A 72,089-nucleotide genomic window follows, 5' to 3' on the forward strand; every position below is an offset into this window, starting at 1 on the left:
CTGGAATCAGAAAGCATTTATTTTGAACCAGTGGGGAGCTCAGTGTCTCTTCAGTGTGAACACTTGATCCCACCTTGGATAATAATCTAATTTGCCTAATCTGACTACTAGGCTATGAACTCCTTGAGAGCACTGCTGGTGTCCTTTTCTTTTCAAAGTACTTCTGCAGTCCTTTGAACGTTATAATAGGTATAATGCTTTGTCTCCTAGACTTGAGTGTGGTTGATAGTAGAGTTGGTTTTCTGCTATAATTTATTTCTCTCCTCCCTTCATCATGACCTCTCTCTCCAGCAAATCAGCCTAACAAGAGAAATGTAATGAAAATATCTTGAACCTGAGGAGATATAGGGTATCACTTATTTATTTTGAAAGATTGCTGAGGTTTGAGGTCTTCATTTGCTTACTTAAGAACTATAAAGTTGAAACATATGAATTTGCCGTATCCATATATTTTAACCTACAGATATCTCAATTTCACATCATTCAAACCAGACTCTTAATATTTTGGCTCATGCATAGTTCTCATGGGTGAAGTTGTCTGATCCCCATGTGTTAGCCACTCACTGAGTCCATGGTAGTGCAGTTCCCATGGAGGCTCCGTGTAGCTTCTGATGAGCCTGTGGCCTTTGGTAGATTCTGCAATAGTTTGTGGAGTTTTCATTAGAAGTTCTGGATTCAAAAAAGGCTGGTTCATTTCCTCTTTCCCTACAGGTGCCAATATATGTGTTTGATCTCTGGGATAAATGCCAAGACCTCCAGGCTTGAGTTTTCAAATTTCTGGAGATCAAAAGCTCTCCTCACCACCACAGAGGCTTCTCTGTACTGTTTCTCAACAAAGCCTGCCCAGCTCCTTTGAGGGCCAGTGTGCAGACTTCACAGGAGCTGAGAAAGGAAGTGCAGGAGCTCTTGGTTTCCTAAATAGCTAGCATGTAGAGGAGATGAGTAGGAAGGGCACAAAGTTGGTAGGTTTTTCTCAAGTGAATTATAAATTAAAAATTCAGGATTTTTGGTTGTTTATGAACCAGATACACCTGGATGGGTAGCTGGGAGTCTCTCAAAGTTTTTCCCTTTATGTACCCCCCTCCAGAATACACAAGACCTTAGCATTATTGTATTTAGCACCTTCAGCCATTTCATGTGACTTTCAAGCAGAGTATCTTTTACTGTATAATACTAGTAGAAAACACCCCAAAGACAAAGGGGGGATCTAAAATTGAGCTCAGTTCTCTTACTGCAGTCAGTTTGCAGCTTTTGAAGTAAGTAATTATGACATTGTCATTAGGAATTGAGATTTTCAGCATAAGAGAAAAAGAGATGAAGTATAAAGTCAAGGAAGTTAAATTAAAAGCTACAGTCTTACATTTCAATTGGAAATGGCAGTTTAAACTTGACTGACTTTCACCTTCTGAAACATGCATATTTTCCAGTTCTGCTTATGAAGAAGCCTAGAATCAGTGGCAATACCATAATAGAGAATACCTGTGGTATACAAAAGGCTGTTCCATCTCAAAGAAGCCAGGACTAATTCCAGGTCTGGAGCAACAAATGTATAAGGTGAATCGACTTACCAAAACACAGACTAACTGAGTCACAAAAGAACCCATATTCTCTGACACTGAGTTGAACAGTGGGCTCAGTATTCCCACTCATCAGGCCATGGCACACCTATTACAAATATCTAAGTTTCTAGGACAGAACGCTCCTTTGAAAAGACTACCGTTTGGCTTGGATGCTCATCTAATCATAGTTTTTTTGTTGCCCCAACAAAAAGCATCAATTCTTTTCTACCTATAAAGATACTGATTAGCAAATAATAATTAAGTGAAGTGAAGGTGATATGTGAGGGGCCTTTTGTATTTAAATTTTTCTACCATCAATGATGATCTCTAAATTCTAAGAAACTAACCTTTATGTAGTAGAAGAGATTTATTAGCATATATAAGTGAGAACCAATCATGCCCTAATTACCTTACTGCTTCACAGACTAACTAAATTGTCCAAGAGGGCATCTGTCCAAGAGGACCAAAGAGATTCTATGTACCATATTGGAAAACAGGACCATTATCTTCTTGTGTACAGTGCTTCCTAAATAGGAAGATAATTTTCACACATTTTCCCCTATTTCAGCACTATTCCATTCCAGCCTATCCCATTCCATTATACTGACATTTTTTTAGCTCCTTAAAGGTATGGTTCATTTCCAAATGGCCTCTCTTGATGGTGTCTTGTGAAAAACAAATTATTTCCACTAGTACTGTTGAGCCTGAAATGGTACACGTGGACAAGAACAAATGAGAATCCTCACCTATTGTATACAGTCTGTGGGTATGATAGCTCAAACTGTATGGTTTCTGTTTCTGGTGTTTGAAAAAGGATATAGCTTCATTCTATCTATCTATCTATCTATCTATCTATCTATCTATCTATCTATCTATCTATCTATCTCTATCCATCCATCTATCTGTTTAACTATGCATTTATCTATTATCTATGTGTATATGTACATATTTATGTGTGTATCTATGTGTTAATGTATGTATGTGTGCACATCTATCTATCTATCTATCTATCTATCTACCTACCTATCTATCTATCTAATATGTACTTCTAAGATTCCTGTCTGCTCTCTACCTTGTGATTCGGGAGCTGAACCTTGGACTCAATTGTGCTTTGACAGCCTCTGTTGCAAACTGTGTTATTAAAGGAGAGCATTTTGTATGCTATAGACAATGAAATTTCCAGTCCAGTAAAGGCAAATTCACAGTCAATGAAGAATGGGGCCCAGATGAGGCTTTTTGAAAAGATGTTCATTGCAATATGTTTTATATATTGGAACCAATCTTATGGCCAGTGCTAACAGCACAAATAAACTATAGTATGTTCATGTGGTAGAATATTATGTAGCTGTTAACAAATATTGTTTCTGAATATATATGTATTATATATAATATATTATATATATGTGAAGACTTTCATATCATAAGAGGAATTTATTAAAAGATGTATTGGAGGAAGCATATATGTTATTTTTCAATTATTAAAAGTAGACATGAAGAAAACTATTTGTAAAAATGCTGGTGAGATAGCAGTGGCCTTGGGTGACATGATTTTAAGTGTTTTCCTCCACGTTCTTTTAATATTTTCAACTTCCCATGAAGTATATATCTTAATCACTGTTTTATTGCTGTGAAGAGAAATCATGACCAAGGCAATTCTTTTTTGTTGTTGTTATTGTTTTTTTGAGACAGAGTTTTTCTGTGTATCCCTGGCTGTCCTGGAACTCTCTCTATAGACTAGGCTGGCTGTGAACTCACAGAGATCTACCTGCCTGTGTCTCCGGAGTGCTGGGATTAAAGGTGTGTGCCATCACCACCCAGCAGCAATTCTTATAAAAGAAAACATTTCATTCAGGGCTTGCTTACAGTTTCAGAGGGTTAGTTCCTTATCATTATGGCAGGGAGCCTGACAGCAGGAATGGCACTGGAGCAGTAGCTGAGAGTGACATCTGATCTGTGGAGGCAGGGAGAGGGAGAGGGAGAGGGAGGAAGAAAGACTGACTGGCTGGACTTAGCATGGGGTTTTGAAACTGCAAAGCCCACCTACAATGATGTACTTCCTCCAACAAGGCCATATCTACTCCAACAAAACTTCACCTCCCAATCTTTCTAATCCTTTCAAGTAGTGACACTCCCTGATGACTAAACATTCAAATATATGAGCCTATGGGTGCCATTCTCATTCAAACCACCACAGTATATATTAGGTTTTCTAGTGGAACTGAAGTGTGTCTGTGTGTGGGGGGGGGGGAGGGATTTTTAATTTACATTTTATTGAGTGAATTTATGAGAGAAATGTATAGCTTTAGCTATTTACTTATTTTTTAATAGCTAAATAATAAATCCTTGAAACCAAAGGAGAGATAGATTGACAAAATGAATACAAGACCATAAATGCTCTGATGACAGGGACCCTATGATAGACATCTGTTATGACTTGGATCTGAAATGTCCCCACAGGCTCCTGTTCTAAATGCTTGTTCCCCAGTAGTTTTTTGAGGACTGTGGAACCTTTAGGAGATGGAGTCTGACTAGAGGAAGTAGGACATTAGGGGTAGGTCTTTCAAGGCTATCACTTGGTCCCTAGTTCTAATAGCACTCTGCTTCCTAGTCTCTGATGATGTGAGGAGTATTTGTCACACTCCTGCTGCTGTGGTTTCTCTGTCATGTTGGACTTGAATCTTTCTGGAACTGTGAGCAACAATAAGCTTTTCCTCCCTTAAATCACTGGTGTCAGGTATTTGGGGCACAGGGGCACAATGGTAACTAAAGCACCACCTCTGTGTCCCCGTTCCCTGGTTCTTGGCCCAGGGCTTTACAAAAGTAGTACTGAATATAAGTGGGTGGATACGAATGAATGTCTAGACACCTCAGGTTAGTAGACATGTCAGTTTTTCCTCTTTGGAATCCTAGTTAGCACTGCATCTAAGCCAATGCTCTCTCCGGGGAGTCTAAAACATCTTTAGGCCTTAGAATGTGAACTCAGTTGGCAAGATCATGCTCTTCCCAACTTACTCCCCCTCTTCATTCTTTTTTCTTTTTTCCCTTCTGGGAGACTCGCCTTTCTACCCATTTCTCCTAACCTCTTACTGTAATGTAGCCTGTCCTTCTCTAGATTCCCATGGTTGCGAATTCTTCTTTGTATCTATCTAAATTTCATCCACTGTGATTTTGTAGATGAATAAAACCTGTAGTTGGTGCAAAACCCCATTTGAACTCTGTGTCTATTTCATTTCACTGCCAGATTCTACAGGGAGACATTAACAAGCAACAACAGCAATCACATGTATTTCCACTAAACATTTACTTGGGACAGTGTGTGCCATTGCCAGGGATATGGAGCGATGTGGTTACAGAGCTAAAGTACATGAATGTGGCTGAGTAGCTAAGGAAGTCTGTGAGGAGTATGAAAGAGAGGGAGACAATAGTGAATGGCTAGGAAGCAGAGTGCAGCCTGAGGTGGGAGGGTTAGTTTTGGAGATGAGCCTTATAGAATGGATAGAGACTAAGAGGCAAAAGCTCCTGCATCCACAGAGAAATCGGGGTAACCAAACTAAGTACGTCTGCTATCCTGGGCAATCCTCTTCTGGGTTGTTTGATATGAAAACAGGTTGCAGAAAGGGCAAAATACAAGAAATGAAACGTGTTCAGATAGTTCCCACCCTGTGCACCCACATGTAACCCAGACCTGTATCCTCCAGAGTTTGTGTTTTTTGTTGCTGTTCCAATGTTCTTCAGCAATGTCACCTCTCTATGGTTGTATGTATACTCTTAGCTTCAACACAGCTCATGTTTCTGGTAAGTGCACAGGGCTATCTCTTCTAGCTATGATATTCTCATAGAGCTCTTGGCAAAGGAACTCTTGAAGGTACCTAGGATCTATAAGGCAACAGGGTACAAGTTTGGTTTCTGTGGCTGTTCCTCACAAAATTTGCACCCTAGGTTGAAATGCTTCTGGAATCCTAAAATTAAAAGCTGATTTCAGCCAAGTGGCAGTGGCGTACACCTTTAATCCCAGTATTTGGGAGGCAGAGCCAGGCAGACCTCTGTGAGTTCGAGGCCAGCCTGATCTACAGAGCGAGATCTAGGACAGGCACCAAAACTACATGGAGAAACCCTGTCTCAAAAAAAAAAAAAAAAGCTGATTTCATAGAAAAGCAGAGCAGTAGAGCATTGTCTCTGAGGGACAACTAGATAAAAGTAGGTAGCAAATAATAACTAAAAATGATGGACACAGAAGCCAGCCAGCAAAGTCCATGAACCCAGGATCAGGAGGCTTACACTTTATTATTATTATTATTATTATTATTATTATTATTATTATTATTATTATCATTGCCTCTGCCAAAATTCAAGTCTGTGAGTTTGGAGCATATCTTTGGCCTTAGGTTTCCTTATCAACATTTGAGAGGAGTGACCTAAACCATGGTTTTTATAGTGTGTTGATTGCTGCTCAGAGTAAGATGTGTCTTTAGATCACGACCAAGCAAATTCGTGCATGCATGCCCAGCAGAAACAACAAACAATAGCTCCACAGAACAATACAGTACACTTGAGCATATTCTATTCTACTCTATTCTGTTTCATTGTTTTCAAAAATGCTAGTCTTGACCTGCTGAATGGGTTTTGCAATCCACTAGTGGGTCATGCCCTGCAATTTGAAAAAAAAAAAATACAGACCACTGTAATTTCCGAGGTCCCTTCCAGAAGTAGAATACAATGATTCTGTTCCATGCTTACAGGAAGTTTCTGAAAACAGTAGCTGATCTGTGATAGATGCCAGTGTGCCTACATTGTGGCAGAAGTAGATGGTGTAGAATAAAGCTGGCAAGTGTCCTGAAGATGAGCAAGTGGATTATACACCCCTCCTAAGGGGCATGGATTATACTGTACCTCTGAGAATGACTCTTGAGAGGATCTCCAAGTTATCACACCAAGTATTGCCCTAGTCAACAGCCATCAGAGATGGGGATGTCAGACCTGTCAGAGAGGTCACAAGCTCCTTGGTTATGGACATACTTCTGTTTCCAGCCTGTGAGACCCTGAAAGTGTAACCTGTATTGGCACCATCTTCATTTATATTCCATCTACTAAGAATACAGAAGTTGGGGTATTTTTATTTTGTTTGAGTGTTTGTGTGTATGTATGATGTGGATATGTGTGTGTGTGTGTGTGTGTGTGTGTGTGTGTGTGTGTGTGTGTGTGAGTGTGCGCGCACGCGCATACACTCCTATGTGTGAGTGTGGTCACTCTCATGCCATGTTGTGCATTTGGAGATCAGAGAACAACTTCAGGTGCTCAGCTTCCAACCTGTTTGAGACAAGGTCTCTCTGTTGTTCTCTGCTGTGTATGCCAGTCTTGAAGGAACACTGGGATGACAGACCTCGGCTACCACCCCCGACTTTACATGGGTTCTGTGGGTTTGAACTCAAGTTCTTAGACTCACATGGAAGTGCTTTTACACATGAGCCATCTCCTCAAGAAATGCAGACATATCTACACTTTCTTCTTTTAAACTTAGACCTTAGACTCTCTTGTGTTCCTATTATAGGAAAAGAAAATAATTTTTGATTAATCAGTGATTAATTCACTGGAGCCTCAGAACCACACTGTGAGTGCTCTATGACCTGGAATATGGGATTAAAATCACATAGTTCCATGATTTACTTTGGCTTTCCCTCCATCTTTTCATCACAGAGAGCCCAAATTTTCCCCATCAGCCCACTCTGCCATCACTTCAATACAGAATCTTTCAAAGTAGGTTTAGGTGGCTGGTAGAAAGCAAACATATCAGACAGAGCAGGATTGCACCCAGAGATGGACACTTACCAATCACTCATATGTAAAGATAGGGATCTGGAATGCTAGAAATGTTCACTGACTTGCACAAGGCCATGTGGTTGCAGAGCTACAACCACAATGTAGAGCCCTAGTGATCTTTCCAAAGGATATCTGACACCAAAACAAGCAGCAGTAACAGTAATGACCAGTCTTTTTAAAAATGTATTTATTTTATGTGCATTGGTGTTTTGCCATGGGTGTCTGGTCCCCTGGAACTGGAATTATAGACAATTGTGAGCTGCCATGTGGGTGCTGGGAATTGAACCCAGGTCCTCTGGAAGAGCAGTCAGTGTTTTTAACCACTGAGCCATCTCTCCAGTCCCTGTAATGACTAGTCTTTCTGTCATGAAGATTCATATTGGTATAGAAGTTAAATTGTTCATTCAGTGTTCTGTAGAAGTGGGGATATTTTAAAGAGCTGAAACTTGTTAGGAAACCTCCACCCATCTTCCTAATGCCGAGAAAGAAGCCTATATTTAATAATCTGTCCAGAGTTGGGAGCAGGTCTGAATTACTAAGGATATGCAGAAAAAAAGCCCAATAGTACAGTTTCAAGAAACCTTACTCTGGATTTGGGCTGGTTGGCAGGACTTTTGTAGTTCTTGCTGTGCCTGTATGCTGCCCTCCTCTCCTCCAAGTTGCCAAGCAGCATGGGCAAAGGGATGGTTGCCAAAGAAAGGAGAACAGGTGGGAATGAACGGTCTCCCTTGGTGAACTCCCCTCCCTGTCTTCCCAGCACCTCTGAGGACTCTGGAGGCAGCTCCAGACTGACTACATTTCCATTTTGCTCACCAAGCTGTTGGCTGCTGTGGAATGGCTTCAGCTTAGCAGGGAAGTGGGAGCAATCCGACTGTGCGTCTCCAACACCCACTATTTCAGATGCTTCCTAATACACGAATGTGTGATGCTCCTCACTGCTTTCTATCACAGGCTGTCAGAATGGATGGTCTGTGTGGGCATGTGTTTCTGGCTGAAAAGTTATTATGCGGTGGGGGTGGGGATGATCAGCAGAAGGGCAGGAAGGAAGGTGAGCAAAGGTATTTGTAGGTAAATGTTTCTTGTAGACACTCAAAGAATGTGTTTTTAAATTTTTCTTCTCTCCTTTGAAGGGGTAAAAATTCCATTTTTGAGTAACTTGGCACATTTTGTTGAATTTTTTTTATTACACACAGAATTCAAACTTTAATTTCAGCTGTCTGCTACCCCCACCCTTCAATTATGAAGAGCCCAGGAGAAGAAAGAGAGAGAAGCTGGGATTAGCCCATGGGAGGGTATAATGTCTTTCTAGGAAAGGAGGTTAAAGCATGAACTTTTTTTTGATTTTATGCATTATGGCTGTTTTGTCTACATGTATGTCTGAGCACCATTTGCATATCTGGTCCCGCAAAAGCCAGAAGAGGGCATCAGATTCCCTAACACTGGAGTTATGGATGATTGTAAACCCCCATGATTGAGAGTGTTGGGACTCAGACCCTGCTCCTCTGGAAGAGCAGTCAGGGCTCTAACTGCTGAGCCATCTCCCAGACTAAGAATAAGCATTTTATTCTTTGCCCATAGGTTATTCTTTAAGGTAGCAAGAAGCTCACAAGGCCATCCAGGAAAGCTGGAATCAAATCAGTATCAATTCTAGCAGGGCAGGGGATAATTGGGGCTTCAGAGAGCTTGGGCAAGGTTATGTGTGCTGCTGATCTTCACTCCTTCCCAATAGTTCCTAAAAGCAAACCTCCTAGACACAAGTCTAAGAGCCTCCCTTCTCTCCTCTTCTGGTATTTGAGAAAGGGTCTCATATGATAGTCTAGAATCATCTGGAAGTCATTATATATTCCAGGCTAATCTCAATCTCAGAGCAATCTTTCTGCCTCAGCCTTCTGGGTGATGATATATATGACTATATATATATATATGAGAGAGAGAGAGAGAGAGAGAGAGAGAGAGAGAGAGAGAGAGAGAGAGAGAGAGAGCAGATGAGAACCTTAAATCTTACGTCTAAGGACCAAGTGAAGGACAGTATCCATACAATTGATACATCACTCTGAATGAAGATCTAGACAATCTCATTGTCTCTGAGGTGTGAGACGGGAAGGAACTCAGGTGAGTCTATAAAGACTCCACTGCCCCACAGACACGATGCTCTTTTAACAGTTCGCTTTTATGGTGTCTATTTGTAGTGCTGATTGTCTTTCTGGAATGTACTAAATCTCTCCCAACCTCCTCTAGTCACTTTCTAGAACATTATCTAAGTTCTTGGTTACACCTAATTCTGTGGAAGACACAGAAGGTGGAAATATTGAATCCTTTGCTAGATACTTTTAATATGGCAGGTAACTCCTTCTCCTTCTCCTTACCTGAATCACCTTTAGCTAATTTCTGTATTGGTTTGAGAAAAAGAAGAAGCTGTGAAGCCAGAGATGGTGCCTGACCCCAGATAGTCTACTTACAAGGTATATGACTGCAAATGTCCTTTTTCTGAATTTATCTATAAAATGAGCTAATACTTTCCTCTGTGAGTTGAGTGAAGGGGCCATGGTATTATGAAGAGAATGCACCTGCCTTGCAATGAGGCACACAAATAGCCTTGTTTTCTGTTGTAAATGATGAAAAATGAAACATCTAATCCTACCTCCTTCAGCAGCAGTAACATAGAGGAGAAGATGACAAGATAAGGCAAGTAAGGGACTGACTTTAAGGAAGTAGATACTTTAATGGGGAGAATATATTAGTTTCCTATTACTATGCTATTATTCCATAATAAACTACTATAAACTTAGCAACTTGAAACAACATTGTTAAGTACACCTGGTGGCACAGATCTGTAATACCAGTGACCTAGGAGGTTGAGATGGGAAGATCACAGGTTTGCGGCCAACCTAGGCAACTTAGTAAGACTCTGTCTCAAAATAAAAAAAAATAAAAAGAGGGCTGGTGGTACATCTCAGTGACAGAGCATTTGCTTAGCAAGTATAAAGCCCTAGGTTCAATCCAGTACCACAAAACCAAACCAGCAACCCCTCCAATATCATCTTGTAATATTGTGAATCGAGACTCTGAATATGTGTCCTTGGCTCAGAGTCCCACTAGGCTAAAAATCAAGGCGTCACCTAGGGCTGTGCTGTCATGTGAGGCCTAAGGTTTCTCTTTCAAGCCTATAAGTTCTTGGCACAACTCAGCTTTTTGAGGATATGGGACTGGGGTTCTCAGTATCTATAGGTGGCCCATCATTTTCCATCATCAGTATTTCTCCACAATGTGGCAATTTGCTTCTTCAAGGACATAGGCGAATGCCTCTGTTACTTCTCATCTCTTAAGGACCCACATTATGAGACCATGACCCACTCAATAGAACATTATCCCTGTTGATAAACTCAAAGTCAAAAATATAAATTCCTTTTGTAAACTGACGTAGCGTAAACCATAGGTTTTTCCCACACTTAAGAGGATTACATGGGTTAAATATTGAGAGTTCAGGAATCTTGAGGGACATCCTGGGACTCTATTTGAGAGAGGGGGCCCCTAGTTGTATTCAGATAAAATAGTAAGCCCAGCTTACTTCCCTTTTTATTGCTGTGAGAATATATATTACAGAGGTAACTAAACTTGTTGTCATTCATGATTCAGCCATGATGAAATTGCTAGAAACGGAAGAAAATAGGGTAGGGTAAATCTGAAGGTGGGGGCAGCTTTGTACTGGCAGTGGTATAGCAACATTATGAACAAATTAATTCAGTTTTAGTTTAACCATTACTTAGCAAAAGAAATTACTTGGTGTATGTGTGTGCATATTCATATGTTGATGTGTACATGGGTGTACATATATGTGTATGTGCATTTGGAGGTCAATGTCAGGTTGCAATTGGTTATTTTACTCTTTGTCTCTTTTGGGGGCCTGACACCCAGCTCCCAAATAAATACACACAGAGGTTTATTCTTACTTATGAATGCCCAGCCTTAGGTTGGCTTGTTTCTTGCCAGCTTTCCTTAACTTAAATTATCCCATCTATCTTTTGCCTCTGGGCTTTGACCTTTCCCTATTTCTGTATATCTCTTCTTTCCTTCTTATTCTATGTCTGGCTCTGTGGCTGGGTGGTTGGCCCATTCTTTTCTCTCTCCTTGATCTTTCTTCCCACAATTCTCCTATTTATTCTCTCTGCCTGCCAGCCCCACCTATCCTTTCTCCTGCCTTACTATTGGCCGTTCAGCTCTTTATTAGACCATCAAGTGTTTTAGACAGGCAAAGTAACACAGCTTTACAGAGTTAAACAAATGCAACAAAAAAGAATGCAGCACATCTTTACATATTAAACAAATATCCCATAGCATAAACAAATGTAACATATCTTAAAATAATATTTCATAACATCATGTGTCAATTTCTATCATTTTCCAACTGAATCTGGAGCTCACTGATCTAGTTATATAGGCTGGCCAGCAAAGTCTGGGGATCCTACTATCACTGTTCCCTCAGAGCTGGGACTACAGACACATATTGTTGTGCTGGCTTATTACATGCAAGCTGGGGATCTCAACTCAGATCCTCATGCTGGCTTTACCAACTGAGCCATTTTCCTCAAGCCCAGAAATGACTTTTTTTTTTATTAGGAAAATGGGATGGCTTCATTGAGTGTTCCATTAGTGCCTCTTTCTGCCTCCAGTGGATGCACCACACACTTAATACTCCGTGACTAAAGGACATAGCTGAGCAGTGACAGATATCACTGTGGCAACAAGTAAGTGACATTATCACCTGCTAATGCATGGAACAAACCCATTCTAGCTTCTCAGAAGAGAAAGGATAGGGAAGTGTGGATCCTAAGGGCTGGAAAAGCAGCCATTATGCAGGAGGGTTGGTTCCTTTGAGGAAGCAGGATGAGGGTACCTACACTGGAATTCAGAAATTAATCTTTGCATTTGATCTGTTCTTAGTATCAGGCAGTTTAGCAGCCAAAAACCTCAGGACTGGCTTGTCTACTGGCCATAGAAGGGATGGGTTTAGGGCACCAGCAAAGTAACAATACTTTGTTAAATAAATAAAATAACAATACTTCCTTTCAAATAATGTGAAATTTATATTTAGTAATGGGAAAATTGCTGAATTTCTTTTTTATCTTATGTTATGTGATATTTTCGGGAATTATAGTTCCTTACTACAGAAAGGTGGGAACTGTATTTTTGGAGCTATGTAGGGCCTCTAGAATCTGATGTTTTTAGGTCATTCCTGGGAGATTGTATCATAGAGCAGCAGGAAGTATGTGCCAGACAGCATTTTTCTTAATCTGTTGCTTTCAGGAAGAATCACGTCAACATTTTCATACAAAACTACAAAACATATGCCTCAAGACGATAGGGATTTCTGTGTGTGATGCTCTGTCTAGGACTGTGCTTGACATTACTAACTGTTATATAATGTTCCTGGGTGGATAGGTATTTCCAATGTCAGCATTCTCCTCTGTTCACCCATGTCACCCAATCCATCTTACTCCTCCAAGATCTCAAGACATCATCAGAAAACATTTTGCGTTTCTCAAACTTTCCTGATGATAAATCAACAACTTTGGAACATTCTTAATATGTGCAGGTTATCAACTCAGTGTTGGAAACACCCTGGTTCAAGGGCTCAGTGATCTTCAGTTTTTTTTTTTTTCAAACACATCTGATGAGTCTTTTCCTCAAGCCAACACTAAGGCAGATAGCAGGACCAAAGAATGAAAAGCCATGGGCACTTGACCTTTTATTCTGAGAGGCTGCCAAGGTCTAGTCAACAGCACAGACAGTATGAGGAGGATTAAGTCTTCTGACCTATCTCCACTCACCTGGGCCCAGCCCCAAATTATGACTCTAACCTCCCTGAAGAGACAGGCCTGATGGGAGGGGTACCCACACCTGCACACACACTTCTGGAATTACCCATTGAGTTTCTTGTTCCTCTTTTATTCCACAATCAGACTTTCTGTTCTGTCCCTTCTTCCATCTGTCACCAGCACATGAGTTCACAGCTACCTTTGTTGAGTTTAGCAATGACCTCAGCCTGTTGAGCAGGAGTTGACCTCTATGTCCAGAGACAGGATGATTTTCCAGCCAATCCTGTCACTGCACCAGAGTGTTCCTCCGAGGGTAACTGAATGAGACTTCTGTCTTCAGAGCTCCGCCCCATTCACTGGAGAGAAGCACCCTGATCTAGACTTGCCCCTCCCCTTCTATACCAAGGCTGCCCACACATTCTCTCAGGCCTGAAAGGATCAGCTTGTCCCTTTGTGAATCCTCCTGTTCTTGCCTACAGGCTTCAGTGACCCCTGACTGGTTCACTAAGTACCCACAGTTCCTAAGGAGAAAGTTGAGGCTATAGAATAGCTTGAGAAAGAAAAATGGCCTCCTTTCATTCATGATTCCATTGACCCTCTTCTTCCCTCCAAAAGAGTGCTGCCTCTACCCAGGGAAATAGTCTTCTGATTCAAATTCTTAAAGATTAAGCATCTAGGAAGAATAAAGAGACATATTTAGCCACATCTCTGTGGCTAAAGGTGAGAAAATATGATAGACTACTTATGGTCACCCTAGAACTATATTGTTAGATGTTAGTCATACATCGCTATTTTAATTAATAATAAAAGTTAAAAATTTAGTTCCTCACTCACTAGCTAATCCATTTTGAAGTGCTCAATAGCCACTGTGGTGTCCCATTTCTTAGTCCAAGGGCAAAGGGGATACTATATTGTATAGTGAAGCTATAGAGAATTTTCTCAGCATGGAATGTTGTATTAGATAATTTAGAGACATGATATATTCCTCTTGATTCTGCATGTGTTTCAATACATCATTTGATGTGTGTTTGTTTCTATTTTTATAGTGCTAAGAATCAAACCCAGAGTCTCACATGAGCTAGGCAAGTGTTCTGCCATTGAACTACATCCTTAGCCCTCCGTTAGTGATTCTTGTAGTAATGAATACTTTATTCTAGACTAAAGAGTGCTATTAAATACTGTATGAGAAAAAACAAAAATAACTGCAGTTCATGGTGAGAGAGAGGAAATTTAATCATCAAAAGGCTGTATTTTCCCCAGTTTTCATTCTTGTATTCCCTTTCCACAATGTATTCATTTTCCTTTCTACATTTTCTATAGATTATCTTGTTCCAGGCTATACTTCTCAAAGTGAAATGGTAGATCAGTCTTCTAAAAGAGAAGGCTCAGAGTGGAACCAAAGCCTGTCTGGGGCCTAGGGATAAACAGTGAAGCAGAGTGTCTCCAAACCATGCACTGGGGAAATGAACCAAAGCAGGAGGGAGTCGGAGACTGAGAAAAGCAGGATGCTCCTGGGCCAGGAGTCTGGCTCTGGATCATGAGTCTGAAGGATGAAGCCAACTGTACCTGATCTTAGCAGTCTTGAGGCTAATAGGCCACCAAGTGCTCATGAGTTTCTCTGGGTTCCTATTTCTCAGTCACAGTCCCCTAGTTCCCAGAAGGTTTTTCTATAAGTATGCATCCTCTACTCATAAGGAGTTGGTTTTGTCCTGGGCTGTAATGAAGGAGACAATAGTGAAGTAAATGCTGTGTTTAGGAGAAAGAAAGTCTTCCTTGATTTCTCATATGAGTCGTAAGGACCATGTTATCTACAGATGCCCCTCCCCCCATACCCACTATCATACTTGTGCTTATGCTTAGGCTAACCTTTGGTGAAACCAGAGGAAAATGGCAATCAATGGAGTCAAGAGGTGGAAGGCAGGATCAGGAAACTGTAGCCAGAAGCCACAAGGGACAACATAAAATACAGACCAAAGTTTAGGTAGATAGCAGGAACAATATGCAGAAGTATCCATGGTCTCCCATCTCCTGGTCCTAGGGCATAGTTGTCTCCATATGTATTATCAACTTCAAAGTTTTTTCAGCCTTGAGTTAGGTTTTTTGGTAGTATCAATCAATCTGGACTTCACCTCTACTTGCCTTCCCATCTCCCTGTCACCTGCACACCACCCCAGAGCCCACTAAATGCACAGTTAGAGCTCCTGATGCATAATGCCCTGTTTGATCTTTGTCTTGCAGCTGTCTCCAATTTGGACATTGAGAGTAAGTTGAGTGTATACTACCGTGCACCATGGCACCAACAGCGAAACATCTTCCTCCCAGCCACCAGGCCACCCTGTGTGGAGGAGCTGCACCGCCATGCCAGACAGAGTCTGCAAGCCCTGCGCAGAGGTAACTGATCCAGCCTGGGAGATTTCTGGGACAATATCGGAAGGCTGTGCCATCTAGGGTTTTTCTGTCCCATCAGTAGTCCTGTCACCTCCTTAGTTAAAGCAAGCACTTTGAAATGCTCCCATTTCTACCCTGTATGAAATCCATGCGTAATATCAGTTACACGTATATGTGTATTGAAATTACCATTATGGCCTAAATATGATCACAAAGAGAATTCAAAAGGGAAAAGTATTAATAACTGTATCTCATTATGCAAGTGCCAATTCACAATTGTATTAGATGACATAATGAAAGCAGTTAGATGTCTGTACCTCTCAAAAATACATTTGAATTAAGTAAAGATAGAAGCCATTCCAAACAAAAAATGTGGAGAAATGAAGGAGCACTGGAGGCAGGGGCAGGAGAAAAGCCATGAAAATTGGTATATTCAGCACCTATTAGATATGGACAAAGTAAGACTTTGGCTTATAATGAAAAGGGAATTAGGTTTGATTCAGAAATAGGTTTCTGGCTTCTTTCTGTAGGAGATTTGGATAAAGTATTTAAATGTTGTATGGGACATGGAACCTTTTCATTGACCATCAGCATATTACAGGATGGCTGCTATGCTTGGCTCCTGCCCAATCATTCTAACAATCATAGTAAGGCCCTCAAGTGCTCTTGTGTTTCTGTTGAGAATCTCTGAGCTGATCCAATGCCCTCATTCTATGGGGAGGTGCATGGGGACTTGAAATGTGTGAAATCTTGTGCAGAGTCGTGCAGGCTAGCTTCAGAGCCAATACCTCGCCCTGAACCTCTGATCCCCCAGCCAGAACTCTTTCCTACTTTGCTACTGTGTCTTGTGAAAATAGATATTCATATTTGCTCTTCTGTCACATCATTGAGAGCACCAAAGACAGGCATGTAACAGCCCAGGTAGAAAATGAACCTTTTCTTGCATCCCAGTGCCTTAAAACCTATGAGAATGAGGACTCAAAATGCTCATTATCCTTTAAAAGTCTCCCAAATGGATATCAGACGATGGTATGCCCCATTTTCTGGCCTGTAGGTTTTTGTTATAGAGACAGATGCTGTCTACACATTCATTGTGTTTGTTTCAATATCCCTACACTTATTTAAGGATTGCTAGTTTACAAAAACATTATAATGCAAATAAAATATTTTAAAGCTTTTTTCAAGACACAGACAACCCTAATAAGTATTATTTTCATCCACATCTGTATGACTTCTGCCTTTTCTCCTTTTAATGAAACAACTGACCTACAACTGTCCCCAAAGTAGTTGTTCAAAAGTTTTTGTTCAAGTTATTAGTAGTGAGATGCTGTGATATTTATAATAGAGAAAGGACGCTTACTGTTCATTTTAGCGTTATGGTTGGGTAAACAAAAATCCTTTAATAAATTTTTAGTGCAAGCCTCCTTCTGGAAATCTTCCTCTATACTATTCTATTCCTAGGCACATTTCCCATAATAACCTATGCATCCTCCCAACATGCACACGTAACCATCTGTCGTAACTGACCACTATGGTCCTGCCCGCCTTCCACTGTTAATCCACTAGCAACTCAAGGGTAAGGATGGTGTCTTATTAACTTATTCTAGTCAAAGCACGTAGCACAAGCCCAGCATATGGTAGGTCCTCAATGGATGTGTGGAAGGGAATGAAATTCTGCAGAAATCTGATTGAGCATTGAAAGCACAAGATGACTACTGAGGAATTTTAACATTCTCACTAAATGCTTTCTCAGATCCCATCATTAGAGAGCTTGAGTAACATTAGCCCTGTAGACATCATTCCTTTTTTTATCATTGTATTATTATTAATCAGTCCTCCCTGATTAGATTTTTACAGATTTAACCAGATAACACTGAGCTGCTCATAAGCTGTCATATTTCACTGCTTCATCAGGTTTGGACTTAATGACAGAACTGAAGAACAGCAAGTACCAATATCAATTTTCTCTGCAGTTCCTCCTGGGGGGATGAGAGATGGATATAAGGCCTTCTGGGGTTCAGATGGAAGACTATGGAGCCTGTTTTGCCCTGTTCAGACTGCCTTGTTTTGTGGTTGGCTCAATAGCAAATCTTGGGTGTAGTAGTTTTAATAGCACTGCAGAGAGCCATAAACAGGAATTATAGGCATCATAGAATTAAAAACATGCAGTGGTGTAGAATTAAAATTAGAAAGCGACTTTAAAAAATAAATAAATATAAAATAAAAACCTTGCCTAAGAAACAGTAATGTAACTGTGTATCCATCAGCATAATCCACCTCTGCCATCTGGTGGTGGGGACTAATACCAAACTTGCAGACAAGGGCTTGGCTCCCTAAATGTGGCAGTGAGCTTCCCTGTGGGGAGTCTCTATTTGGACAGCTGGAGTCGCCTTGCTATATGGGGAGACAGAGGATGATGAAGCATGGGCAAGTAAGACTGGGCAGCTGCAGATTTGTGCTCGTTTGGGAACTGAGATTAAACGTGAAATTGGATTCCTTATTATCACCCCCTTACCTTGAACAAACTGTACTGAAGACTAGGCAGTATTATGCTGGATGATAGGATTGAAAGCACAATCAAGTGTGGTCTCTGCTTTCAAAGAATTCCTGATGTAGTGAGGAGGATGAAGAAGTAAGCAGTTAAGTTCAACCCAGTGCTATGGGGACTGAGCAGAAATGTACCTATCATGCTATGGAGCCTCGGGGAAGTGGCATCTAAATGGATTTCAAATTGTTTAGAATGCAATTATTGCTTTCTCTTTTTCTTAGCAATTCTTTAATGCTCAGCGCCAGTAATAACTTTAAGTTATGCCATCTTTTATGTTCATGAAACACACAGAGAGACTAATACGTGGCTATAAAGAGATAATTATATTTTATATTTCCTTTCCTTTCAAGTTTCTGGCTGGTGTCTAAGTTTCTTTGGTCTAAAGGTGTAAGGATGAAAATTTGACTGCAGTTGTAGGCCCTGGTGGACTGATATTGTCTCTACCTCACCAGTGGTGAGAAGTATCATTAGTGAGCCATTAATTTAGGCTGCCTACTCTTGGCCTGAGTAGAGGAGAAGATGTATTTAAGATAGTATGAGAGAGGACTAGTTGAAAGGGATATTGAGTGCTTACCTTCCTTCTCACTCTGCTCTCCTCCCGTTCTTCTTAACTAGTAACGCTGGAGTTTAAGAATGTATAAGATTTCCTTGTACTGTCTGTGAGAAAAAGCCCACTGTTCACTTGCAGAGAATAATGAGGTCGACACTAGAGGTGGAAACTTTACCAAGAAAGGAATCTTTCTCAAAATTTCTTCTTGATTAACATTGACTTTGGAGGCAGTGTAGCAAAGACCACCCATGTGTTGGGTTTTTGAGGACCTTTCTCTGGTGGTGAATGGAAACCATTTTTTTTTTTTTTTGAAGAATCTCAAACAAAGAAAATGAGGAATACTGTCATTTTTTTCCTAACCTATATACTAAGCCTATGACTCTAAGAAAGAGTTTAGGGAATGAGGCCCAAAGGCAGTCAACTCACTGGTGGAAATCAGAGGGCTTGAGAGAGCCCAATTCCTAGTTTCTGTAGCAAAAGATTGAATAAAGCAAAGATGGGACCAACCTTAAGGAGACCAGTTAAGACAAGTAATAAGATGTAGAGAAGCATGGGTCATTAATTGTACCAACAACACAGCTCATCATAAATATAGAATATAGTGTATGTTTTGTTCAAAAACCTTTACTTCAGTAAAGCATTAAGTTGTCCAGTTCCTCAACAAGCATTTATGAAAGTCCATTTCACAGGTGCTGTAGGTCTTCTGATCAAAAGATGAATCTAGTTTTGTTTCTGAACTTGGCCTTGTGGCACAGACCAGTAAGTCTAGCAATTCAGGAAGCCAGGCAAGAGGACTACCAAGTTTAAAGGCCTGCCTGGACAGTTTAGTGAGACCTTGTCTCAAGAAAAGAAACTAAAAGGGCTAGGAATATAGCATACTATTAGCACATTTGTCTAATCTGTGCAGCGTATATCATATAACATCCACACACACATGACTGCTCCAGGGTCCACTTAAATATAGTTCAAAAGGCTGACAAATAGCGAGATGCTATTTTTTAACAGTACAATCATACAAATGGGGATGATACAGCCTTAGGAGAAAGGATATCTGATATCACCTGAAAGGGTCAGCTTAGTTTGCTTTGTGTCAGTCACAGGCAAAAAGAGGTAAATGGTACCTTATAAGTCATAGTGTTGTAACTGCTCAAAGAATTCAGTTGCAGCAAAAATAATTATATTCAAATATTGAAAAACCTCAAATGTCTTACTCCAACAAGTGATGTATATTTGTCCTTTACAAGGCCTGTGGGACAAGCCATATCAAGGTTAAAGACACAAGAACTATGTCTGTACCACTGATCACCTCTTCCTGAATCTGTTTCTACATCTGCAGATGAGGGGACAGCAATAATGCCCATTTGTGTGGGTTTGTTCAGATGAAAGTTTTAGCAAAGCATTTCTGGTACATATCAATAAACATTGGGAATTCTGAATAATATTGTACATGAAATGAATGATACTAATGTTAAACAATGCAAAGACAAAATGAAAAATGGGATACACAAATTTGTATCTCAATCATGATGAGGCCTTTAGAAACTTCAAGCTCTGGGGATGATTGTAAACTGTATTTTTGGAGGTAGACAGCTTTTAGTATAAGCAAGAGATGTTCTAAGGTATACAAAATACTGGAAACCTAAATTGTATTTTGGGCATCTCTGAAATATTAATTAATTAATTTTTGTGGTGCTGAGGATCCAGCTCAGGACATTATCTCAGTGATTCTTATTAAGAAGTCATGACTACTTTACCCCCACCCCCACCCCCTTCCACTCACAGATATTTCTTAGCTTTTCCACAAAGGCAGTTATATCCTGAAATAAGAAAAATGCTGTCTCTGGGATTGCCTTGCTTTCTCTGGGAGCACAAGATTGCAAAACCATCTGAGTTTTTGTGGGTAGCAAGAATAGGATGCAGATGGCTGCATTGGTGTGCTGGTTACACAGTTTTCTGGGGGAAAACATAAAAGATAAATAAAATATCGAGTGCATAACATTTGTCAATTTCTGTGCTATAAATACAGCCACCATAGCCTATTTCCACGTATCTATCATTGAAAACTGGCTCATAACTGTGTCCTGATTCCATACAGTTCCTTCCTAGAACTAGTAGCACCTAGGCCCAGAAGCTGTAGTAGGTCTGCATCTTCTCTGCACTCTAATCCTCATGGCAGCAAGCCTTCCACCATCGTTCTCAACCTTTCTTTTTTTTTTCCACTTGTGATATTTTGAAATGAGGTGTGTTGAACCGATAAATAAGCTGTCTTGTACTAAGAGTATAAGATGGACCCATGGGAATGGGTGTATCTGCCCTCGTATCCACAAGTGAAGATTCAGTTAGGAACCATTAAAAAAAATCTGATAGAGCATATAGATTAACTAAATTAATGAAAGCTCCCTTTTTGCAGCTCTTGGTTAACACTCAAGAGGGGAAGAACAATTGACAGTATCAAGTATGTTTCATTATGTTTGTCTATTCTGTGCCCTCAGAACACCGGAGCCGAAGTGATCGACGGGAGCAAAGAGCTGCTGCCCCTCTCTCCATAGCTGCTCCACCACTGCCAGCCTACCCTCCAGCTCACAGCCAGAGGAGGCGTGAGGCCAAGGACCGTCACTTCCTAACGGTAAGCATGGTGGCTACTGGCTGGTCTGTATTTGCTCTTCTTGAGCATTGAGTTCCTCTCTGCTCATTGAAGGAAGCTGGGCTGGCTGAGAGGGCAGGTCATAGGCATATAGGAACTCCTTCCAGTCCTTTTTGGAGTACACACACACACACACACACACACACACACACACAAGCTGGTTGTGTAATGCAGTAAACCAATAATAGTTAAGGACTCTAAAATCAGAAGACAATTTTACTTCCAATCCCAACTCTGCTTATATGTTAGAGTTTAGGATTGAGTTATTTCTTTTCTCTCAGTTTCTACCTTTGTAATAAGGGGATATTTTTTATTTAGCTTAATAGGGCTTGAAGATGTATAGAGCTTTGCACAGGGACCGACTGACACAGACTAAGTTATCTATAAATGTTAAGCACCATTGCTACTACCATTATTACTAGTCTGACTCCACGGGAGAAGCTGGAAAAGATCTTATGTGATGTAAAAATTTCCCACTAGAATCAGTCATAAGTTCCCATTTTCCCATTGGATGTAAGAGGCTACTTCCCTAGGGTAACCTATTACCTCACTGACATCATCACTGCGGGTAGTTTCAGCCTAATCTGGGTGAATGTGGCTATAGCTCAGGCCAAGCTCTCAAGTGTGGACCACAGATGATGAAGCTGAGCCTGAGTGGAAACACCTGCAAACTCAATTGGCAGCTGCTGCAAACACTTCATCTCACATGTGCCTTCTGGGCCCTCGGTGGGGATAAGTAAACATTTGCTTCTGTGTACTTGTATCATTGAAGTCAGGAGCCATGGTTTCGTGACCAAGCCCATCCAGATTGTCTTCAGGCTGCCAGCACTCATACTCTCTTATTTGGGGTTGAGGCCCGAAATCTAATTAAGTAACAGCACTAAGTGTACGAATTGAGGATTCTGTTTGAAATTAAATGCCTGACTCTAAAGCCTACACCAATATGGACTGGGTAATATGCAAAATAGTGCAAAATGTCCAGGTTCCGTGATGCCAAACATTCAAAGGGAAACATACTTCATCTAAATGAACTTGCATGTTATAACATATCCAGATAAGACCTTGAGTGAGACTAGACGATCTAAAGGTATTTTTCTTGTTTTCAGCCAGCTAGTAGGCACTGTGCCCTTCAGTTATGTACCATACTGAACTCACCACATTGCTGTGGTGCAGCCCAAGAGTAAGAAATGGGGGTTATGATTCTTTGATTCATCAGACAGCATGCTTACACATGCTAGTGATTTGTCATAAAAGTCCCTACTCCACACAAGTTCTTATTAAGCTTAACTCTACTTGCCAAAGCGTTTGCTTCTAATGAGGTATTTTCTGCATAAAATGCTAAAAATATTTTCCCATTCATTATAATATGTTTTGAGGCTCATTAAGTTGGTTTTCGTAGGGAGGAGGTGAGACAAAAATTTTGAGTGCTTACAGAGGTGACAAGAAAATATAATCCTTTTTATAATATGCATAATTTTTAATGACATCTAAATACCTAAATAAGATGCTAGGGAAAGACTTAAGTAGTGACTAGCAATAACTGTGCTTCATCAACCCAATAGATAGCAATAAGAGGTTTCTAGATTATACTTTGGTAAACCTCTGGAAGTTTGCCTATCTTGAATTTCTCAAATCTTGACATTTCCAAGTCACTTGGGGGAATTTTGTTTTCAATTGAATTTGGGTCATTAGAAGATTTTCCATTCAAGTTATACCTCACACACTTGGCTCTATGTATTCAGCTTAAAAGGCCATATGTTTCTTAAAGAGTAAAGGTTACAGGAATAAGGATAGAAAATTTGTAGACAAAACCCTGGATACACATTTTCTTAGAGAACTAGTATATCTATATTTTATCACAGAGTGACTCTCCTTTTTTAATCTATAAGACTTAGTTAAGGCATTTTCCTCCTTTTAAAAAAATATTCATAAGTCCCGAGTATAGGTTTCCACTACTCTGTGGGACACTATAATATGTTCTGGTCAACACTGGCATGCCTTTGAAGCCAAACTGCCTCAACTTGAATACTAATTCTACCATATAAACTGTGCAATTCTAGACCAGTATATCCTTTCAGTCATTGTCTTAGATATAAGAATAAATAGTACCATATAGGTTTGGCACTAAAAGTTGAATGTGTTTGTGAATAGTGCTTAATGCATGGTAAGCACTGTGGTGATATTGTGTTCTCCAAAATATTGTACACCCTAATAAACTTATCTGGGGTCAGAGAACAGAACAGCCACTAGATAGACATAGAGGCCAGAAAATGGTGTCATACACACCTTTAATCCTAGCATTCCAAATGCAGAGATCTGTCTGGATCTCTGTGACTTCAATGCCACACTGGAAACAGCCAGGCATGGTGACTCACGCCTTTAATCCCAGGAAGTGATGGCAAGAAGCAAAAAGCTATATAAGGCATGAGGACCAGGAACTAGTAGCTGGTTAAGCTTTTAGGCTTTTGAGCAACAGTTCAGTTGAGATTTCATTCTGGATGAGGACTGAGAGGCTTCCAGTCTGAGGAAACAGGATCAGCTGAGGAATTGGCGAGGTGAGGTGGCTGTGGCTTGTTCTGCTTCTCTGATCTTCCAGCATTCACCCCAATACCATGCTCCAGCTTTCTTTTCATTAATAAGACCTTCTAAGATTCGTGCTACAAAGCACTCCATAAATATTAGGCATGATGGTGATGATGATGATGATGATGATGATGATGATGATGACGATAATGATGATGATAGTTTGTCATTCAAGTACTTGGTGAGTCTGTCATATAATGACAAGATTGTAAGTTTAAACCCCAGCTGTCTAATTTTTTGGTTGGGTGATTTGGAAAAGGTTGTTGTATCTTTCTGAATTCTGGTTTCTTTCTGTTTTTTTTATAATTAAATTCCAATTTCTTTGTCTCTAAGATAGGGCTAATCATTTCAATTTTGCAAGTCATTAGGTATATTTCATGTGATACTATATAAATAAGATTAAATTATGTTTATACAAGTCCCTAGCACAGTGCCTAAAATATTTGAGCATCTGAATCTATATTCATAGTAACTCTTATCATTAAATGAAAGGCCTGTAATATATATAACCTTATAAAATTAGAGAAAATATAAATCACTACACCCTTTCCAGAGGATAAGGAAAACTCTAAATATTCATGCACTTTCATCCAGCAATTCCACATCTGAGAATTAACTCTAAGGTAATAGATCAGTCTATGTAAAGATTTATTCATTAATATGTTGATCAAATCACATTTTTAATAAAAAAATATAATTATATATGTATATATATTTCAAGTATCCAAAAAGGACCTTACTTAATAAATTTTGATATACATTATATCCTATCCTATAGGATGTAATGCAATATCATAGTATTATATGAGACTATTTAATGACATGAAAAATGTATACTTCATCAATGAGGATTTTTAAACAGCCTGTAAGATTTTTGTATAGAGTATCATCTCAAAGCATGTCTAGGAGCAAGTATCTGTAGATAAATGGCTGAAAAGCTATATAGCTATGGTTCCCAAACTGTGAACTAAGATGCCCTATGGTAGTACCATGAACTTATGCAAAGGCCATGAAATATTAAAACATTTTCAAGGGACACAGTGTCTTCAGTCCAGTGACATCTGGCAGTGGCTTCAAAGTAACTCCATGATTCCTGCAAGTAAGAAGGGATGCTTTGTTTCTTATCAATTAATTTATCTGAAAGATTCTACAAGAGGAATTCTCAGAAAAACTGGTTAAATTTAGCTTAAAGCCCACTATTAGGTGAGAATTTAAGGAGTGTCTCTAAATAACAGCACCCTCTGACATCAGCGTGACAAAGGAGGTGATTTCAGGGAAAGATTCACTAATAGGATTATCTTTCCCAATTGGCTCTTGAATTCTGAAATTCTACCATTAACAACTGTGTATTTATTATTAAAAGAGACACCAGCCTTGTCCGTGAGTTCAACTTTAGGATATCAATTTTAATGAAGGGCAAAAGATTTATATGATATGAAAAGAAAGCAGAATTGAGGAAATTAATTTTAGAACATCTATTTGGAATTTGAGCTTCAGGACCAAAGCAACCCTCTCTAAATCCACATCCTCTCATAGCATCTCAATATTCTGATTGATCTACTATGGAAAATACAGCTTTTGACTGGTCAAAGACCCAAAGACTTGTTTGGACCTGGCTGGAAGCCAAATGTATAAAGTTTATGACAAAAAAATATATTTTCTAGATGCATAAGAAAGAGAAACCACCTAAGATCAATTCTTTATCCACATGAGCAGAATTTTGTCTGCAAGTGTATTTGTTAAGTGACAGGATACTGATTATTTATTGGGGACAGGAGAGATAAGGAAAGAAGGGTAGCACTGAGGTGTGTGTTTGTGTACTGAACAAAAGCTCAGTGACTGAAACTCAGTTATCTTCAGGTAGAACTCTTGAGGAATTTTCTCCTTGCCTAGGTAGTAGTCAAATTAGCATGCCTTTAATCCCAGCACTCGGGAGGCAAAGGCAGGTGGATCTCTGTGAGTTCAAGGCCAGCCTGGTCTACAAAGCGAGTTCCAGGAAAGGCGCAAAACTACACAGAGACCCTGTCTCAAAACAAAACAAAACAAAACAAAAAACCCAGCAACAACAAAAAAAGAATAACAAATTGCAATCAGACTATGGGATATTTGTCAGAGCTGCAACAGGTAGCCTCTTCTCTACAAATGCAATCGTGGATTGGCAATCTTGGTCAAAACCATTCCAAAGAAATAAATTCAAGATAGCCTTGCAGAAGTTTTTGGTAAGAAGCAGTATTTTTAAGTGCTTAAGTGCTGTTGATTAGAAAATTTCTTGTTTGAGGGAGTTGAATAGTGTGTGTGTGTGTGTGTGTGTGTGTGTGTGTGTGTGTGTGTGTGTGTGTGTGTTTGTGTACCTGTGTATCAGTGTGTGTATCGAAATACACACTGAGTCTTCTGTGCAGCTGAGGACAGGGGTGATATAGTAAGTCCCTATTTCCCAGTAATTCCTTCAAAATGGATACAGAATAGCAAGGTTGAAAAATGAAAACAGAGCCACCAAAAACACACCATCAAAATTATTTGAGGTCAGAGAATGCCCCAAAGACCAAATTAGTATGAAGTAAAAAGAGAAAAATAAGCACCAAGTCTTCTTCTTGTCACAGGGGCATGGAGGGCAAATTTTAAAAATCTGCATGGAAGTAGGGAACTAGAGTGCTTCTGGAGGTTGAATCTACCTCCAGAAAAGTTAAATTTATCCTGTGCCTGAAAATACTTAAAAAATTTGTAGCTGAAGTTTTCTCCAGTCCTGCCTGGCCCACGGTCAGGACAAATCTCTCACCTGCCAGTCCTGCAGCCGCTTAGACCCAACTGAGTAAACACACAGAGACTTATATTGCTTACAAACTGTATGGCCACAGCAGGCTTCTTGTTATCTAGTTCTTTTTGTTTGTTTGTCTGTTTGTTTGTTTGTTTTTGTTTTTTGTTTGTTTTTCCGGAGCTGAGAACCGAACCCAAGGCCTTGCGCTTGCTAGACAAGCACTTTACCACTGAGCTAAATCTCCAACCCCTTGTTATCTAGTTCCTGTATCTTAAATTAACCAATATCTATTAGTCTATAAGTTGCCACATGGCTCATGGCTTACTGGTATCTTACATCTTGCTTTTCATGGCGGTGGCTGGCAGCGTCTCTCTGACTCAGCCTTCTAGTTCCCAGAATTCTCCACTCTCCTTGTCCTGCCTATACTTTCTGCCTGGCTACTGGCCAATCAGTGTTTTATTTATTAACCAATCAGGGCAACATATTTAACGTGTAGAACATTGTTCAAATAGACAAATCTATAGGAAATGGATTTTAAAATATGTGTACCATGCAGTAACAGTCATCCATTCATATATAGAGATTTGAGAGGAAAAAACGGCAGAAAGAAAGGCATATGCACTCTTTAGCAACTACAGATGAAGAAACCAAAATCAAACCTCAGATTAGAAGGACACATACAGCTGCCCTGCTGAGAGCAGAAACCAGTACAATAAAATATCTGGATTTGGGCATAATGAAAAAAGATGCTACCATTGAAGCAGGGATCTTGGGAAACACACTAATGTCACATAAACGAATAAAGTAGGTTAGCAAAACTATATAAGTGATTGGAAATATTAGTGAAACAATGCAGGAGACCTGGATTTTATATCCAACTAACATCTTCTTCAACTACCGGGACTATAAAAGAGCAGTTTTCAACATAGAGAAGCTTAGAGAATTTGTACCCACGAGGAATATCATGGGACAAAGATTCCTCTTTGTGGAGAATCTACCAAAGAGCAAGCTTCATTGAACAAGGAAAAAGCCGAGAAAAAGGTCAACAAAATGATGGTTATTGTGCATTTTAACACATGTAAATATAGATCCAGAACTATAGTGTGGGGAGGATGAGGATGGTGAACTAATGTACAAAGGTTAAGCATGACAACAGAAATGATACAACGTTTAAACATGAGAAAATAGAGAGTAACTAAGAAAATGAAATGGCCTCATTGATTTTTGTCTAGACAATGAGTAGGCCCTAAAAGATGACAGCAACCAAAAAACTAGTTGTTCAAGTGATAGAAAAGGGACACATACTGCAAAACAATTTGTTAAAGCTGAAGAGCAAAGGCATATTTTTTAAGAGAAAGAAATGAACAACTATAACAAAATACACACAGTTACAAAATATATCAGAATTGTCACATCAACTAATGTGAGCTTAATTTGCACATTAAAAGAAGCCCTTTCAATTTGTTTTAATCAAGCAACATCAAACTACACACTGTATACATGAGGCACACCTAAAATAAAATGATCAAGAAGATTCCATAAAGGACGGAACAAAGATAAAACAAATAAATAAAACAAGAAATCAGTAATGGCTTAAAATATAATACTCATGAATATTAATATGACAAACAACAGAGCTACATTTATGAAGCAAAAACTGTAGGGTATACAGATATAGATAGAAACATGATACCATTAGGTGACTTTAATACATCACTTTTATTACAAGACAGAGCAAGCAGACAAAAAAAATAGATAGGAGACAGAAAACCTAAAAAAACATTGTCAATAGACTTCAAGCCATGATAGTACATATTACCAAACATAACCATGGAACATAAAAATTGATTATGACTTAGATTCAAAATGTCAATGTTCCCTAAAGTAAGAATCTTCTAAACAACACTTCCTGATCACAGTGCAGCAAAGCTCCAAATTACTAACAGAGGCAAAGCACCAGAAAATCCTTTCCACCTGGACGTTTTAAAACTTTCTGTGAAACATTTAGCAAAAGAAAGAATATGAAGTGATATTACACAATTTCCTAAAAATGATAATGAAGATGTTATGCAAGAGAATCTGGAAAATAAAATAAAACAATGATCAAGAAAAATACATAGTACCATATGGTTAAATAAGAGTAAATTCTGACACCCCTAAAACCAAAACTAAGCAAAAAGAAATAGAAGTAAGCAAATAATGTGAAAGTACAAATTAATGAAGCAGAGAATAGAAAAACAGTAGGCCTAATTAATAAATAAAAATCCTGGTTGTTTGAAAGAATGACCAAGAAAAAGAAATAAAAGTATAAAAAAATTATGCCAGGGAACATAAATATTGAAACAGAAAAAAATGGAACAATTATAAGAGATTGTTTTGTAGACATCATGCAAATAAAGTTGAAATCTTAAATAAATGAACAATTTCTTAGATGAATAAATATTGCCCAAATTATCCCCTTTAGATTTAGTAATATTAAATAGACTCATTTTCTTAAAAGAAACAGTCACTCTTAAGACCCTTGTCCCCGGGCCCAGATAACTTCCCAGAAGAATTGTATTTACCTTTCAAAGTCCATATATTCCCAATGTGCTATAACTTGTTTCAGAACATTGGAAATGAAATAAATTTCACTATTTCTTTTATGACGCAAGTATAATAATATACATACCAAAAGGCCATAGGTCCATAAAATAAACTTCACAATTATATCATTCATATGTATTGATTTTAAAAAATATTAAAATAAACATTTGCAAACATAATACATACCAAATTAAGAAGTTAGTGACTGAATGAGATTCATTTTGGGAATGGAAGCCTTATTCAGCATTAGGATGTTTATTAGCATTATATGCCATATTGATAGATCTAAGAGGGAAAATACAATATGACTATGTCCATTGAAAATTTTTACAATCTATTTTCATTTTTAAAAATCTCAAGAAAATAATAATTGAATGATACTTCATTGATATGATAAAATATGCATATACTTTAGCTCAAAAGCCAGCACCTCAATTATAAACCCTGAGAGACATTTCCACAGAAGTCACGAAGAGATCATGTAAGCTTACTACCACTCCTACTGCTTAATATTAGATTAGATATATTAAAATGTGAAATTTAATAAAATAGATCAATTAAATACACAAGAATTGAAAAAGAAGTAAGCCTGTGTCTAACTGAAGATGATGAGATAGTACAGCAGACAAATTCTCAATAAACAAAGGGGAAAAAGAATTCAAATATTCAAAGCATTCAGGAAAGAAGCAGGATGTCAGCACACAAAGGTCAGTTGCTTTTGTTTACATAAATGATAGCCAGTTAGAAGAGCTAGTGCTAGAGCATCATTTGAAGCAATAATAAGGTTGGTTAAATATGTAGGAACTAATTTCCCAGAAATTTATAAAATCTATATGAGAAAAACTCAAAGAACTTCCTAAAAATGTAACATAAGACTTTTGTGAAATGAAACTATATTCGCTATACTTGGCTTAGAGCGATTCAACATTATAAACAAATTAGTTTTGTCTCTGTTAATTTGTAAATTTGACCCAATTCCAATAAGATTTATTCTATGGAGTCATACCCATAGTACTAAGATTCATATGGAAAAACAAAATGCACTTGACTAATCAAGCAAATGCTGGGAAAGGAACTATACAAGATGTGACTAGTGCTACAAGACAAGAAAAATATATTAAAGTCTCTATAATTCAGCAGTGTGGTATTAGGCAGATATACCAGTATGATAGAATACAAAGTGAAGAAATGGACTGGTAGAACATGATGACATATAATTAAAGTGACAGCACCACAAACCACTGAGGTAAAAGATCGAGTTATTTAATGGTGCAAGAATAAATGGCTAGCCATTTTGTAAAATAAAAAGTGATCTTACCATTTTATCAAGCTCAGCACTATTGACGTTTTGGACCAGATAATCCTTTCCTGTGTGGGCTTTGCTGTGTCTTGTTCTAGGTGTTCCTACCCACTAGGTACCAATAGCACTCCATCAATGACTTAAGACATTATCATATTTTCACTCTGGTGACAGAAACAACCCTGGTTGTTAATTATACCAATCCCTCCAACCATACACATAAATAAACTCAAAATGGATTGGGGGTCTAAACATTACAAAATGAAACTTTGTATATGAAAGAATAAAATACAGGTGATGTACTCTTTGGCCTCAGTCTAGGCAAACCTTTAGCAACTTTGATTTTTATGGCTCAGACACCACAAACAGAATTAAGACATAACCAAAGAATGTGGAGAAAACATGCAGTATACAAAGGATTGATATCCCTAAGTGACATATGCCTCCTAAAAATGGAGGAAGAAAGAACAAAACTCTGAAAGAAAAAAGAGAGATTTAAATGGACAATTCAGAAAAAAGCATAAACATGTTCTTAAACCAAAACAAACTCCTGGAGACCCCCCCCCCCCGAAAAAAAAGACAATACATGCTACTACCATTGCTCTTATTGACCAAACTTGATGATAAAACCCTATTGCTGAAGACACCACACACACTGGTCACAGGACATGGGGAAATCCAATTGGTACAGGCCAGGAAGCTTCCTCCCTACTGGTAGCTCTCATAATACCCACTGGAGAGTGATTGTGGAGTGCTCAGTCACAAATGGGGCATCTATGGCATACCACCTTTCCAAGACTCAAGGACCACCTTGGTAGAGGAAATGGAAAGCTTGGGGAGGGATCAGAACAAAACAGTGTCTTCTGCAAATGACAGGACCACTGTATTTCTGAATTCACAGCAGCTGTGGTTGTCTGTGCAAGACCTACACAAGGTCAAGCCAGTCACCATTCTAGTATGTAATAGAAAGGGGTTCATAAGTCCCCACTCCTCACTGAGGAGCTCTGGATAGTTGATGACTTCTTGGGGACAGAGAGTCAGTTTTCGTTAAGAGTATGGCTCATGGTAAGTTAGCCATGCTCCAGTGGAGGGCCCACATCCAGAAAGACATGAACAACACAAATTAAAATTTAAAAAAGAGACACGAAGTTGAGGGGCAGGAAGGTGAAGATGGATCTGAGAGGAGTTGAGGGAGGGAGTTGAGGGTGAATATGATCAAAATACATTGTTTGAAATTCTCAAAGAATTAATAAACATTTATTTTAAAATTTTCTCAAACTCATTCATAATCAGAAATGCAGACAGCATAGGGCAGCATGACTTGTTGGTGAAACTAATGATTCTTCATGTTAGAAAGGTATATGAAATACATAAATGTCCATGCGTTGGCATAAGACTCAATTTTGCAATTTTCAAAAACCTTCACACTGCCAAAAAGGCAATTAAAAATATAGATAAAACAGAGTTAAGAACATAACCCTCATAGACTTCTATCACACACATGAAAAAGAAATCCACACAGTGTATGGGAGTAGGTGTGTGTATGTGTACGTGTGTGTATTATACTAGGAAGTGAGCCCAGGCAAGCACTTTACCACTGAAATGTATCACAACTCATTGTTTACTTTTTATTTTGAGACAGGGTCTTCCTAAATTGCTCATTCTGCCCTTTAACTCACTCTGTAGCCCAAGATGTTCTTGAACTTGAAATCCTCTTGCCTCAGCATCCTGAGTTGTTGTGATTATGGGCCTACCCCACAAGCCTGGCCAGGAACCATATTAAATAGTTGTGAAATACATAAATACTGCAATAAATTATACTCCATCTAGAAAAAAAAAACCTTGAAGTTTTCTTGTGAAAAGCAGCATCAGAAGCTTTGCAGTTTGTGAATTACTGGGGAAGGATAGAATGAGGCTGATATGAAATTAGAGGGAAGGCTGTAACAGTACATGTGAATAGGCTCCCACGCCATAAAGTGAACGTGGTAGCTGGTGGATGTCTGAAATGTGTTTTGCATTCTTCTACAGCTCAGTTCAGCTAGGTGCAATCCCTGCATTCACTTAGAGTTTTTTCATGTATGAAATCATGCATAAGCAAACACAACATTTACATTATGTTCAAATCACGCTCCTAAGATACCAATTGCTTTGGAACTAATGCAAGTTTTCAAAATGAGCATAGCAGAACTGGCTGTAGAGGAAAGATAAATCAGAACAAATGAGGTTGGTTTAACTACAGGGGGTGGGTGAAGATAAGAATGAAGTAATAGAAAGGAGGCAGTGGGGCTGAAGAGGAATGACATTTCTTTGAGCACATTTTGTTGTTGTTGTTTTTTGTTTTTTCATACTTTGTAGTCTTAGAGCCCAGACAATATTTCATGAATCCTCTACCCATAAATAAATAACATCAACTAGAATGTGAGGAGAACCCCAAGTGGAACGTAAACAGTAACAAATAAACCTAACTATATCACAAATGAATGATAAACCCACCCTAGAGGAGGGGAAAGAAAATACCTAACATTGAAAACTTTGGAAAACATTATTTGGGGTTGGCTTCATTTCATTACAATCAAACTAATTTATTTTTGGAGCTACAGCTATAATTTTAAATGGATCAATCAAGCACAGCCAGGAATTAAAATGTATTATTATATAACTAAAAGTGGGAAAGCAATAAACTTAGGAACATTGTGCACATTAAAAAGCCTCAGTTGACTAACACATTGCTATTAAACAATCCCTGTGTTTCATACAGTTTCTAATCACCTCACCTGTTCATAAAATCTGAATGATACTTCATAGTGAATTCCTCATGCATTTATACTTGTGTTACCCTGCCCACTCCACATTTGCTATCCATTCTCCATTCTTTTGCAGTGGCATTCTCAGCCATTCCTTTAAGAACTGTGTATATATTTTCCTTCATAAGCAAGGAAATAAATAAGTAAACACTGAGTCAGAGAATGACAGCTGAAGGCAGATATATGAATGAAGACACCATGCAGACAGATTTTTGGATGTCAATGGCCTTATCCAGTGAGGTTTAAATTTAACTGACTTTGGCAAAGAATCTGCTTTGGCTTGCTCAAAGGCCTGCCATTCCAACTCTGGTTGTGCCATCAGTGCCAGACTCCATGTTTCTAAGGGATTAGCAGTGGTCTACATAAGGAGCAAGAAAGCCAGTGTAACTAGGTAACTAATGCTACAATACATTCGATGCTTTGGACTTCTGTTAGGAGCTGACCACAGGAAGCATAGTCATTTGCCAAGTATAAAAATATTAAAGATTCTGAAAACCATCATTAAATCTTTAACAGGAGAAATTAAGTACCCACTAAGCAGCAATCTTTTTATTTAGAAATGTGAAGGGAAAAACATTCTAATGAACATAACACTGAGTCATAAAAGATGCAACAGAGGGATGAACTCAAGAGGTTTTGAAAGTCCCCAAGAAAATTGTCAGAGCATCGATTTTGGTGATTATGGTGCCCCCAAACTAAGCTTACCTTCAGGCACATGGCTGCTTCCTGATAAATCAACAGTGCAATATGAAGATGTGCCACATAGAGGTGTGTGTGGAGACTCAAAGGCCTGGTATAGAGGAACCTGGACAAGTCACTTGAACATTTGGCTCTATACTTCTCACTTGACAAGCAGAACATCTCCAAAAACCAGTCCTTTGATGACAGAGAGAGGGAAGAGAACTAAAACCACAATTACATTCTTCCCAGAGAAGTGTTGGTTTCTGAAAAGCTTCTGGAGGGACAATATCATAGAGACCTGTTTATGAGCTAAGGTAAATAAAATCTTCTATACTACAGAAAAATTTTTTCAAGTTAGAAATATATTTAGCACACATAGCTTGGGGTGTCACAGAACAGATGAGATTTTTAAAGGATTATTAAGAATCTAGGAGACTAAATGACCAAGGGGAAGTGTAGAGTGGGTAACAGAGAAACAGGAAGCAAAAGATGTAAGGCTGAAGGAGGTGCTGATCACCTCAGGGAAGGCAGCATGATTGTAATATATATCTGTTGAAGGACCTTAGCTGGTTGGGTCCTGGCAGAATTCCCTCTCCCATTTTCTCAGATCAGGTAGATATGTGACATTCATCAGCAGAACAGGTAAGATACATTTGTAAATGAAAAGCCAGTAAATGGATACTGAAGAGAAAAAAGACCAGGAGCATCCTTCTGTTGTGCCCTATTTACACTAAAAGTGGCTTTGTGTTCACAGAACACATCTGGAGCTAGCATGCAACAGCAATAGTATGAAGAGAAGGGGAATAATGGTTGGACAGGACAACTCTCATGTTCTGTTTCTTAAATACTACTCCCAAAGAACAATTTGATTTTAATCCTTTGGCCAAGAAATACACTTGTTGTTCTTCTGGGAGACTCAAGTTCCTTTCCTAGCACACAGCATATTCAGTGTCCACAACCACTTTTAACACCAGCTCCAGGGGATTCTGCACCCTCTCTGGCCTCACTGGGCACTGTGCTCACATGCACAAACTCATACATACATAAACACATAATTGAAAAATAAAAATAAAATCTTAACAAAATAAATTAGATGTCCATATTCTGCTCTAGGTCCACTTTCTCCAAAACCCTAAGAAATTCTTTGGTTATGGCACTGTCTATCCAATCAGCCTTCTAGATGGTCCAATTTGCAATGATGCCCAACATAAATGTAGTTGGTGTTTTTAAAATCTTTCTGCTCTTAGGTCTTTGTGGGCCCTCTACCCATCTCTCAAATAAATACACTAAGTTTTATTATTACTTATAAATGCCCGGCCTTAGCTTGGCTTGTTTCTAGCCAGCTTTTATTAAATTATCTTGTCTATCTTCTACCTCTGGGCTTTTACCTATCTCTATACTTTTCTTTACTTCTTACTCCATGGCTTGCTGTATAGCTGGATGGCTGACCCCTGGAGTCCTCCTCTCCTTCTCCTTTCTCTTCTTGATCTTCTCTTCCCAGATTTCTCCTGCTATTTATTCTGTCTGTCTGCCAGCTCCACCTATCCTTTCTTCTGCCTAGCTATTTATTAGACCAATCAGGTATTTTAGAAAGGCACAGTAACACAGCTTCAGAGTTAAACAAATGCAACATAAAAGAATGCAATATATCTTTGCATCATTAAACAAATGTTCCACAGCATAAACAAATGAACACATCTTAAAATACTATTCCACAGTACAACATATATAACACCTGGAATAGCTCACTGGGATATTGTGGCATCTCTATCTAGATTATATAGTTACAGTACAAAGTGGAGATTGTTGATTACCCTGTTGAATGGTTCTGACCCATTCACATCTTTGCTCTTTGTACTATATCAATGGTTCATAAATCAGTCAAAATTCTAATGAATCCAAAGAAGTTCACCTAGTCTTCTACAAATGGAAAGAAGACTCTGATCAGTGGGTTAAGGTCAAGTTCTGAAATTTGCAGAACATCTTCCCAGCTAAGAGTCCTAGTCTCCTCTCTGTCTAGGCTGGTGATGACAAAACTGTAGGAGCAGACAGTGTGTCTGCAAATGTCTTTCTTGATCCCCACAAGTATTTACTCAATAGTAGCATGGGGGCCTGGGACTCCATCCCAACCCAAGAGTGTTTCCAAGAACATCCCTGTCAGAAACAATAAATATTCCAGATAATGGTAGCCAGGTGTGTTGCTGTTGGAGAAAAGAGGTACAAATAAGCTAAGTGGGAAGTCCAGAATGAACCCTGAGGTATAGGATTGGAATCTGAAGTGTCAGTATAACATATACTTAAAGTCGTGCACAGATACATATATGTAAACAGAAAGTAAATGTATGCATGTATGTATGAATATATAGACATATATTGCCTAGCTTATCTCAGAAGCCTTTAGGATTAAAATAACTCTGGTAACACTGAGCATATCTAGGGACTAGATCTTGTCTCCAAATACCAATAGCTAATAAAAGGGCTCCTTGGAGAAAAGTTTTATCCAAGACTGGGTTAGGAAAATATAAGATAAGTCTGGATTATCTTGTAGTATCAGAAAGCATGAGAGTGCTCAAAAAATAGTAAGGAAGCATGTAAAAGATAATAACAGACAACCTGAAGGAGTGTCACTGGCCAAATCTGGTACACTTTGAGCAGTAAAATAAACAATGGTAGTAATGATTTATGACATAAAATAAGATAAACACCATGAGTCCTCTGTGTGTATGTGTTCATGTGTGTGTATGTGTGTGTATGTGTATGTTCACCTATACAAGTATGTTCAGAAGCCAGAGATATATTCATAAATTGCTTCTCCAACTTAGTTTTTGAGATAAAGTCTCTCACTGCATGTGAAACTCACCATTTTAGCTAAACTGATTGGCCAGTGAGTTCCCCTGGGATCTGCTTTCACTCCAGCACTGGGGTCACATGCAAATACCAACCATGGGAGGCTTTTTAATGTGAGTTCTGGGTATCCAAACTCAGGTCCTCATATTTTCATCGTAGGCAAAATTTGCCAACTGAGCCATATCCTCAGAACCCCTACTGATATAAATGAATTAAATAGATAAATAAATTAACATATGGAGGATAGACACACTTTCTTACAAAAGAATTCTAATTAATGAATGTAGAGGTAATGTTGAAAAGAAGATCATCATTAACCAAGTACTGTGACAACAAATTTTGTAGACAATAGTCAACAATAGATTAAAGTTAGTTGGGTGAAAAACAGAATAATTGTGTAGTGACAAATTTATCACCCACATTATAATTTTTATTATCAAGAAACAGTAGCTTTAACTCAGAAACCTGATAAACACAACCTTAACCAAGTGGTGAAAATTAACATGGCCGGTAATAGGGCACACCTTCATATGGCCTCCTGATAGGATATATTGAGAGTCCATTTATGTAGAACTCTTGCCAAACGAAGTCATCTTACTCAGCATGAGAAAACATCAGACAATTCTAAATCTAAGTAAATTCTACAATGTAATTGATCAGTATTCTTCAAAAATGTCAAGGCCATGGAAGACAAAGACTAAAGAACTACTGAAATTGAAGGAGATTGAGGAAATTGGAGAACTACGTGCAACATATGATCCTGGATTGTATCCTAAGTGAGAAAGGGAATATGAATGGGAAAACTGGCTGCATTAGTTAGGAATATTTAGAGCAGTAGTTACCCATCCCAGCCAACTCACCTATTTGGCCATCTCAGAAATTAAATGGATCTTGGAGACATACTGTAAATTGCTGGTGACTGTTATTGTGCTTGCTATTTCTACGAAGTGTTTGTATTGAAGAAAATCATCATACTGCCTGGCGTGTAGATACAGCTACAGATGATAGCTGAAACCAACTGCCAGCCTAGGGTGAGGGACCATTGCCAGGATGCTGTTACAAGAACAGTGTGTCTGAGGGAATAGGAAGTCCCTTCTTCCTCTTCTGGCCGTCTAGTCTCCTTCTATTGGCAGAACCTAATGGGAAGCAGCTAACAAGACAGAAACATTTGCAGAACCTCAGCATTCCAGAGCAGTATACAGGAGAATAGATTTGTAGCAAACAGACAATCAGACAATCGCTTGTTCAGCAGCACAAGAGCTGATGAAAGACAGCTTTAACCAGTGAGCCTGGTTCACATTAAGGATTGTGAAAAAGAAAGAAAATGCCTTGTTGCAGAATTGAGTTTGGGGATTCTTTTAAAAATATTAGCCTGGCTGTGGAGCTGTCAATAAAATTACTTGTCTGTATACATCATTTTGCCAAATATTCTTGGGTTGAATTATCTTGCATGCTTGAGACTTTTCCACTATTCAAAATATAAGCAGACAATGGAATAGTCTTCACAATAAAAAAATTGAATTATTGATATACATAGCAACTTGGAAGGATCTCAAAGGCATTATTCTGGGTGAAAGAACCTAGTATCCAAAGGTTACATACTCTATGATTTCATTCATATAACATTTTCAAAGTGACAAAACCCTAACTATGGAGAACAGATTAGTGACTGCTAGGGGTTAGTATTGGGGGACGTTGTGACTATGAAGTGACAGCACAGGGGGGTTTGAGAAGATCACAGAACAGATCTGTGCTCTGATCATGGTAGTGGCTCCATGAGTATACACGTGATACTACTGTCCCTAGAGGAGTAGGCTGAGCAAAGGCGGGAGGTTCATGGCTTGTGTGAGAGAAGGTCTCACCTAAAAAGTTGGCTGTGGTGAGGCCGAGGATGACCTCGTGCTTTTGTCCCAACTGTTCTGAGTTCTCTGTGCAAAGCTTCAGTGGGAATGGAACCCAAATGGGGCAATATCTCCCCACTTCTGGTTCCTGCTGACTCCCCTAGCTGCTCCCTCTGATTCGGGTGAAAGGGGTTGTGGTGTTTGTAGCAGTTCAAAGACTCTTTCTTCCTAGTGCTTCAAAGCGGGGCCTGCCTTTTCCTCACTTGTATCTTTTATTTGCTGTTAGCAACCTTTGAGGATTGATGGAGCTGAGTGACCCTTGGCAGGGGCTCCCCTCACTGGCAGAACTGGCCACAGGGAATGAATAAGATACTTACTGGCACCGATTTCTCAGTCATCATGGTCAGTGAGCCCTGTTTTGTGTTCTGGACAGTTCAGAGCAATGCTTGTGAGTAAATGACTTAGCTGAGCAGTAGGTACAAAGTGTTCTCCACCTTGGGTTCCCTGTAGACCTCTTTTCCTTTCATGTGGGACTACTTTCCACAAATGCTTCCAAATAGGATTTTGTTAAGCTCTCTGTGTTTAAAATATTTCATTAATAGCACACGATTAAACAAAGTGTTCTTGAATGTTAAAATACGTTTAGTATTCTATTATTCCAGAAATTTCTGTTCCATTTCAGCCCAGGCAAAATGTTTTATGGCTGGGCAGTTGCTTTCAGATAGCCGATCTTTGGGTTAAAACCCAAATGTCTACCAACAGAGTGTAACTAAAAGTCAATGAGTGTCTGGTTTCTTCAGCTCCGCATCCTTAATTTTTTCTTATTTTATTTTTTGAGGGTTAAATCCAGAGTGTTACGCATATGCAACACAAGTGCTCTGTCACTGATAAGGCCCTAGCTTGTTTCACACACTCTCGAAAATCAATGTGGAATTATCAATCGTGTGTGCTTTTCTATCTTATTCATTTTTGTGTATGCGTGTGTATAGGCACACACACCACAGCATGCATGTGAACATTAGAGGAAAACCTGCAGAAGTCATTTCTCTCCTTCTACCACATGGGCACTGGGGACTGAACTGAGGTCATCGGGATTTGAACCATGTGCCTTTACCTGCTGAACCATCCCTTCAGCCCACATGTACTTTTTAGATTACTGTGTTGTATTACAGTTTTATGAATACAGTACTCCACAATCTGTTTATCATTCTGCAGGTATTTTAGTTAGTTGTTTCTAATTGTAGGGTATTATTTGGTTATTTGTTTTTTTACAGATATAACTGCTATAAATATTTTTATGCAAGGCTTCTTGTGGATATACTCATTTTCTTCCTTTCATAGATCTAGCAAGGAATTAAAAATGGACATATGTTTAACTTTATCAATACTACCAAACAGACTCTAAAGTGATTGTACCATTTTAAACAACTCTTGTCAATTTAGAAGCATTTCAGTTGCATCACATCTTTGCCAACACTGTATGTTACTATTCTTTTTCAGTTTATCCCCTCTATTATACATAGTGACTTGTGGTTTACATTCAAATTGCCCAGTAAATGGTGATATTGAACATATTTGTAAACACTTGTCCATCTTTTGTATGTTTTCTTTTGCCAAACATCCTTCAGGAGAATTGAGGAGTTGGTAACGTTCATCAGGGGAAAAAAGTAAAGGTGTGATTTGGAAAGGGAGATTTATCAATGACAAGAGAATGTTCCCCAGGTTTGAATAATTATACTTTTTAGCACTTTTAATAGATATGAATGCATAAAGTAGCTAAAGAAAAACTTAGTAAGCATCTATCCTTGAACATCTCCCTTCCTGGCCTACAACCATTGTGCACCAACTTCTGCTTCAGTGACATTCCCTTGGATTTTTCATGGGGGAGTTCTGAGCACCTTAATAAGTATGTATTTGCTGGTGTGGTTTTCTTTGGGTCTTAAAGCTGGCTAGGAGTAGTGGAATGATTGGTTTGGACATTTGGGGTTCAGGGTGGTATGTTAGGTAGGGGTGATGTCTTTGAAGAAACTGAAGGTTGGGGTGGGGCTCAGCCCTGCAAAAGCAGGGGATGTCCCCTAAGCCTCTTCCTCATTCTTTATTTTGCTTGCCATTGCTTATTCAGCTTTGGAGTGCAGGAGTTGAAGACATGGGGAGAAAGAAGCACAGGATGAATTTAAAAACGATATTATTAAACATGTTTGGAAAGATGATCACATTGCTAGCCAGTGGGAGACTTTGAGACAGTCTCAAGGGACAGACTGTGCTCTTTCATGGCGGCAGCAAGAGAATGACATGTGAAGAAGGCATTGCCAAACTTCTTTAAGCCTCAGAGAAGGATCAAAGTGGTTCATATTTATGTACAATACATTCACACACACTCCTGCACAGAAGAGTCTGAGGCAGATGGGACTTCTCCGTCTCGCAGATGGGCCATAGTATGTACATTAATGCACAGATTGGTCTAAGGACAAACAAGCTCCATGGTAGAGTGATATTAAAAGTCCATGTCACCTCACTAGAAATCTGGTATGGACTGTAAAGGATATTTGCACTGTAAGGTTTTACTCCTGTATTCAAATATATGGTAATACCTCATCTCCAGTAAATACTTCTCAGGTTTAAGATAGCATGATAGTTGTAAATCAGCTCTGAAATTCGACAGCTATAAATGCCATGTGGTATCAGTTAGATCACAAACCAAAGCCAATTTTTCAAAACATTTCCTGCTGGAATACTCACAACATTTTAACAGATGTCTTTTGGCAAGTTTTGAAGCAAAATAATCCCCTATCAGCATATGAAATAAAACTCAGCAGAAAGTAAAATATGGAGTAGAAGGATTTTTTTTCTTCTTTGGCCATTAAGAGACAGAATTGGGGAAATCTCGAACTCTTTAGAGAAACACTTGCTCAGAGCCACAGAAGTCAAGGCATGAACTTTTCTCTCTCACATACACCACAAAAAGATCGGGTTTTGAAAATAGTCTTTCAGAGAAATTTCCTTGGCTACTTTTGAGTATAATATTTGTTATTTCTTGTTCTGAGCACAGATCATACGTATAACTCTGGGTTTGGTTGAGGCAATCTTATGAAAAGCTAGGGGAAACGACTTGAAAATACAATGGGGCCCACAGAGACCAAAGTGGAGGTGAGGCATCGAAGAAGAATCTATTGTTAGGAACAAGATAGACATGATTGATCCTGGCTTTTTCAACAATGTAGTAATTTAGTCTGAGGCCTCTCAAAATCAATGGTAGGAGGGCCAAAATGAAAGCCTAGGAAAGGAGAAGGAAATGGATTTTTCATTTTTCTCCAGCACGTTTTGTGAAAATATCCATAGTATAGACAAGTTAAAAGAATTATACAGTGAGCACACTGTACACGAGAGATAAACTATTTGGACTTTGAGTCTGACAGTTTGTTTACACTGGAACAGATTTTCACCTTCATCTAGGAAATGCTCTGACGTGAATAAAATGGTGGTCTCCTAACCCTCTTCCCACACAGTTATTCTAAAGAAGCAAGTGTTGTCCCCTGCTGCACTAAGTGATACTTCCCAAAGCAGGGATCCCTGTGGGTATTCTTCCATTACCTGTTGTTTTGCGTGCATCTTGCTGGTGGTGTCTTATTTTCCCCTGTGCTATATCATCTTTAACTTTGTACTAAGAGCTCTACTGAAAATGATGTGTAGGTGGAAATAATTTGATGTCATTTCTTTAGGAGCAATTTTATTTAAGAGGAATTTTTGTTTCTTAGTATTGGGCACACTAAGGTGCTAGCAACACAACAAATATTTATAGGACATTATTCAGTCAATGGTAATACAGTTATGAATAAATAATGGCTAGCATTTCTCTGAATGAGCAATGGGGTACATTTACATAAAGCCATTAAAGAATAATTTAGTTTATACAAATTTGATCAATGCCAAGCTTTTCTTCAACTTATCCATCAGTACCTATTAAGGAGTGGCATTCTGGTCCAAGTAGAGATGCCCTGAGGTAGCACTGGCTTGCAATTTGACTTCTTAGATAATTTAGAGAAAAATTCTATGAACATTGATCATATAAAAATATAATCCAAAACACTCAGAATCATTTTGCCTTCATTGACCAACATCTGGGAGATAGGATAGGTTCAAACACAAGACTCAGACAGTTCATAATTCATGGCAGATATAAAGCCACAGCCCACTTAATATTACATGCAAAGATACGATAAATCTACAGGGAGCCTAATTAGGTTTAGGTGGATGAACCAAAGAGCACCACCTCTCCATTCCAAAGCTCAGGGCTACCCAGTATCTGCATTTGCATGCTTTAGGTTGGGGCTGCTACCAAAATGATACAGAGATGCTTAGCTGAGGCTGAATCTGCTGGGGAGTATAATCCAAGGAGACCTTGATTTGATTATAGTAGCCCAAACCAGTGGTCTGCACTGTCTAGATTCAGTCAAGGCCACCCTTAGTCACTGCCAGGTTTTTACCTCATACTTGTTTAATACAAACAGATAAAAAGATAAAATCTACTCCTCATCTCTCATTCCTGAAAAAATACTCAGCATGAGAGTAGACCTGGGGGATTTATGATGAACTATCAAAATTCATTTGCCAATATTAATTTCCTTCATGTTTTCTGAACTGCAGTCTCTTATGTATTTTTTTTTTTGGAATATTTCTTCATGAGCTACCAAAACCTTGAATTGCTTTGAAGCAATTTCCTTTCCCATATCAATGTGACACTTTGAGGTTCCCTTTCACTTGCTTCTATAAATTGTTCCTCTATTTTACATATTCCAGTTTCTTATATGAGACTTCTACATCGCCTATGGCTGATTCTTAGGCTAGAATCAGAGTAAGTCCAAGCTCAGGTGTATCTAATACATCTCTCAAAATGCATTCCGTCAGTGGAGGAGCCTTTGGCTCTTTAAACTCATTAGTGTTGAGATCTGGTCAAAACAAGCTGGGCAGGAGGAAATGGAATTTGCTCTACATAAAGATTAATGAACAACCCTACCAGTTACAATTTAGAAACTTAAATTAGAATTCGATCTTGAGTGCCTTTCACAATACATGCCTGCCATCAGATTGAGAATAACTAGGTTTAATATCCACCCAGACCAATTCACTTATGGAACCAGAAGTTTCTGGTGGTTTCCTGCCTAGTTTTATGTACTTACTCTAGTAAGACAGAGGTTTCTATGGTATCTGCTTTCTCCTGAGATCTTGGACATGCCTCTAATTTTAGTTGGCTTTCTTGTAACTGCTAAAACACATGGATCTCTAGTGTCATTTGAGTGGGCAAGTATTTTGGTGAGTTCTTATGAGGGGGCACAACTACTATCATGAAAGACTGAAAGAAAAAGTTAAATACAGAAATTCACAATCTACTAGATGAACACAATGTGTGTGTTCAATGATAATTTGTATAACATTAAAGCCCAGCTATAAGGTAAGTACTATAATATGTGCATACTGAATCTAAAGCTGGTATAGGTTAGATTCACAGATGTGTCTAGCTTTTGACATGGAAACAAGGCATTGCTATCTACAAAGCTCTTACACAGATATACAAATCAAGTTACTGAAAATAATAGTAAATAAATCACAATGTTTTGGGTAAGTTTAAAATTTTGTTTTGGGCTACATTCATAGTTATTCTTGCCCATATACAGCCTGTGGGTTTTCTCACCTGGTAGGAGTTCAAGCGTTTCAGCCAGGCATGGTAGGGCATACCTGTAATGCCTGTACCTGGAAAGCTTAGGCAGGATGACTGTGGGTTAGAGATCAACATGGACTGAATAGTGAGTCTCTCCAAACAAACAAACAAACAAACAAACAAACAAGAAAAACTTCAATGTCTTTCTTAATAGATCCTGGAGAGAGACTTCTGATTATCAAATTATTTTCCAAGTAAGATTGGCAATATAATTTGAGGGCCTTTCCCTCAGTTTAAGTCTTGTGAGATGTTAGTAGCCTAGCATTAAAACATGTATGGGTATGGGTGTGAAGCAGAAACTCTCATGAAACCAATGGTCTTTAAATATGCTTGATGAGAAGAGAAGCAAATTGGAGCAGTCTAGACAAGGTGATACATAATTAAGGACATTTTTCCCAAACAAATCATGGGAAAATAAAGTCATTCTAAGGAAAGAATATAATCTAGTCTTTCCCAACTTAGCAAGACTTAGATGGAAAAGATGGGGAAGTTACAGTAGGTAAAATACCTGCCTTGCAAACATGAGGACCTAAATGTAAAAGCTTGGTATGGTGGCACACACTAATAATCCCAGGGCTGGTGATTATCTGCTGGGAGAAACAAGCAGGTCCCTGAGACTCACTGGCCAGTCATCTTAGCTTATTCGGCAAGCTCCAGGCCACTTAAAGACCCTCACACATACAGAAACTAGCAAGCCAACAAAAAACCCTAAATGGATAATTCCTGAGAAATGATGATACCTGAGATTAGCCTCTGTCCTCCACATGTACATGTATATACTTGCATGCATACATACCAACACATATATATATACACATAACACACACACACACACACACACACACACACACACACACACACACACACCTGCACACATACATAAACACAGGCATACACACAAAAGATGGGAAAATCATGATTTTCGAAGACATTTTCACAGTTACAAGGTAGACATAAAAATAACCATAGTTGTAAAAGTAGCCGGCACTAGCATATAAAGCATGCTAAGTGCCAAAATTCTAAGAATACTACATATATTTTCCCATTTAATCCTCAGATTAGCCCTGGACAATAGATGCTGTTATTCACCCATCTTACTTCAGATGTTAAAGAATTGCACCTGATCATGGAGGGGAAAAGCCAGGTAGCCAGGATTTGAATTGAAGAACTCTAGATCCAGAACTCTGTCCTCTTAGTCAGAGTAGAATCATTTAGGAGAGAAGTTCTCCCAGAATGGTATTTGTTAGGATCGTTCTGTTGTGTACATTTTTAATTTTTTCTTTTGCATTTCATCTTCATAGTTTAACAGCACCCGCTCGCCCTCCCCCACTGAGTGTTGCCACATGGCCCCATGGAGTAGAAAGGTATTGGTTCTGAGCACATTGCTTTGCAGCCTTATCCTGCTCTTTTCAGACACTCTCCCTTTCTTCTCTCTTTTAACTTTATTGCAAACCTGTTTTCAACTAACCGTTTTTCTCTTAAGTCAACTTGAAGGATGGTATTTTCCTAACTTGAATTAACGACAGCCCTGTCGTTGGTTTTGTTCCCTATGAATGTCCCCCTTGGAGCTGCAATTTGCAGCTCTGCTGAGCACAGGCATCCTCTATTGCTGCTCCTGGATTTTGTAGTTTGGGGAAAAGAAATGACAGTTTTCCCTGTATTTATCAGAACTGTAAAAGTTCAGCGTCTCGATTTTTTTTTCTAAAGGAGAACAAGACAAGAGGATCCTCTGGCAGCCAATTGTCCCTGTCACCATTAAATGAAAAGTACTTTTGGCTGCTGGTCAGAACCTGGAGTCAGGTCACTATCCTTTAGTCCTTTCAAGTCCATTGTTATTCAAGGAAGGAATCGCCAGCAAAATGAGGCCTCTGGTGGTGGGAGTTTGCTTTCCTGCTGGGCTCCAGCGCTCAGCTTTCCTGTGTTCCTTTCTCTTCTCTCTCTCTCTCTCTCTCTCTCTCTCTCTCTCTCTCTCTCTCTCTCTCTCTCTCTCTCTCTCTCTCTCTCTCTCTCCTCTCCCTCCCTCCCTCCCTCCTTCCCTTTCCCTTCCTCCCTCTCTGCATGCACCAAACTTTTTTTTTTTCTTTTTGAAAGTTACCTAGGAAACAAAGTCTTTTGTGCTCCAACTTTATTTGAGCTATTCGCTTCGCTGGGAATCTGCACAAAAGCTGAAGAGAGAAAGAAGTTTGCAATATTTTACTAAACCGTTCATGGCGAACACAATTTTCCCAAGGGGGGGAAATCATATACCGTTGGGTGTATTGGGGGGCTTTGCAGAAACTTCTGATAAGGTAAGTAAATACTGGGGTTTCCTTTAAACAAGGGGCTCTGGAGCCTATTCTTTAAGGAGACTTGAGGACAGTTCATTTGACAGTACATGCGATCCTGAGCCAATAGTACAGTTTCCAATGTGAACACTAGAGAGATTTTTTTTTTTAAATCCTGATTTTAGGACAGAGTATTATTAAAACCTTACTGAAATAAGAGGAAATGAAATACTTATTTTATACAGTTACCCATCTTCCTCTGACCTGTATAAAGAAAGAAAACTGGGTTCAATGTTGGAAACTGGGTCTTTTACTACTCTGGTTTAGAAAGCCAACCCTGAAACCAAAAGTGGGATGGGGCCTTTTGAATAATCTGGGCCTGGAGCCCAAGCTTGAAATAAAAGTTAGACAGCATTAATATTTGCCAAAGGCTTGGATAGACAGTTTTCAAATGTCGTATAGAAAATCAAAGCCTCTAGCTTCCACAGCTGGAAGGAAAGTTTTGCACCACAAAGCTGCAAGAAAATAAACTAGAACTCTTCTACCCATCTAAATTCAAAAGAGAAACTCCCTTCAATCTTTCCCTCCAGAAACATAGTATTCGAATACTGGGGCACATCTTTACTTTGGCTTTTCTACAGCCATCGAATGTCAGTTAAACTGACTTTTTAAAATGTCATTCCCCAAAGCTGTCTTCCTGCAGTGCAATTAAGTCCTGGAGTTTTGGTGGCCTCCTGAGTTAGGCTGGCGGGTTGGTTATTCTCCAGGTGGTCTATTCCAGACTGTCTCATGTCTTCAGGTTTTCTTCAGGGTCTCTGAGAATTTTTATAGGCGTTTAGCTCATCTGCCTTCCTTGATCATCATGGTCTAGAGCTCTCAAGATATTTGACAGGAATTCATAGTGACATAAACATACAGAAAGTAGATCTACCTTTCACTGGATTAGAGACAGACAGTTTTCAGTTTGAAGGGATAGGATTTCTGACTAATTTGTCTCTTAATTCTATTTCACCTGAAAAGCATGTTTTATGGGCCCATTTTTCCCTTCTGTATCTCTTCACTATTGAAACAAAATTTCTAATTAGTTGTGCTTACTATTTTCTAGGGCTGTTTCCTTTGTCCTACATGCTTATTTCTAGCCTTATTTTAAAAGGCTGAACTATGAAATCCCTTATGCATATAAGGTATGAGAAGTGAATCTGAATGTATTTTGTTTGCAGTCCCACTCTCCAGAGGATGAAGAAACAGATGTTATGTTAGGACAGAGGCCGAAAAATCCAATACACAATGTCCCCTCTACACTGGACAAGCAAACCAACTGGAGCAAAGCGCTACCTCTCCCGACTCCCGAGGAGAAGATGAAACAAGATGCCCAAGTGATTTCTTCTTGCATTATTCCCATCAATGTCACTGGTATCGTTTTCTTTTTTTCCTTTGGGGTAGTTGGGTCTGAACATTCCATGTATTAAGTATGTTCAAAACACATGCTGTTGTTAGCCTCTCTATCAGCTAAGAATATACTTTTGTTGTGAGCAAGAAATCTTTTGTCAATGTACAAGTCAGGGGATATTCAGTATGCTTTTGTCGGGTTTTGAACACCAATTTGCATATATTCTGCTGGACTGCTTGTTATGTAAATGATGGACAGTTTCTTAAAAAAAAAAATCACCAAATAGCTCGTTGGCAGTGATTAATCACATGATAATGATGCGTGGCACCGTAAGAAAGAAAACAGCAAAACCCAGGTTTCTAAAACTGCAAGGAAGGTCCTGTCGACCAACTAGAGAATCTGTTTGCATGCTTCCCTGGAGGAAGGTAGGCTTTTCGACAAGACCACTTAGACTCCTGTATTGAGTTTAGGGATTTTTGACCTGAAAATATGTAGCTACAGAGATGAGGAGCAAATTGTGATTCAAAATCTGAGCAAGCCTGGCTTCCTTTCACTTTCTGCTATTGTATGTATTAAAGTTTGCATATTAGTCTAGATAGGATGAAGCTCAGCTGGACTTTTCTTCAAAGTCTATTAGCAGAATTCTGGAGCTGGAGCTGGGAATAATTTTAGTTGTAATCAGATGATGTTTTAGTTTTTAAAGGAATATCTAGGTTAGCATACAAAGTAATAGGTTTAATGATGTGATTTGTGTGTGTGTGTGTGTGTGAGAGAGAGAGAGAGAGAGAGAGAGAGAGAGAGAGACAGAGACAGAGACAGAGACAGAGAAAGAGAGAGAATTATACTTTGTTCTCAACCATTCTCCCCCAAATTAAATGATCTCCACACTGGTATTTTTAAACCCTCTTGTAGTTCCTTTTACCTTATTTATGTAATGAAAATTTCAAAACCAGTCATACTATGACTGGCTTTCATCTTTATTTCCCATAACTGAAGATTGCATGTACCCTGAGAAGAATTTTGGACATTGCTATGATTAATTCCACTCAGATTTCTCTCGCCTAGAGTGGGGAACAAATGGACTGGGTATCTGGGACAGATATTTTTTTTCTCTCCTGAATGAGAGGTACTCTAATGCATTGGCCAGTTGTGTCGTGAGCTGAGACTTAATTTTCCTGCTGACCTATTCAACTTATGGGATAAATTATTCTAAAGATGTGCACTTGTCTGACCTCTGTAATCTAAAGGAGATATGTTAGGGGAGTTCATCTGCCAAGATGGATCATTCTGGCACCCCTTTAAACTAATTTTCAGTCTGAGAACATCTGACTATTAGCAGCCCTGCTTCCTTTCTGGTACTGTAAGTAAAATCTTGTTTTCAAATGTAGTACTGTGATTATGGACCATCATCTTGTGATTAGGAAAAAGAGAAGATTTTTCTCTCAGTTTTATTTCAGGAACTCTCAAGATGAAGGCCCAGATTAGATGTTGATTTCAAGAGCTTCAATGAGAATAATGTTAATGATGTCCATATAATATGCCGTGTCTGCGAATCATGTATTCAATAATCATTAAGATTCAGATGAAGGATTTTAGTTTGTGACTGGAAGCAAGAAAGGAAAATACCTTTCATATGAATTCTCTGATAACATTGTAATCATTCATATCATGACACAGATATTTCAAAGTGAGCCTAGAAACTGTTGTCACTGTGATGCTATACAGATGACCCAAGGTTTAACAGTTAGGAAAAATGATGAGGTGATCAAATCCCAAAGCACAGCCTTCCATATTTCTTAGCCACAGCTTGCACTGAAAAATCCACAGTGCGTGATTGTGCCTGACAGAGTTTGAATTCCTTACCTTCTTCCTCGTTGTTCTAATTTAGTAGAACCACATATAGTGCTACTAATGGGATTACAGAGAAGAACTAATAAGCACCATGTTTGGTCCCTGCATGCATAATAACAAACAATACTTTAAAGACTGGGGAGTCTATCTTATAGTTGATTGGAACTCCTCTGTATGTTTATTTCCAAACCAAAAAGCACCCAGTTTAGTCACAAGAAGAAAGTAGAGTTAGAAGATTATTGAAAAGATGAAAGACCTAATCTGTTGTGCTGTTGTGTTTCCTCACAGCAGTGTGTGTGTGTGTGTGTGTGTGTGTGTGTAAATGCTTGGAGAAGTTTGGGTATACGAGGTGGAGGGAGAAAAACTCACAAAGACGCTTTTAATGAAGAAATGGGTCAGGATACATTAGGTTCACATCTTGGGTACTGATCTACTATGTAAAGGTATCAGTTTCAGAGAGCCCAGAAATAGACCAGTAAATAATAGTGACTAAAGGTGTATAACCAGTTCAGTGGGAGAGGGCTTGGCTGATGTCCCTTTCTTTACTCTCTTTCTTTTCGTTTTCCTCTTTTGATTGTTGCTTTTGACTTTGCAAGCTGTTGTGGGAAGCTGCATTTAGAAGTAAACCTTTAAATAAGGGCTGAAGAAGGTCTCTCTTATATTTTGTTCACAGGCTTAATCCAAAGTCTTCCCTGACTTCCAATCAATAAATATCACTGTGTTGCAAGTAAATGAAAATTTGTCTGCTACTTTTAAGGCTAATGAGACCTATTTATGGGTTGCAGGAGTTGGTTTTGACAGAGAAGCTAGTATACGCTGTTCTCTTGTTCATTCACAATCCGTGCTACAGCGGAGACGAAAATTGAGGAGAAGGAAAACCATCTCGGGGATTCCCAGAAGAGTTCAACAAGAAATAGGTGTGTCATAAAAATGTTCATGGTTTCTGTCTAGTGAAGGTGAAAGGAGAGGAAATAGGTCCCCATTTTCAACTGCCTTCAACTATAACATTCCTTATAAATATTGAATGTTTTAATGTGTAGTAGTTTTAAACTACTGTATATTTATTTTGCATTCAGAAAACATTTCGGCATTATTTTTTTAACTCTGTTCTTGAACATAAAGGCTTAACCTTATAGATTTAAGCATTTCTGGTGAAATATAATGTGCCTTGCCAATTCAAATGTTTCATTTTAAGATAGGAATATAAACAAAGATTCATTGCAAGAGTTTTTTTTAAACTGTAGCTTCATTTGAAGAGAAATATACTTTTATGTTTTAATTATTTTTCAAGTAAATTTTAAACATATTCCAATATGGAATCTTAAAAATATAATACCTTTGGGGACATTTAAAATTTTTCTATTCAATGTATTTATAATATTTCTACCAATTTCAAAATATTATGGTAGCAGCTCCATGTGAATAAGACTTTAATTTTTATAATGAAATCATTCTATTCCTTTATGCTTGTATTTCAAAACATATGTGAAAGTAGTGGCCAGGACTCTAGATTTTGTACTTCAGTTGTTTTTTGTTTTTTGATTATTTTTATCATTTTCTTTTATGAAAGCAGTCACTTGTTGGAGTAAATTAATGTGAAGAGAGATGATTCATAAAAAACAAAAAGCATATCTTCTCTCAATAAGTATACATGTTGCATGTATGTGTGTGTGTGTGTTTGTGTGTGTGTGTGTGTGTGTATGTGTGTGTGTGTACACATATACAAATATTCATGTAGATAGAAACAGACAAATCAGGGACAGAAAACATTCAAACTTTCTCCTAATTTTATATACTGTTGTTTTTTTTTTTCTGTAGGAGAAGGTTCTAATATGGTAGCACACAGATTTAGAAACACCCCTCAAAATGCCTGTTAGTCTGCCAATATGTAATACCTAACAGTGTTTTCCATGTGCCCTAGATTCTGATGAATCACCAGTGGCCAGGGAAAGGAATGTGATTGTGCACACAAACCCAGACCCCTCCAACACTGTCAATAGGAGGTCCGGAACCAGGGATTCCGAATGCCAAACTGAAGATAATCTGATTGCTGCCCCATCCAGAAGGAGAATCAGAGCTCAACGGGGTCAAAGCATTGCAGCTTCCCTTTCTCATTCTGCTGGCAACATCTCTGCACTGGCAGACAAAGGCGATACCATGTTTACTCCTGTAGTGAGCAGCCGCACAAGATCTCGGAGCCTTCCTCGGGAGGGAAATAGAGGTGGAGATGCTGAACCCAAAGTTGGTGCTAAGCCCTCAGCATATGAAGAAGGGGCGCCTTTCGTGGGTGACCATGAAAGAACCACTAATGATTGTAGTGAAGCGCCGAGCAGCCCAAGTGCAAAGGAACACCAGCCTGCTTTGGGCCTGGCCTGTTCTCAACATCTTCACAGCCCTCAGCACAAGTTAAGTGAGAGAGGGAGGTCGCGCCTGTCCCGAATGGCGGCTGACTCTGGAAGCTGTGACATCTCCTCCAACTCAGACACCTTTGGAAGCCCCATCCATTGCATTTCCACGGCTAGTGTCCTTCTTAGCAGCCACATGGACCAGAAAGATGACCACCAGTCGTCCAGTGGTAATTGGAGTGGGAGCAGCTCTACATGCCCATCACAGACCTCAGAGACAATCCCTCCAGCAGCTTCTCCTCCCCTCACTGGCTCTTCGCACTGTGACTCAGAATTGTCACTGAACACTGCTCCTAATGCTAATGAAGACACCAGTGTCTTTGTGACAGAACAGTACAATGACCACTTGGATAAAGTAAGAGGCCACCGGACAAACTCCTTCACCTCCACTGTTGCAGATCTGCTGGATGATGCCAACAACAGCAATACCAGTGACAGTGAGTGGAATTATCTGCACCACCATCATGATGCATCCTGCCGCCAAGATTTTAGTCCTGAGCGTCCAAAGGCAGATAGCCTGGGCTGCCCAAGCTTCACAAGCATGGGTACTTATGACAGCTTTCTGGAAAAGTCTCCTTCAGACAAAGCAGATACTAGCTCTCATTTCTCAGTGGACACAGAAGGATACTATACCTCGATGCACTTTGACTGTGGTCTCAAAGGTAATAAGAGCTATGTCTGTCACTATGCAGGCCTGGGCCCAGAGAATGGTCAGGGTGTAGGAGTTCCTCCTGGTCTTCCGGACTGTGCCTGGCAAGACTACATAGACCACAGGAGGCAGGGGAGACCAAGCATCTCTTTCAGGAAACCAAAGGCAAAGCCAACTCCACCTAAACGTAGCTCATCGTTGAGAAAGTCTGATGAAAATGCAGACATTTCTGAGAAGAAAGAACCAAAGATAAGCACTGGTCAGCATCTGCCTCACAGTTCCAGGGAAATGAAGCTGCCTCTTGATTTCTCCAACACGCCTTCTCGAGTGGAAAACGCCAATCTGCCTGCAAAGCAGGACTCTTCTTGGATAAACCAGAGTGAACATGCTATTAAGGAACCTCAGTTGGATGCTACAGACATTTCACCATTCAAAGATGAAGGTGCTGAATCAACTCACTATGCAGACCTCTGGCTTCTAAATGACTTGAAAACAAATGATCCTTACAGATCCTTATCTAATTCAAGCACTGCTACGGGTACCACAGTAATCGAGTGCATCAAATCTCCGGAGAGCTCTGAATCCCAGACATCCCAGTCAGAATCAAGGGCAACCACCCCATCTCTTCCTTCTGTCGACAATGAGTTTAAACTGGCTTCACCAGAAAAGCTGGCTGGCTTAGCATCTCCATCAAGTGGCTACTCAAGCCAGTCGGAGACGCCAACCTCCTCTTTCCCTACGGCTTTCTTTTCAGGTCCATTGTCTCCTGGAGGTAGCAAAAGAAAACCTAAAGTCCCAGAAAGGAAATCCTCACTACAGCAACCATCTTTAAAGGATGGAGCCCTATCATTGAATAAAGATTTGGAACTTCCAATTATACCTCCTACTCATCTTGACCTAAGTGCTCTTCATAATGTTTTGAATAAACCATTCCATCACCGTCACCCATTGCATGGTTTTACTCATAAACAGAACACAGTAGGAGATATACTGAGGTCAAATCCTCCTCCGTCTCTTGCAATTACACCAACAGTCCTGAAATCGGTCAACCTGAGGTCCATCAGTAAGTCTGAAGAAGTTAAGCAAAAGGAAGGCAACAATACAGATCTCCCCTGCTTAGAAGAGAGTACTGTCACAGTGGCTTCTGTGGCTTCTTCATCTCCAGGTAAAACAAGGCCACACACAGCAAAGAAATCAATATCACGCCAGTACTCTGCTGAAGACACCCTCCTGTCCTTTGTAGATTCCTCTGCAGTTGAAATGGGGCCAGAGAAACATTTGGAAAAGAACCCCACTTTGGATGTGAAGAGTCACTGCGATCCAGAAACTGTAACCTCAGCTAGTAGCAATCATCCAGATTCAAATGTGATGAAAGACCAAATACGGATGGAAAGTGAGCTTATTCCAGAAAACATACCAAGTAAGAACTGTGGATTTTCAACAGGATTTCAGAGGGTGTCTGCTGCCCGCCCCAGTGATTTGGGTAGTAAAATGATGCAGTACGGAGCTAGTCCAGATGGAGCCCCACAACAAGGACAGAAGGCACCCTCTGGAGTAGGGGAAGAAGGTGGGAAACCAGAATCTGTGGATGGAATCACATTTCAAGCTAACTCACCAACTAGAATAACAGACATAAGCAGTCAACATAAGCATCGTATTGTGAGCCGCCACCATGACAAAGTGCCTGTGACTATCCGCCATGAGTCAGAGATGTCAACTCTAAATTCATTCCCTGAAAAATGTTCTGAGCAGGAAAATATTGCTTCAGGTATTTCACCCAAAAGTGCCTCTGATAACAGCAGAGCAGAGGAGACCCAAGGAAGTATGGATGAGACTTCATTGAAAGGTCAGTTAATGATACCTTTGTTAGGGTGTCCTATAGTGTTTCCTGTGTTCCCTATAGTTCTCTATAGCCCTGGGTGTTGGTTTCCCTCTGCCATTTCTTTTTCACTTATTAAAACAACTGAGAAGAAAGCTGTTGTGATTAGGAACTAATATTTGGCAGGTATCTTTCTCATTTCAAAAACTGTGGTAAGGTACCTTTTGCTTGTTTGATCCTGGAGTCAGGGAAACAGGGTAGTGAGATGTGTAGCTACCTCTTAACGATGTTTCTGTTCTTGTTTTTAAGAATCATCACCAAGTGATGACTCCATCACTTCACCACTCTGTGAAGACTCTCAAGCTGAAGCTGAGGGTGTGTTTGTGTCTCCAAACAAACCTCGAACAACTGAGGATCTATTCGCTGTCATTCACAGGTGAGAGAGGGTGACCAATTTCCCAGAAACAAAAGGCACAGAAAAGGGTTTGCCTCCTGAAGGGCCTCTCATCAAATGTAAACATGGGAAAGCATTTTGTACCTGTAATAATACAACAAAACCAAAAGCAAGCCAGGAAGAAGAATTATCTTTCCAACTCAACTTCATAGACTTGTATGCATGTTTGAAAATGAGTCTAGACAGACAGACATAGAGTTCAATTAAGAGAGTTCAGTAAGAATCATTGAAGGGAAGATACTGGATGATTTCCCGAGGAAAGACATTTTGGAACAGATTTACATGTGAAAACAATTCATAGCTAGATGACTTGGAGTGAAAGCCCAAACTTAAGTGTAACCTCTGTTGTGCATATTATATTTTGTATTTATTTATCTCTGCAGTACTAGAGATCAAACCCAGGACCTTACACATGCTAGGAAAGCACTCTGCCACTGAGTTATACCCTTAACCCCTGGCTTTTAAATAATCCCTTGGGTCTACAAAATATGCTCAAAGCTGTAATCTCACACTAGCTGATGCAAACATATGTTGATTTGCCAAAACAATCTGAGCCCATCTCAGCTTGGAACAACTGAAAACTGCTCTCTTTTATTGTTTCTTTTTAAAAATTAAATTTCTTTCATGACACTTCTTTTTATCTGTAAAATGAAAGACCATATCCCATGAATCGGGGATGTTCTCTGGCTTGCTTTCCCAGAACATGGTTGTGCCTTTGCTGCCCATTCACACTTTCTCTTTTGTACCTTTATAACCTGGTATCAGTGGCCCGCATTGCAACAACCCATTGTAGCTGCTGAGCAGAAAAGCAGAGCCAGAACTCATCCTTGAAAGCAAACTCATAGCCACTGAACCAAATGATGCTACATGTGCTCTTTCCACAAACATGAGGCCCTTCTTCCACCTGGCCTTGGGGACCTAGATGGAATTCCCAAAGGATAGAACCTGGGGATTATCTTTCCTTTTTCATAGCCTTATGATTTTGGAAGAAATCTCTCTCGCCACCCCTTGGGCTTCTGTTTTAAAAGGGTTTCTCTTTTCTGTTTGTGCTGCTCTTTTTTTTTTTAAGAAGGAGCACTGCTCTTTAGAAATAGCATTTTCCTAAGGGTTCCATTAGTAGTACCCTCTGTGTGTACCTTACCAGGCAATCTTCCCCAGAAACAGGGCAAGACTCACCAGTTTATGTTCTTCCCCACCGTCTAAAGGCCAATTGTATTCCTCTAGTCCTCAGACTTCTTCTCCAAACGCAGCCCAAATTATTAATTTGCTATGTAAGCTAATGAACCCTCAGAGAACTATGTGGTGTTTCTGGAATAGTGGGCAGGACGCACGTTGTAGAATCAGAAAGGCGTTGGGTTAGAGTCTTGACAGTGTTACCAGCATGGGCACGCTCCTCAGGAACCTGGGAAGGCGAAGCTCACATTCCCTTTACCACACGAGGTTTTCAGGTGGTGAGAGAGCATGCCGCCAGAGTCAGGAATAACTGAGTTATGCTGAAGATTCATTGAGTTTATGCCCACTTAATTCAAAATAAGATCAATAGTTTCATGTTGGAAATAGAGGTTAGGTAGATTTAAGGAGTTTGGTAATCTTAGATTTGTATTTGTGTAGGATTTGCCTGTTTATTGACAAGAGTTATTTTGCTCTCTTGAGAGCTTAGATTATATAATATTTTAAGAGCTCCAGAGATTCTGAGTTTTCAATTCCTCACAAAGAGTTGATGTACTGCTTGATATGCTGTTGATGTCCCTGAGTAGCTAAGGGTTGTCGTATTTGTATTCAGAAGCAGACTGATTTATTTTAAAAGTCACTTAACTCATTTTTCATGTGCAGTAGATTAAAATGTAGTTTTAATTTGTAAAGTGTAGGCTAGTCTCCAGCACAGACCTCCATTGCTCATTACCGAGGCCCATCAGGTATCAAGCTAAGGCTAGCTGTATCCCACCGACGCCATTCTCCACTTGCTGCACTTATTATTTGGAAGCTGGTTGTTGATGTGAGAATATTCTTCTGTATTGTACAGACAGGTTTAGTGAGGAAAAAGCAACAGGCTTTCCCCACACTGTAAATAGAAGTCGGCAGGATTTTCCCCCTTAAACTCTAGGAGGGGCAGTAATGAACCTTAACCTTCCTCCGTATGGTGCTAAAGCTCAGTATTCTACCATATAGGATGCTCTTTAAATACAATAGATATGGGAATCAGATGAACACTTCTTGGATCATAAAATTGTGTGTGGACTAAGATTTTTACCCCATTTTCTCTTTTCTTAAAAGATCCAAGAGGAAAGTCCTTGGAAGAAAAGATTCTGGGGACATGGCTGTTAGAAGCAAGTCCAGAGTTCCCCTCGGCAGCAATAGCAGCGGCGCCAGCTCTGTCCCTTCAACCAGCAACACTGTGACAGCTGGGACTAGCCAGAGGTCTCCTGGTCTCATCTACCGAAACGCCAAAAAGTCCAACACATCCAACGAAGAGTTTAAGCTCCTGCTTCTCAAGAAAGGCAGTCGCTCAGATTCTAGTTACCGCATGTCTGCCACGGAAATCCTGAAGAGCCCTATCCTGCCCAAGCCTCCTGGAGAGTTCACTTCAGAGTCTCCACAAAGCCCCGATGATACCCACCAGGGCACACCTGGGGCTGAAGCACTGTCCCCTCTGTCACCGTGCTCTCCACGAGTCAATGCAGAAGGATTTTCCTCAAAAAGCTTTGCCACCTCAGCGTCAGCGCGGGTTGGACGTTCCCGGGCCCCGCCTGTGGCCAGCAGCAGCCGCTACAGTGTCCGCTGCCGCCTGTACAATACGCCGATGCAGGCCATCTCCGAGGGAGAGACTGAAAACTCTGACGGGAGCCCACATGATGACCGATCCTCCCAGAGCTCCACATAGTTTGCCTGGGCCACGCTGACCTCAGATGTCTAACCCCTTACTAAGGAAAGGATTTTGTGACACCATAGAGGGGGAGAAGTGGCAACGGGGCGGGGCCAGATCGGGGAGGGGGGCGGTGTGGCATCATTGCTTGGCAATGAGCTTCTAAATATGTGTTGGAGAAACAGAAAGTGGTTGAGTCATTTTTATTAGTTTTCATGTTTTAGGTAGCAGTTCTGTCTGTCGTGGTTTTCTTTAGCATAGTTTGATTTACCCGATCTCATTCCTTGTGATAATAGAGAATACAAAAATATCTAACTTTCTTGAAACCTAGACAAGATTTTCCCAGAGCTGCCTATTCCGAAAATAAAGCCCTCACTGTCATACTTTAAGAAGATTAAATTACTCTGGAGGTTTGGTATTTTTTTACATTAAAATGAACTAAAGCAAAATTTAGATGAAAGAACTACACATATGTAAATACCATATTTTTGATAAAATGTGTAAATAGATTTATCAATGATGAGTGGACAAGTGGCCAATTATCTACCACACACCAACTGTTTATAGGACACATACAAATAAAGTATAATAACTGTATTCTGTGAATACCATTTTCATATCAGATACCATATTTAAATGTCCACCAACATGATTTCTGAGTTATAAACCTCAAATATGAATTTAAAACTGGTGAAATAATGGAAATATTGAGGTCATGTACTGAAATGTGATAAATTTAAAATAGTGAATTCAGACCTAATCATTGTTGTGACAAATTATAGCAGAAACAAGCTAATGTCAGTTTGTGGCTGTGATTTGCCATGTGGCAATTTGAACAGAATGAAAAGCATGCTTTTGATTTTTTTTTTTAACCAATGAGAGAAATCATCATTCTCAATGGAAAGACCCCCCCCTCCCCCAATAGCATTAAACAGTGTCCTTTAGAATCTAATTTTTTTCAATGGATTGCTTTAAGGAGAATGAGTAGAAAAACCAGTAGTTAATTTTAGGTCTTGTTTTATATAAGGCTACTGGGGACAAAGAGTCATACTCTAATGACTATACTCTTTAAGCTTCTTAATTAGCTCCAGGTTCTTAAACTAACAAATAAAACCTAAGCATGCCACAGAGCTATTGAATTCTCAGTAAGTACCTGCGATGAGTTTTCAGCGAAGCTTTCTCTCTGTGCTGATGAGATTCATGCTACCTAAAACTTAACAGAAATGACACTGTGAACAATGTAGTTGGGAAATAGGTATGTGTATATGCATTATTTATATTCACTCTTCAATTGGGCATGGGGAGCAGCTCTGGTTCACAATGCTACATACAACGAATTTTTGTCTGGTTTTACTAGATCTGCTTGATGGCAAAAGGGGAGGGTGGTGGGTGGGAAAGGAAATGTCAGGGAAAGTGCCCTGATAAAATGAAGGCAGGGAAACAAGCTGAATTACTTGAAATTACTTGAATTTTCTTGTCTTAAAACTGAAAAAAAAGTATAGTAACAAGTTGAAATCTGCAAGTGGTTCTCACACCTCTGATTTTAACATGAACTGATACTGTGTTTGAAATCATATGTCAGAAATATAAGCACCTATGTACTTAGAATAGGTTTTGATGGAGCAGTAGAAATTAGAACTGAGAAGGGGTCTGATCTGTGAAAGACTAGAACGTGATGACAATGACAGAACACGCCAGGGTTACCAAGAGATTGATAGGCAGCTGGCGGTATGCCTCTGCAAGTGGTATTGGAGAAAGGAAGATGGATGAAAGGATTAACTCATGCTAAATGAAGGAGAAAGTCTGGTCTAAGAAGACAATGTCTTTCAAGAGAAATTTGTTATAATAATATTTACAGATTAAGAATTAAAGAATCTGTTGTTTGTGTTTTGTTTGTTTGGGGGGGAAAGTCTGGCTTCTTCTATTGTTTGTCTTTACTACCAAATTGTATTAGTTAAGTTCTTGTCATTGGTGTATGTAAAATGGGTGTTGGGGGTGGAGGGGTGGAGGAGAAGACTGAGAAACTGGGAGAGAGAATGAGAGAGAGCGAGAGAGCGGGAGAGCAAGTGTGTGCTGGGGATAGAAAAACTACCTGGTCAAGGGTTGGAACAGATACAACGTGTTGTAATTTTAGTAAAAGAAAAATGTGGGGGATTGAAAAAAAATGACCATCATTTATCATTGGAACATGTAACTCATTCAAAAACAAAAACAAACAACATACACATGCACACAACCAGCATGGGTTGACATCATGTGGAGTCGTGAACAAATCTCTCTCATGCTTTGAGAAGTACGCTCCACAAAATTTTAAAAATCAAAGTTTTTAGACAAATGTGATAAGGAACCATCATTTCCAGTCACAATAGGTGATCATTTGTAATTTTCATAAAAGCAGTTCGTTTGCAGTATGGCTTTTGTGTAGCTAGGGGGTTTTTTAGTGTGAAGAAAGGTATGTGGGCTTTAAAAGTGATTCTAAACCTTGAATAGAAAAACACATAAATTGGCTTTAATAAAAATGTCACCTTTTATTATTGATATTAATTTAAGTAATCGTACCATATATTTTTAAAAATACATGTTTGACTTGAATTGTGAGGCAATAAGGTACCGTTAATGTGATGATCACAGAACCAACCCTTATAATATAGTTTTACTTATTTTGTTTACTCTAAAAATCTATAGCAGAGTTTCTCTATTTTGTATTTCATAGATTTAAAGAAATCCCAAATAAAGATGGATTTTAGATTCACTGTGGACAAAATATTAAATATGAAAGTTTTAAAAGCAACCAAATCCTTAAAAAATCTGGAATAGTCTACACGGCTTTATAATATACTAAATAAGACCAAGATGCAGGGCTGTCTTTCACATCACTGTCAGCTTGAAGCAGGGTACACACATTAGGTATTGTTGAAAAAAATAAAAGCAAACAACAGCAACAACAACAAAATAAACCCAAAACAAATTGAAACTTTTCTTCTGTTGTTTCCACTGATGCTATCTTCTTCTTCTTCTTCTTCTTCTTCTTCTTCTTCTTCTTCTTCTTCTTCTTCTTCTTCTTCTTCTTCTTCTTCTTCTTCTTCTTCTTCTTCTTCTGTGTTTATCCAACATGTTTATGTTGTGTGGGGGAATTCTGTTTTACTTTCTTGCTTTCTGGTGATTCTGGTTTGATTTTTTTCTTGTTTTGTTTTTGGCTAAGTAGAGGACATGGACTAGTTGTGGCAAACAAAACATCCCGTTTGCTCTTGCCACTGAGCACATTCTCTGTAGTGGTGGTTGCTTAGAGGATGAGATAGTAACAAAGTTTGAACTCTGAAGGTTATGGTGTTAACTATTTTGGTACTAGAACCAGTTCATGCTGGCCGAAAAGACAATGTTTTTTGGACTTGCATCCATTTTGTATTTTTGTAACATTTGTAAATATGAACTTTTTAAATTGTTGCAAAGATGGTTTCTTTTGTAAAATGTTTTCAACGTTTACATTCAATCCAAGCCTTTGTATATTTTACAGCTGTGCAACACTTTAAGTCTTGTATTTATTTTTAGTAAAAGCGGTGACAGTTTCATTGTGAACCCCTCTCAAAAAATGTATCAGAACAGTTTGATTACCTAGAAAGTGTGTATAGAGACTGCAAATAAACGTGACTGCAATTAAAGAACTGGGTTTTCTCTTTATTGTTGTGTAACTATATTTTGGAGGTTTCACAAGCAGGAAGTGTTTCATAGGCAACCAGATATAAAGGAGGGGTTTATTAGCAGGAAAGCATGATATCAATAACAGATACTAATCTAGTTTCATTTTTAGTATATGAAATATACTAAATATATTGGAATGATATATTTCCAATGCCCAAGCTACTTGTGGCTCCTTTCTACACCAGATTAAGATTTGTGACTTTAGTCGGGCAGTGGTGGCACACGCCTTTAATCTCAGCACTCGGGAGGCAGAGGCAGGCAGATCTCTGTGAGTTTGAGGCCAGCCTGGTCTACAGAGCTAGTCCAGGACAGGCCCCAAAACTACACAGAGAAACCCTTTCTCGAAAAACCAAAAAAAAAAAAAAATGTGACTTTATTTTGAAACACTTGACTGCTTTGTTTCAGGGATTATTATAGCCATACATCCAAAAGCATTGATATATGTAAGATAAATTGCCACTAGTTATGTCATATCAGCTTTATTATAAACTCCTGTCTCAAGCACTAAGTACTTAGGGTACACTAATGTGTGTACTTCCCAAGATATGCCCATTTTATACTGGAGAAAACTCAACACGATTATGATTTAGCTTACACATTGCTTTAGAATAAGTAAGTGTTGGTCATGATGTTTAAATAAGCAACTATGACACTGGGATATGTTAGTTGTTAGTTAGTTCTTCAGTCTGTGCTTATTGAAACTGGAAATAACTTTACTAGTGTTCCTAGGCTACCAAGAAAAGACCCCCCAGCCCCTCTCCCCATTCAAGTTTTAGCACTGAAGTGTACCCCTGGAGCCCAGTCATCATGGACATCTCTAGTGGATTACAGGAGGAGGAAAAGGGTATGTGATTATATGTTAATAGTAACATGCTTTAACCAAATGAAAGTGCTTGCCACACAGTAAGCTGGCCCTTTGAATCACTTTTGGGACTAGAAGTTGTACTAGTTAGCCCAGGCGCCAGTGTCTCCACAAAAGAAACTCTGCTTGAGAGGCTCTCTAGAGGCTGTCTGTCCTTCTAATCGTCTCAGCTAATGTAAGTCTAGGATCCAAGACCCAGCTTTGAACCTTCGAAACCAGAGCCTTTGCCTCTCAGTAGAAAGAAAGACCCTCTTCACTGGAAACCTTCCCTTTCTATGTCCTATCTCCATCTGGTGTGAAAACTCCCATTCTAAATAGCTTTTTGATCATCCAGGGGATTTACTGGCCAATGGTCAGATTATGTTTATGGATGACTACTGATTGGTTATCACAATCGCCTGATCAGTCACTCAAGCCATGAACACGCATCGTTTTACGGTCAGGCACTTTACAATCCTGAGCTTTGCGACACAGAATGCGTCAGGATCACCTGATTTCCGGCACGTGGACAGTTAAAAGGCGTCAACAGATCTTAACGGTCATTAAAGGCTGCCAGGCGTCTAGATGGACTCCTAGCGCCCTGCTGGTAGATTTCTGAAAGCTTCCGGAAGCTAGTGTAGCCGATTCTTCATCAAAATACGTAAGTTATGGATATCTTAGAACCCCCTTTTAACTTTTTTTGTCATGGGTGGGTGGGTGTGAGTGTACTAATGTAGAAAACGGTCCTCTGAAGCATTTGGCCTAGTGGCGCCCTCTGTGGGTGAGAAGATACATTTGTACTTTGCCGCCTCAAATTTCAAAAGCTCTGTAGTCGGGTGATTCCAATAATGTTTTGGTCTCCAGGCCACCAGCACTTGTGATCTGTTAGTGGACTTGGTGGTTAGCCACTCTTTGGTTTCTTGAGACAGGGTTTCTCTGTGTAGCTTTGGTGCCTTTCCTGGAACTCACTCTGTAGCCCAGGCTGGCCTCGAGCTCACAGAGATCCGCCTGGATCTGCCTCCCGAGTGCTAGGATTAAAGGCGTGCGCCACCACGACCACCTGGCTTGCCTTGACATTTTTATTGTAAATATGTTAGTGGGGAGGATGAAAAAGATGTAGAGAGGTGTTGAGGAGGCCTTCCGGAGTATTTATCATTTGCTTTCCAGTGGGCAGATGTGCCATCCGGGAACAACTATAAAATATCTGGATCCCTGTAAGGCCCAGTAGTTTTGGGATATGCTTCTGGGACTGGCTAAGTGCTTTGTGCTCTTTAGATTTTTTTTAAAGGTCTAATCTGTTAGGAATCATTTGGCTCCCTCCTCTCCTGCTTTTCTCCATATTCAGGTTACCGTTGTAATTTGCCATGTATGTTGTTAAGGAGAGTGAAAGGTTGATTTCAACCCTTCAGTCAGTGTGATCTATATATTTAATGGGATATATTGATGGGATGCAGTTTTCACAATTTGAGCTGCTTTGGGGTTTTATAACATTGAAAGGCCTAGATGCTGTAAGTTGCGTTTTGTGTTTTTAAGAAATCTTAGAATCACAGTTTGTTTTCAGCCATCCTAGTCATTGTGATGTATTCCATATGGGATAAGTTGATGGCAACCTCAATATGGTTGTGTGAGGATTTATAACTAAGAAATACCTCACTGCCTTGATTTGCTTTTTGTGTTTTAAAGAATTATCAGGAGAAAATGTACTTTTTAGTCATCCTAATAATTGTTAGCTATGCCTTATGGGATAAGTGGATAGCACCTAAGTTATTTGGGGTATTTTATTACACGAAGTGCATCAATCTGGCTATTGTGGTTTTCCTTGTGTTTCTTTAAGAAGGCTTAGGGTCAAACATAGATTTCAGCCATTCTAAACCTATGCTTTATGTTCTTGTAGGTGACACTGGATTTGGCCTACTTTGGGATTTTTTTTAACATAGGAAGATACAGCTATTGTGAATTGTATTTTGTGTTTTTAAGAAGTTTTAGCATAATAGGTAGCTTTCAGCCATCCTGGTTACCATGGACTATGTCTATGGAATAAGTTGATGGCAGTTGACTCTCCCAGTTAGGTTTGTTGGATTTGGCCTGCTTTGGGATTTTATAACATGGAAAGATAATAGCTATTGTGAATTGTATTTTGTGTTTTTTAGAGGTTTTAGCATACAAGGTAGTTTTCAGCCATCCTGGTCACTGTAAGCTATGCCTTATGGGTGCTGGTGGCCTGGAGACCAAAACATTATTGGAATCACCCGACTACAGAGCTTTTGAAATTTGAGGCAGTACAGATTTGCCATTCCTGCCAAACGTATCTTCTCACCCACAGAGGGCGCCGCTAGGCCAAATCCCACATGATAGCAAGTGACTCTTCTAGTTTGCTTTGTTGGATTTGGTCTGCTTTGGGATTTTTTTTAAACATAGATATAACTGTTGTGGCTTATATTTTGTGTTTTTATTAAGTTTTAACTTAAAAATTAGTTTTCAGCCATCCTGGTCTCTGTAAGCTATGCCTTATGGGATAAGTTGATGGCAGGCGACTCTTCGAGTTCGGTTTGTTGGATTTGGCCTGCTTTGGGATTTTTTAAACATAGAAAGATATAGGTTTTGTGAGTTACATTTTGTGTTTTTTAAATAAGTTTTAGTGTAAAAGTTAGTTTTCAGTCATCCTGGACACTGTAAGCTATATCTTATGGGATAAGTTGATGGCAGGTGACTCTCCCAATTTAATTTGTTTGGCTCCTTTTATAACTTGGAGATATCTAGCTGTGTTGGTTTGCTTGATGTGTCTTTAAGAAGTCACTGAGTAGAACACACTTTTAAGCAATCCTACCCACTGTGATCCATGCCTTGTGGGACCAACTGGTGGCCTTTGACTGACCCTCCACCCTTGATCTATTTGGAGCTTTTGTAACTTGAAATTTACCTGTTGCCTTTTGTGATTTGCCTTGTGGGTTCTTAAGAAGTTTTGTAGTAAAAAGTATTTTTTATTGAACTCTGCCTTATGGGATAAGTTGATGGCAGGTGATGGTGTAGATTTCGTCTATTTTGGGGTTTTATTACTTAGGAAGATCTTATTGTTATGATTTGCTGTCTGTGTCTTTAAGAAGTCTTGGGTAAAAGGTAGACTTTAGCCATCCTAATTATTGTCAACTGTACTTAATGAGATATATTCATTCAGATTACTCTTCCAATTTGATCTTATTTGGAGTTTCACATCTTAGAAATTTCTGGCTGCTGTGATTTTGCTTTTGTGTCTTTATGAATTGTTAATGTAAAAGATTATTTTGAGCCATGTTTGTTAGTTGTTGTGAGCTATGCATTATGGGATATGTTGTTAGCAGGTAACCCTCCTAAGTTGGGCTGTTTTGGGTTTTATGACTTGAATTGGAGTTATCCTGATGCTTTGATTTACCTTGTGTGTTTTTAAGAAGTCTTAGGGTCAAAGTCATTTGGTACTGATACTTGTTTTGTTCTGATTCGTGATGATAGGTAGAACCAACATTGTATTATGTTGTTGAACAACTGGCTGACTCCAACACCCTCTTTAGTTGGGCTATTTAGAAAGTGAAGGATTTTCAAATGTGTAAGTCCTCTTTTCTAACTTTTTACCCATTGTTTCATTTTCTAGGAACTTTTCTTCTGGAAGTACTTGTACCAGTGCAAGACTATTCTAAACATTAATTGTAAGAGTGAAACTTTAGAAGTAATTTCATGGTACATTCACAAGATAGGTTGTTAGAGTGATCATGGTGTTAGCTTGGAAAGACCTCTCCCACCATAGGCTAATTTGGCCCAGTTGTGAGCTTTTTGAGTTGAATCATATACTATGTTATCTTTCACGTCTGCCTTCTTTTACTCAGGGTTGTGGTTGTGAGGTTCATCTTTCTTGACAACAACAGTAAGTAGTTTATTTTTATTGTGAGTTTTTCTTTGTATGGCTACAGCTACAGATTAATTGCTCAAAGGTCATGTCAATCTTCTAGTCAGGAAATCCTAAACAGTTAAAAATAAAATGTGGTGGAAATTATAGGTCAAATTGAGGTACATTACAACTTGAATATTTTATACAACATTGGTCTGCATTTTTCTAACTCAAAAGTCAACTCTCCCATCTTCTTAATTTCCCTTTAAATTTTGTCCTTAGGGACTCTGGTCACTTGTCTCCCCACAACAGATTGGAGGAGAACAGGAAAGGGATGAAATCCTGATCCTCTCCCTGTTGCTCTGTCTCAGGATGAATAAAATAAATTAACTTTTGCATAGGGTGTCCCTTCAGTAACTATATTGCAGAAATTCATGTCAGATCTCTGATACAAGCTAGAGGATCATGTCATTGTAGACATGCCTGGTTCTAGTTCCATACTGAATGACACAGCTATAATCCAGCCTTGAGAAGTCTAGATTTCTCAGTTTATATTTCACATACATTTATTTAGGTTTAATGTTTAAGTCTAACTCAAAGCAATCATGATTTTGGAGCTGCAGTGGGCCCTGGAGATATGAGCCTCAGAAGGGTTTACAGGGCAGGCGAGGAGGTGGGGTCTCTTTGGTAGCTCCACCCACATTGTAACAGCAGCCCAGCAGCAGCAGCAGCAGCAGCAGCACCACCACCACCACCACCACCACCAGCAGCCCAGCAGCAGCAGCAGCAGCAGCAGCAGCAGCAGCAGTAGCAGCAGCAGCCCAGCCCCAGCCCCAGCAGCCCAGCAGTAGCAGCACCAGCACCAGCAGCTCAGGAGCAGCAGGAGCAGCAGCAGCAGCAGCAGCAGCAGCAGCAGCAGCAGCAATAGAGACACCAGAAGTGGAGACTGGAAGCGGCAGTGCAGCAGTGTCAGAGGCAGCAGCAGAGACAGTAGTGGCTGAGGCAGTAGTGACAGTAGCATTGGTGTCAAGGGTGGCAGTGGAAGCTGCCATTAGATCAGAACAGATTCTTGGGGCAGTTTGGCAGCATTCTGTCTCCCTAAGCAAAAGCCCCTTTGAGCTTCTTTACAAAAGTGTTAGCAGTATATCCCCTTGTTTGGTGGCTTTTAGTGCTCACTTTTTAGACTTCAAGTTGTGAAGAAACTGTTCACAGATTGCGCTTGCTTTTAACTTCATTGTAAGCTTCCAGTCATGGATAATATAGCTCTTCTATGCATAAAGATTTATTCTAGTGATTGGAATGTAGCTTAGTGATAATGCACTTGCCTAGCATGAATAAGAGCCTAGGTTCCACCCTCAGCCCCATAAAGTCACCCATGTTAAGTTGATTTAGATATTAGGTACATGAAGTAACATTTTTACGCATTTCTTTTCAGTTGGAGAAGGTTTGCCTCTTAGATGACTAAGCAGTTTCAGAAGTAAGCCTTCCAGCAAATCTAACAATAATAAGCTCGACTCAGAGGAAGTAGAATTTCTCCTGTTGCACAGCAATGATGTCTGCCTTCAGAGAAACAGACGTGGTTTGTATTTTAAATTGATCATTTCTGTTCTTTTCCTGTGCTATAGTTTTTGCTAGACTGAGTTAAATTAAATAAAGTGAAATGTATAGATAATAAGTGCAGTTTTGACAATGCTCTATAAAATTTCTATGAGCATTTGTGTATAAATTTAAGAACATACACTTAACATTTCTTCTGGGTACTCTGAAATTGAATTGCAAACAAGTAGTCAATATAAAACTCAACTTTATGAGAATCTGACAAACAGCTTTTCAAATTGGTTTGCCTTTTAAAATTTTCTATTGTATTTTTGAGTTTCTCAATCTTTGAAATTGAAGGTAAATGTAAATTTTAAACTATATTTAATTTTTCATAGCAGTGAACACATTTATTTAGTCACGTAAGGCCATGTATATTACTATCATTGAAGCAATCTAGGCCACGTTCAACCTCTGTCAACTGCTACGTTTTTGTCAGTGGAGACAATGCTCACTGTCAATTATTGGGAGTCATTTGGGGAAATGTGAAAACACAAACTACCATGTGAAGATAAACTACTATATTTTTGTAAGGAATGATATATAACCCAATTGTGTGTTTTTTAGTAACCTAAGCAGTGGAAGGCTAATCACACACAGAGCTACCAAGTCTGTTTACTTTAAAATCTCCTCAACTAATTTCTTAGAATAATTATTTTGCAGAAATGTAGCAGTTATTCATGATAACTTTTCTTATTTATACCCTGTCTTATTTCAACAACCTTTTAAGGTGTTTTAGAAATTAAGAGTGCTTACGTGTTTCCTAATTCAACCACATGGTGGCAGTGTTGGATTGTTCAGGAATCAAAACTGGTGCAATGCTCTGGTTTTTGTTGTTTTTGTCAGTTTTTGTTGTTATTGTTGGGGATTTTTGTTCGTTTGTTTGTTTGGGTTTTTTTTTTTTTTTGCTCTGAAAGCAGTTTCAACATTGAAGACCAATGTCTGCCCTGAAGCACAGGAGGTGTTAAACTCGATGGAAAAGGGGGTTCTGGTGTAGCTGGACTAATGAGAACACAATTCTGCAAGTGGACTTTTTCCTCTTGTTTCCTGAAACAAGGTCCTTGGCCTACTCAGGCTGTCCTTGAACTCATCCTCCACCTGCCTAAACTTCCTGGCAAGGAATGGAAACAATTGCCAGTCAACTAAAGGATAGAGGAAAGACTTTATTACCAGAAGATTCTAGGTTTAGAATTCCAGTGAAAAGTTGTTCAGAATGTCCTAGTACATAAGAAGAAGGAACACGTAAAATGCTGAGTTCACTGACTAAAGAGATTCTCAGGATAGAGTTTACCATGCCTGACTCACATACTTTTCTACACAGGCATGACATTTAAAACAGGCAAAGGCCCTTTGATAATACAATAGGTTTTCAAAACTTCTGAGAAGTGAAATTAAAGTCCTCGGCTTTTCTTTTTGTTATTTTATATTTCCTTTTAATTCGCTAAGAAATCTTTCTCCTATATGAATATGAGAATGTCTTCTTAGGATGGTAATTATAATATGCTTTATGAGTATGCACCTTTCAGTTATGTAAGTAATATTAAGCAAGTAGATGTCCAGTATATCAATGCTTACCATTTTAATGAGCAAGGTTTAAATTCCAACTACGTTATGGAGTTCCTCTAAACTGTCACTCAAGGTCATACTCTATCCTGAGAATCTCTTTAGTCAGTGAACTCTTCGCATTATACATCTTCCTTTTTCTTATGTATTAGGACATTCTGAACAACTTTTCACTGGAATTCTAAACCTAGAATCTTCTGGTAAAGTCTTTCCTCTATCCTTTACTTGACTGTCAATTATTTCCATTCCTTGTAATGTGAATTTTTATTTCATCTCTGCTTTAATTAAGACTTTTGATATATTGATGAAAGTTAAAAACAACTCAAATAGATAAGTATGAGGTATTGTCACTATTTGATGTTACTCTTACTGAAATAAAGCATTAACTTCTTGTGGTGTAAAATGTATTCTAGAAAGAAACTTACTCACCTGAAATTTATGAAATTGAAGACCCAAAAGCCACTGTGGATATCCTGAACTATTGTCAGGTATGACACGTCTCCTTTTAGTGTGTTTTTCTAGAATGTTAAATTGTAAACATTTCTGACTTCATACGAGGGGGAAGTGTGTAATTAACTGGAAATTTTGCCATATCAAATTACTTGTGATTATTCACCTCATTGTGATTATTTTGACAGTTTCTACTTAGAATAATATTTTCAGGTAAAAATTTGAAATACCAATATGTGCATTTTAGAACATTAAAAACATTATTTATCAGATTTGTTTATGTCTTTTCCATCTATATTGCCCAATATTAATTTCCACTATAAAATTTTAAAAGGAAATTGGAAGATTTGGTTGCACTTTTAATATGTGCCTAATTAATTACATATGAAGGTATCACAACTGAAATGAATGGGCGACCTACTCGTGTTTTACAAGGAATTTATCTTATATAATTTGGAGGGGAGATCATAAAAGTGAACTTCGGTGAGGGACTGAGAAGTGTGTAATTATTGTGGATTTTGTGAGCTGTATACTCCAGAGGCAATGGAGGTTCGAAGAAATGGCTCTTATCCCATTAGGTTTACAATAGACCGAACTACCACAGTTTGAAAAGTAAGTTTGTGTGTGTCTTCTCTTTCAGACTGACACTAGTGAGGACAGACTCCATGCTGACAGGTCATGGTCTTAAGATTGTGCAGGAGTAGAGGAAGCTGGGCAAGGCTGCTTGGCCTGCAGTGCCCAAATCTTGGCAACCCTGAAGCTTAGACCAGTAATTGTGCAAGTTGAATGGGGTATGACATTGCAGATGAGCAGTGCTTAGGTTCTCCAGCTATGCCCCTCAGGGGCCCTTGAGAATCCTGTCACTTTGCTGAGCGTCCTGACATGCCCTCCTTACCTGTCTGTGTAAGAGATGGTAATAGTAATAACAGGTAATCTTAGTACTCTGAAGGCACAAGTTTAAGGCCAGTCCAATCTATATAGTTAGTTTAAGGCCAGGCAGGGCTACACAGTGAGACTCTGTCTCAAAAAATAAAAACACAGAAACAAAGGAGTCTCTTACTATTTGTAAGTATTTTTTTACTCTCTTTTTGGGATTTTAATATAATTAGAACATTTACCCCTTCCCTTTCCTCCTTCCAAACCTTCTCTTAAACCCCTCCTTGCCCTCTTTCAAATTCATGACATCTGTTTTCATCAATTGCTATTGCATGCAAATATATATATATATATATACATATACATATATATATATGCCTATGTATACACCCTGTTCAACCTGTATAGTGTTACTTGTATACATGTTTTCAGTGCATCTGGCAGTGTACAACCAAGTGGTATACTCTTTCTCACAATATTTCTTAGTTGCCTGTAGTTCTTTGTGCAGAGTTGAGCCCCTGTGGGCTTTCCCCCATCCACTTTGGCATGTTTATTGGTATCCTTCTTGTTCAGCTGATATTTAGGTAATCATGCAGGTGATTCTTTATGGGTGAACCTTCTGGCATTACTAGGAGATACGGTATCACAACAAACTCCCAATCCTTTGGCTCTTACAATCAATCTTTCTGCCTCATTTTCCACAATGTTTCCTGAGCCTTAGGTACCTGAGTTGTTGTATAGATGTATTCACTGGCACTGGACTCTCCCCAGAGCACATTTTGAGAACCTCTGCCCCAGGCTGCTTATCTCTTGCTCTGCTGAAATGGCCACTTTGTGTGCAGCTCTCAAGATAAGATGAGCATTTCTCCAGGACAGGGGTTTTCTTTTGTAGGTTTTGTTGTTGTTTGCTTGCTTGCTTGCTTTTCATGATTTTGCTTTTCATGGTTTTAAAGTTCATTGGTCTCAGAACCTAGCAAAGCAGTTCTGACAGGAGGAAGGCATCCATCCTTGAATGAAGGAATGTTTATGGTATTTTATAAATATGTTCTCTGAAATTTCTGAGCATTTCTAGAAT

General features: G+C 39.1%; 2 protein-coding genes across 2 annotated transcripts in view; both read left to right on the top strand.

Annotated features, from left to right (window-relative positions):
• Positions 1–15,396: 15,396 nt before the first annotated feature.
• Nhs (NHS actin remodeling regulator) lies at positions 15,397–58,206 on the top strand. Its single transcript, XM_059250477.1, has 8 exons — positions 15,397–15,583; positions 21,171–21,304; positions 45,737–45,799; positions 47,920–48,112; positions 50,726–50,857; positions 51,862–54,840; positions 55,123–55,249; positions 57,542–58,206. Exons 1-8 carry the CDS (start codon positions 15,397–15,399, stop codon positions 58,146–58,148), a joined length of 4,422 nt encoding a protein of 1,473 aa, XP_059106460.1. The 3' UTR covers positions 58,149–58,206.
• A 9,543-nt stretch (positions 58,207–67,749) lies between these two features.
• The window catches only part of Scml1 (Scm polycomb group protein like 1), an 11,998-nt gene continuing 7,658 nt past the window's right edge, over positions 67,750–72,089 (top strand). Inside the window, exons 1-2 of the mRNA XM_059251230.1 lie at positions 67,750–68,108; positions 70,102–70,176. Of these exons, the coding sequence (XP_059107213.1) occupies positions 68,082–68,108; positions 70,102–70,176 (102 nt within the window). The 5' untranslated portion in view covers positions 67,750–68,081. The remainder of the gene's footprint in view (positions 68,109–70,101; positions 70,177–72,089) is intronic.

The sequence above is a fragment of the Peromyscus eremicus genome, chromosome X, assembly GCF_949786415.1.
Source record: "Peromyscus eremicus chromosome X, PerEre_H2_v1, whole genome shotgun sequence".
Lineage (NCBI taxonomy): Eukaryota > Metazoa > Chordata > Mammalia > Rodentia > Cricetidae > Peromyscus > Peromyscus eremicus.

Excerpts from the sequence above, each read along its gene's own strand:
- Nhs (XM_059250477.1), top strand. The coding sequence starts at position 15,397 with ATGCATAATGCCCTGTTTGATCTTTGTCTTGCAGCTGTCTCCAATTTG. Across the intron at positions 15,584-21,170 it reads TCTGCAAGCCCTGCGCAGAG|AACACCGGAGCCGAAGTGAT; the intron begins GTAACTGATCCA and ends CTGTGCCCTCAG. Across the intron at positions 50,858-51,861 it reads AAGAGTTCAACAAGAAATAG|ATTCTGATGAATCACCAGTG; the intron begins GTGTGTCATAAA and ends CATGTGCCCTAG.